A 72,089-nucleotide genomic window follows, 5' to 3' on the forward strand; every position below is an offset into this window, starting at 1 on the left:
GGTCTGTTGGGCCCAAATTTCATTTACTTTAACATTGTAATAATTTGATAATGACTGTATGAATTTACATAGTGGTTTTCATCTTTGCATTGTTTTACTAATATGTAATTAATCCTTACAATTCCTTTGTGGTTTAGGTGTTATTCTACTGGTGGAAAGCTGAGAAAGGAGTTAAGTGACTTGTCCAAGGTCACAGAGGGACTTGGTGTCAGAACTGAAGCAGTCTGGAATTTATTCCTTTTCTCTAATGTGGCAGTTTCTCAAGATTTAAATTCTCTGTTTTAAGTACTTCATTTTGTATGTCTCTCTAAAAATATGTGATCTGCCTCTGTACATAGATGACATTAATTTTATCATAATGTGATTTATTTAAGTTTTTAAAATTACTCATGCAGGGCACGAGGGAGAGATGCTCAGGTAGCACATTTCTCATTTTGATTTTTCTGTGAGCTAGTGCCGCACTAATATGAGGGTGACCCCTTTCATAAATTTTAGTACACGTACACACATATACTTAACATATTTTCTGTATATGAAATATGTTCTTTCCAGTTGGGTTTTGAGTCTATGATTGCGTGGTCAGCCTAGAAAGGGTGTGTTTGTTGGGCTTAACTGGGGCCTATGGGAGCTTTGGAATGTAGTGTTTGGCAGGGCTGTGGCAATTTGAGAGATCTGTACAAATAAGTATCCTCAAGACTTTAGAGTAACCAAAAAACCACCTTGGGGAACTGAATGTCTTTTCTTTCTTTCTTTCTTACCTCCCTTTAACTAATATTTTAATCTCCCTGAGTCCTCTTGATACCATGCCAGAAATCCTGTATGAAAGTATTATTTAACACAAAAATTATTTTAAAATTAAGTACATGGAAATGTTAATATTTACAGTGGGGATAGTTAATTGATAGAATCATAAAAATAAAAAAGCCCTACTCCTGCAGTTCACTTTGCAAGGGTACTCTGCTATATCCATGGGTTTCAAAACTGTGAATATGATGGTAAAGATTGACATCCTTGCTCTGTATTTTCAGAGGCACAAGTACCAATGTGCGGTTTGAACAACTGCTCCTATTCTTTATCCCATTTTTAAAAGTTTAATTTTGGTTATTTTTCTATCCAACAACAATTTAGTAACAAAGGTGACACAGTTGCTCCAGACACTTTTGTTGTACTGTATTATTGCTGTGTACTCTGTTATTTTCTCTTAGTTACATATAGTACATATTATATTAAGTGCTAAGTATTAGGGCTCGTCTGTCCTACAAAGTTAAGTTGACAGAAGGCAGGTACATTGAACTAACTATGGAGGTGTACACACTGCAATGTTCCTCCTGCCAACTGAACTCTCCTGCTCCACCAAGCTAATAAAATCACCTCACCACAAGGTGTGGTGCCTAGGGTGATGTAGGTAGAGCGACGCAGTGTCAGTGTAGACACGGTGTTGCTTATGTCGCCCTAAGTGGTCTCCAGGAGGTGTCCTACAGTACCCATTGTGATTGCTATGGTCACCAGTTTGAACTCTGTCCTTCAGCCAGGTATACAGGCATATGCCCCTCTCCCTTTGAAGCCCTGGGAATTTTTGAAATTGCTCTTTCAGTTTGCTCAGCGTAGACAGCTCAGATAGCATCTGCCCATGCTCCTGCTTGGAGTACACCAGAAGTGGTGGATCTGCTCGGTTTTCGGAGAGAGGAGTCTGTGCTGTCAGAGCTTTGCTCTAGCTGCAGGAACTTTGATACCATGCTTGTGGCATGGAGGAGAAGGGGTATGATAGGGACACGCAGCAGTGCCATGCAAAGATCAAGGAGCTGAGGCACACGTACCAGAAGGCAAGGGAGGGGTGAGGCAGGCTCTGGGCAGCGCTTACCTGGGTGTTCCCTGGAAGCAGTGACGTCCCCCTTGCTCAGCTGCTAGGTGGAGGCGTGGCCAGGCAACTGTGCGCACTGCCTCCACCCAGGACATTGGTTGGGAGGCAGTCAATGGGAGCTGTGGGGGCGGTATGATGCTAGGTAGGGAGCCTGCCGGACGCATCACACACAATCCAACTCCAGCGGGGGAGCTGAGCCACTGCCCACCTGCCTCCAGCACCCATGGGGCCCCCCAGCAGCCTCCTCCCAAGTTTTAGTCACGGGTATTTTTAGTAAAAGTCATGGACATGTCACTGGCTGTGAATTTTTGTTTACTGGCTGTGACTTATTAAAATTACCTGTGACTAAAACATAGCCTTGTTCATTGTGCTTCGATGCTGCAGAAAGGCATGAGGTAATGCTCTGCTTTTTTAATCAGGGTAGAAGGAGGATTGAAATAACCAACACCAGTACAGTTTGTATCGGCTTCTTATTCCCCTGTTTAGGTAGGCAGAGGGGGCCCCGAGGAAAAGTTTGTTTATGAACACTGGGATGTTCCAGGAATCCTCCATAGAGATCTCTAGGAAACTTTCCTGGAGATATTCTGCAATCCTCTGCTGAAGGTTTCTTGGGAGGGCTGCCTTGTTTCTTCCCCCTGTGGTAGGAAACTTTGCTGTATCAATCGGCAATTACTTCTACAGGCACCATAGCAGCACATAGGCGAGCCGCATATGGACCCACTCTTCAGCCTGACCATTCAGGAGCTTCACCTTGCATGCTGGTTACCCTCAGGAGCAAGATATCACCTGCTATCACTCCCACTGGTGGAAAATGGTGCCAGTATTCAGAATAGTAACCCTGGGTGCTTGTAGTGATATCCCTCTGAAAACCCCCACACCCATTGTCCCATCTTGTCCCCACTTTCCCCCACAGGCCAAACTCCTGAGGCTCCTGCTGTGCAGTGTGCCTGCCAAGGGATAGTGAGAAAGTTGTATTTCTAACTTGTTTGGATCAAGGGCCTCTGCCTATTGTTTTGTTAGCATGGGCAGGTGTGTGGCGAGTTTTGTACCTCCTCAATCCCTTCGATTCAAGGGGGGGGATGAGGTTAACCCCGTCTCCCTGCATCCACGTCGGTTCTACTACCTCCCCAGTAGTCAGAGCTGTATGGCCCAATGGCCAGAGTCCCTCTAAATCCTCTTCCCCTGGTGGGATAGTGAGGGCCTAGGCCAGAGTCTCTATAGTGCGCTCCTAAAGCAGTGTGGCCCAATGGCCAGAGTGTCTCTAAACTCTCTTCCCCTGGTGGGATAATGCAGCCTAGCGGATGGAGTCCCTATAGTGAGCTCCTAAAGCAGCATGGCCCAATGGCCAGAGTCTCTATAAATTCTCTTCCCTCCCGGGGATCACACGGCCTTGCGGCCGGAGTCCATATAGTGTGCTCCTAAAGCAGCATGGCCCAATGGCCAAAGTCTCTAAACTCTCTTCCCCTCGTAGGATAGTGTGGCCCAGAGGCCAGAGTTCATCTATCTCCTTGAGGTAAAAAAGGGGTCGATGAACTATGTTGTCACCAAAAAGGGAGGAGGGTTTAGAGACGCCCAGTAGGGGAGCCCAGGCCCACCCGCCTTTACCAGGCTCCAACCCAAGGCTTGGTCAGTGACAGCATGATCCGCCACAGGTCAGCGGGGAATCCTACTACAACACACTTCCCTCAGAGTGGTGGGAGATACCACTCCCTTCCCTGGGTCACTTCCTACCGGTTCTCCAAATGTAGCAGTCCCCGTGGCATCCGGGTCTCCAGGTTCTTCAGCACCCGGCACTCCCTGGGGTTCCAACAGCTGCTGGCCTCTGGTCCCTGTCCCGGGCTCCTCAGCTCTCTCCGGTAAGAGTCACAACTGCTCCTGGGCTGGAGCCTCCACTGGGCATCCTCCTTCCTCAGCCACCAGCCCTGACTGAGCAGCTCTGCAGGTTTTTATACTTGACTCCCGGTTGGCGCATGCCCAGCAGAGCCTCAGGGGCATGGCTTCTTCTGTCAGCAGGGAAGGGTTAACCCTCTTGGTCCTAGTGCGGGGCCAGTCTACCCCGTCACATGGTGTGCCCTTGAGGGTCTCCTCCTGCACACCAGCTTAAGTGGCTCCATCTGATATGGAGACAAAATAAGAGGAACAGGAGTACTTGTGGCACCTTAGAGACTAACAAATTTATTAGAGCATAAGCTTTCGTGGACTGCTCTAATAAATTTGTTAGTCTCTAAGGTGCCACAAGTACTCCTGTTCTTTTTGCGGATACAGACTAACACGGCTGCTACTCTGAAACCTAAAAATAAGAGGAGTAAAGAAGACATGTTTCGGGAGTTGCTACAATGCTCAGGTGCTTCAGATTGCAAGCAGAGATCATGGAGAGAGGCTATCAATGAAAAACTGCAAATGGACAGTCAGGATAGGAAATGGGCAGAAGCAGAAGATAAAGCTGCTCAGGGAGCAAACAGACATGTTGAGGTCCCTGATTGAACTTCAGGCAGAACACCTCTATGCTCATTTCCCCTTGCAGCCCTTAAAGAACTGCCTTCCTTGCTGCCCCCTCAGCCACACACATTCCTCGCAGTACACCTGGATGGAGTTGTTTCGCAATGACTGCTGGACATACACCCAGCTGTGAGAGCCTCAATGGCAAATGTGCTCTTGATTTTCATGTTCCTTCCAAAAGATAGAAATGTTAGCATCGTCATCCCATACCTGCATAATGATACGATCCCACCACTCAGTGCTTGTTTCTCGCACCCAGAACCAACAGTCCACCAGCCAACAGCAATCTTGAATTGTTTCTGACCATGGCACACAGCAGGCCAGACACCACAGTGTCATCATCAGATTTACAGTTCATGAAATACTGCAGGATCATCTGCGTTGTGTTCATAACGCTCATCACAACACTGGAGAGCAGTGCAGGATCCATGCTTTTTGACAGGGATGGCAGGTGCACAGTTTACAGGGTCGGTTGAAAAGTGGCATAAAATGTACTAGGAAGCCCATGGAATGATGGGATGGAGAAAATTGCATCATGGAATGCTGAGTCCTCTCCCATGAGGCACTGCAAACCCTTCCCAGAACACCCAGCAGCAGATGGTGGCAAGTTGCACAGTGGGATAGCTATGCAAGAGCACCTACTGTGGACGCACTCCACCATCCTAGGAGCATTGTGTGGATGTGCAACAGTGGTTTAATTACAGTGGTAGATGAACATTGATATAACTTGAGTCAACTTAACTTTGTAGTGTAGACATAGCCTTAGAGAACACCAACATCAATTAAAGGCTTAATTGTAATTTGTAAAGAGAAGTAAATTGGCAGCTGACTTTAGTCATCCATAAACATTTACAGACATGCTGAAAAGGAAGAAGTGAATGGCAGTTTAATACACACTTTTCAGCTGTTCAATGGGGCAAACTAAAAGTTAATTAACTTAGTCTGCAACATGTTTAAATATTTAAAGTGCAGCTCTAATCTGAAAAGTGAATGAAAATGGAAGCATCTTACTCAACAGATCTGCTCCCTGAATGCATTCAGGGTTTTATTTGACCACTTTAATGACAAAAAGTAAGTTTCCACTACATTTTTATTCCCATTATTCCAGCAGAGCCAACATAACTAAGAAGGTAAAAGAGTTTGAACTAGGTTTCTCTTCCTTCTTGACAATAGAATTCTGTGCCAAGTTCCAGTCGGTTATACCAGTGCTACCCTATTAGTGACAATGTAGTTAATTTACTGGTGAAATAAATGGGTTTGCACAGGTGTTGCAGTTGCGATATTTTGGCCTATAGAATCCTCATTACAGGTGCTGATGCACAAAGCAGAGTGACTCTCATTTGCAGGGCCAATAGTTAGAAAAAACACTTTTTTAAAAAAGCTTGTAAACAGAACATATTTAATGTGGAAATAATGGAGACAAAATTGGTATGGAACCCCTTAATGTCACTTTTTACCAACACTTTTCAGAATAAAACCATGCTTTTATTTATAGAGAAGGAAATTAGAGCAAAGATTCTTATCTCCAAAGATTTGGACAATATATTAAAAAAAAAACTGCAAAAAAGTGAAGTGATACCAGTAATAGCAGAAACAGAAATAACATGATATTGTTAGGTAAGGTTACTATTTTATCATCTGAATCCTGTTACATAAATGAATGTTTACACTCTCCTTGGAATAATGCTGGTTTTACAGATCTATTACAAAGAGGTCTTGATGGCATAGAAAGTAAGTAGAACTATGTATACTATTTTGGATTTATTTGCTGAAGGTAACTTTAAATCATCTGATGAGCTAAAATTATAATCACGATACTTATGCACCTGCTTGTCCAAATGGAGTGAAGATTTAAAATATCAATAAAAAAGTCCTAAACTATTTAAACTACTTATGAGAGTCCGGTCCAATCTTGCAAATCTTTAGGGTGAAATCCTGACCCCACTGAAGTCAGTGGGAGTTCTGCCATTGACCTTAATGGGACCAGGATTTCACCTTTAACTTCTAAGGCTATCTGTATAGCTGGATGGCCCCTCTTGTGACCATAACAGGAGCAAAAACAAAATTATTTATTCAGTGCTCTGTGTGTGCAAAATTGTTTCTGACACACCCTGCCTGTCTGGTCTCCAGAGCAGGAATACTGTTAACTTAGATTGTAAACTCTTTGGGGCAGGGCCTGTTTGTACAGGAATTAGCACAGTGGGGGCACTGGTCCAGGACTGAGTCAGCTGGCTGCTACCAGACAACATAGGTAATGATGAGATACCTGCCTGGCCCCCTTGGGAGCTGGAAGTCATCACAGCACTATTTGTTTCTCTCTTTGTTGCCTCTTGTGCCCTCCAGACTCGGCAGATGGGAGAGGTTAGGCCGGGAGGTGCTGCGGTAAATGCGGGAGAGGGTTCAACTCCCTCAGCCCCTTTTAAAACAAAGTCATGTTGTTTATCACCGGTTTAATAGATGTCCGTCTTTACTGGACTACATTTCCCATCATGCAATGCGCCGCATTGATCCGTTGTTCGCTCGGAGGCCGTAGCCTTATAGTCCCGGCCGAAGCGCGGAAGCTCTCTTCGCTCCACCCCCTTCCTCGCAGCGTCTCTCGTTACCAAGGGGATTAGGCGGCGCCTGCGTAGGAATGTCTCTGGTTGTACCTGAGAGACTTGGAGCCTCAAGAACTAGCATCTTTTAGGGACTATTTTTGTGCTGCGAGGGAGAGCTGGGCGCAGCGTTACTCCAGGGGGTTGGGAGCAAGGAGGCTTCTGTGGGGAAGTGGGGCTGAGCTGCTGGAGGGGTCTAGCCCGTGTGTGTGAACGGGAGAGAGGGGAGGCTGAGTGCTTAGGTCTGGGGGGTCAGTACAGTGCAGCAAGTCCTGCAGCTCCAGAGAGACCCACCTGAGGATGGACATAGGACCCCCAGATGTGCTGGAGCGCAAGGGGGCTTTGACTCTGCGCTCACATTGTGTGCAATATGGGAGACCCACCCTAATGTACCGCTGGTAAGAGGGCACCACTGTTGGTATCCCTGGGTCTGTGAACATATGTGGTACTCAGCAAAATGCCTAGGGAAAAAGACATCCACTCCTCCCTTGTGTACTGCACACCTCCTAGAGATGTGTGTTATGTAGGGTGACCAGAGGGCAAGCGTGAAAAATTGGGAGAGGGCGGTAATAGGAGCCTATATAAGAAAAAGCTCCCAAAATCGGGACTGTCCCTATGAAATTGGGACATCTGGTCACCCTAGTGTTATGTTCTGCTATATATAGGATACCCTTGCAAAAAGTCACTCCTCTGGCTTTTTAGATTATGGTGAGCTTTGGCGAAGGAAGGTGAGTAGATTTTGGCCTGGTCTGCACACAGTGTTTGTACTATGGTTGGATTTGTTTGTTCCTTTTGCTAAAATAGTTATAACTGGTAAGGCATTGAGCATGGAGGAATTATATTGGTATAAAGGAGCCTTAAAGATAAAGCAATACAACTGTTGTATGTAGACGGTTGTTCCTTTGTGCCCAAGCTGGTAAATTTTCATGTTTTTTCTTGTTTTCTGATTTTTGTTGTTAAAAAGTGGATCTTTTTAGGAGCAATTGCCTTTTTAAAAAAATAGTACTCTAGAATATTGCAGTATTTGAATTTATACTCTTAAAAATAGCTATATCCAAAATCCTGTGCTGTGAAGGCCAAACTCTCAGTAAGCATAGGGGATATTTTAGGACCTAGTAGTTCACCATTTAAATAACTACAGAAATCTAAGGACGGTATAGATCTGGTTCAGTGGTGCATGCAGGGGGTGGAATAAACCCTGTGAATGCCTAAGCAGAGGAGAAATAGAAGCAAGATGCATATAGGATCCCTCAGAACTAATTTGTGTAAGACTCCTTTCTTCATCCTGGCTTTCTCACAATAATGACTAGCTCCCCAAAATGAGTAATTAATACACTAGTGATGATGCAAGGAAGAAGAAGGGGAGGAATATGGGGACCCCCAAAATGGGGAAAGAATCAAACTTCAAACTTCAAATAAATTTGTTAGTCTCTAAGGTGCCACAAGTACTCCTGTTCTTCTTTTTGCGGATACAGACTAACACGGCTGTTACTCTGAAACTTCAAATGTGTTCAGATTACAAATGGGCTTAGATATGTGTCCATGATGAGTGGGTTGTAAATACCTAAATAGATCTCTAGAGAGCGCTAACAATTATGGGCTATATTCTGTCTAGCCCTTAAAGAGGTGTAGCAATTTGTACTTTCTCGTATGTTCCCCCTCAAGTGGTGTGGCTTCTTACTACCCACAACTTGGGCATTGCCTACCAGACACCATAGAGCCCTCAACTGATTTATACTAAAAACGCCAATATATATGCAATTGACATTTTTAACTGCTGTCAGCTATTTTGCAGATGGTTTTATTATATTATCCACACTCATTCCTGGTCTGCCTGCCTCTCTATCTCTCCATGTTTGTATTACGATTATTTTTAGTGTATGGTGTCAGATTATTTTTTGTTCATGCCTAATTGTCTTCACTATGCATATGGGCTCATACGTGTTTAAAATCTGATACATTTTTGTAGTCATAATTGTGTCATGAGTAAATTCAGGAGCATTTGCGCCTGTACCCTTTTCCATATATATATTTTCTGTACTGTGTGGATTTGAGCACAGCACTGTTATTGAAAGCTTTTCTGAAAATCACTGGGATAGTAAATTATGTCCCTGCCTTGATATTTGTTTGGCAGTTTACTTAGCCTAGCCAAAGTTAAGCACTGCAAATGTTTGTGAGAGATTCATGCATGTGTCTGAGATGTGAAATGTATTATAAGGAGAGAATGTGCTATTTACTAGCATTTTTTCCATATCTGAAGTAAACCAATTCATAGTAAAACTATTGTAAATTTAATATGTTGAAATCATAAACAGAAGCAGTGTGTAAGAAGAATAACTAAAGATGGAATTTTAAATGGAAGAAAAGCTTTAGAATTAGAGAGTTTCTTCCCCCCCCCCCCCTTTCATAGTAGTGTGGTTCTGCCAACTTCATTATGATTTATGAGCCAAAAAATAAATAAAGGTATGGACAATTTCTAAAGATCCATGTGTGTAAAATCACCAGATACCAAAAACTGCTGTACTCTTGGTCACTTCATGTTTGAAAGCAGACAAACCAGAAGCAGAAAGCCATATTGGGCAACAATATAAAATCCCCCTATCCAATACACGTATAGAGACCAGATTTTCAAAGAGAAAAAAAAGAATGCCTATTGTGGCTCGTGAAAGGAAAAGAGGATCCCAAGGATGTTTTCAGTGAGTGGTGCTGAGATGTGCATAGGAAAAGTTTTGCCATTCTACTTCTCAGTCATCCCTCTTAAGTCTTCAGCCAAGCAAACCTCTCTCCTACACTGAATCCACTGCTCTGGACATGTCATAATTCATGAGTGATTGTGTCCAATCTGACTGAATGGTGGTTGAGGCTCTCATTTTAAAAAAAGAAATGAAAGCAAAACTGAAAGCATCTCCTGCTGGACTGTTTACTGAATTTACCATTCACTCCTCAGTCTCCCTACTTCTATCTATTTTATCTGTCTGTCTAAATATTTATATAGCCTCCACCATCAAGCATCTCATTTCCTGACAAAGGTAAAAATCCCAATCATATCTGTCTCCTTTGCTATCAAGAGGCAGGTTTAGGTTTTTTTAAAATACATGAGAATGAGATTATTATTTCAGGAAAGTGTTGGGAGGAAAGGGGGTGAGGGTTGTGTTTAGTTCTTGAATGTAGTGAGGTTAATAATCCATTTCATCTGCTAGTGAGTTCCATAGCTTGGTTCCCGTACCTGTGAAAGCGCTGTCTCCTGAGGTTATTAGGGTTGCCAGGCATCCGGTTTTTGACCGGAATGCCCAGTCGAAAAGGGACCCTGGCTGGCGGTGCAGCAGAAGCCCGGGGCTAAGGCAGGTAATCCCTGCCTGCCCTAGTTCCACGCGGCTCCCAGAATTGGCTCCCAGGTCCCTGCAGCCCCTAGACTCATGGGTGGCCAAGGAAGCGCTGCCCCTGCCCCGAGGGCTGGCTCCACAGCTCCCATTGGCCATAACTGCCTATCTTTAAAATTTGCCAGGCGATAGGAACCCTATTTAGCATTAATTGAAATTATAGAATATGGGCCAAATTCTGCCTTCAGATACTCTGATATAACTCCCATTGATTTCCTTGTGAACTCTGCATAGGTACAGTAGAACCTCAAAGTTAAGAATAACAGAGTTACAAACTGACCAGTCAATCACACACTTCACAATCAGGCAGCAGTAAAGACCAAATAATAATAATAATAAAAAAGCAAATACAGTACAGTACTGTTACTTGTAAATTACTAAAAACAAAGGGGGGGGAGCAGCATTTTTCTTCTGCATAGTAAAGTTTCAAAGCTGTATTAAGTCAATGTTTAGTTGTAAACTTTTGAAAGAACAACCATAACGTTTTGTTCTGAGTTATGAACAACTTGAATTCCCGAGGTGTTTGTAATTGAGGTTCTGCAGTAGGTGGGGTCAAGAATTTAGCTCATAGTCGCTAATGATTTCAGAGTGAGAGGCAAATATACAACATTTTTAAAGTTAGAGTTCTGATTCACATACAAAAAACTTGCTTGTAAAAATACACTTTCAGATGTGTGTACAAAGAGAGGAATTGCACATGCAAAAGCTAATTAGATATCAAATGCACCCTGATTGAATTGGCCTTGTCAACACTGGTTCGCCACTTGTGAAGTAACTCCCTGCTCTCCATGTGTTTGTATATAATGCCTGCATCTGTAGCTTTCACTCTATGCATCCGAAGAAGTGAGGTTTTTACTCACGAAAGCTTATGCCCAAATAAATCTGTTAGTCTTTAAGGTGCCACCAGACTCTTTGTTGTTTTTGTAGATATCAAATGGTTTGTGCATGTGTTTACCTGATTTTGCATGCAATCACAGATGCACTTTGTTTGTATTTTCTCTACATGGATCTGCATATGTGAAAATTTGGCCCATAATCTCTTGTTGCTCTGGCAAGGAGTATAACAAAAACATCAGGGAAGGGGACCTCTTACCACTTAATAATTGTATGTATGTATAATGTCAGATTCTTATTTAAGTAATGCAAAAAATGAAATAAAATAACTAGGTCATAAAAAGATGGGAATAGCCTTGGATGTGATGTGCAGAAGTATGATAACAAACCTATTTGTTTTGGTGAGTGGTTAGCTAATAAGAAAGCCATCCAGATTCTCAAGTTAAATAAAGCAAAAGGGTTTTGTTTTTCAGAATGAAAATAATGAGAAATCCTTTTATTTTTAGAAATAATTCATCATTTTCTCTATCCCCTGGCATTTCTATTATTAAACTGAACTTTAATAAAGTGATTTTTTTATAATCTAAAATACATTAAAACTATGCTCTGTTACTATGGGTCCAATTTTATTTATTTAGTATAAAATAAGGAAACTGTAATAGTTAGATCAGTTTTTCATTTTAAATAAATTGTTGTAATAGTACCCTAAGCAAATTAAAGTAACAAATTAGTTAACTACTTAATGTAATCCAATTATTTTTTATAACTGAAATTCAAATCAGAGCAGAATGATCCAACATATCTTTAATTGCTTTGATGTTATTTTGGATTATGCAGTTTCACAGAACAATGTGTGTCTTTCACTCTGAGTAATGTAATATTATTCCTATTATGTGTCTCTTTTCAGTATTTTATGATGCATTACTGTGGCCTTACTTGTATATCCTACATTTCCTTTCCTGTATATCTATAAGGCTATGGTATTTCATAAATACCTGGTGTTTATATATTGATTTATTTGGTAGCAATCATAAAGGGCATCAGGTTACATTACGCAGGCTGAAGAAAGCTATGCCCTCCAAGATGTAATTGTACACACTGTATTCAGCTGTTGCTACTTTCTAATCAGGAGTATGTTCAATCTGGTAGTATGTAGAATACCTTCTAGTTTTTATATATGTAATAAGCTGAGATGTAAAAAAGGTTTTTAATTTTTAAAATCATAGTAGGACGGGGGTAGGCAACCTATGGCACGCGTTCCGAAGGCGGCACGCGAGCTGATTTTCAGTGGCACTCACACTGCCCGGGTCCTGGCCACCCGTCCAGGGGGCTCTGCATTTTAATTGAATTTTAAATGAAGCTTCTTAAACATTTTAAAAACCTTATTTACTTTATATACAACAATAGTTTAGTTATATATTATAGACTTAGAGAAAGAGACCTTCTAAAAATGTTAAATTGTATTACTGGCACGCTAAACTTTAAATTAGAGTGAATAAATGAAGACTCAGCACACCACTTCTGAAAGGTTGCTGACCCCTGTAGTAGGATTTGGGCATGAGAGTTACGAACTTTCATAGTATGATTAAAAGAGGAGCAATATGCCCTGATCAGTCTGTATTGTCAGCTGGGAGGTATATGTTCTAATAGCAAGAGTCTATATGAGTAGGTAATATTTATCTTGACTTTTTTTATTTATTTTTTTTAAATTAAATACTTGATTGTGTTTGTATTTCATACAGAAGAAGAAAGTTGTATCATGAATACAGTATTGGGAAGTGGAGAGGATGCCATCATATAGGAGAGAGTGTGTACTAGAGTGGACAGTGGCAGATAAATGACCCTTGCTGGAGTGGTGTCATTCTTGTCTGGATGAAACCCAGGGTATGTCTACACAGCAAAGAAAAACCTGCAGCTGGCCAGGGCCAGCCGACTCTGGCTCAAGGGGCTCAGGCTATGGGGCTGTTTCATTACTGCAGCCCGAGCCCAGACATCTACATAGTAATGAAACAGCCCTATAGCCTGAGCCCCTTGAGCCCAAGTCAGCTTACATAGGTCAGCTGCAGGTGTCTGCCTGCTGTGTAGACAAACCCCAGAGGCCATTCTGACCAGCAACATTACACTACAGTTTTTAAAAGGGTGAAACAAAGAACTAATCCAACTTCAACAACAATGGTAATTCCAAACAGGCAGAATACAAGTACTTGAGATAGAATTTAGCAAAGAAATCTGGTTTAACATCAAGGAGTCCGGTGGCACTTTAAAGACTAACAGATTTATTTGGGCATAAGCTTTTGTGGGTAAAAAAACCCACTTTTTCAGATGCATGGAGTGAAAATTAGATACAGGCATAAATATACTGGCACATGAAGAGAAGGGAGTTACCTTACAAGTATCAGGGGGTAGCCGTGTTAGTCTGTATCTACAAAAACAACAAGGAGTCTGGTGGCACCTTAAAGACTAACTACCTTACAAGTAGAGAACCAGTGTTGACAATTCAGTCAGGGTGGATGTAGTCCACTCCCAATAATTGATGAGGAGGTGTCAATACCAAGAGAGGGAAAATTGCTTTTGTAGTGAGCCAGCCACTCCCAGTCCCTATTCAAGCCCAAATTAATGGTGTTAAGCTTGCAAATGAATTGTAGCTCTGCAGTTTCTCTTTGAAGTCTGTTTTTGAAGTTTTTGTTGTTGAAGGATGGCTACTTTTTAAATTTTGTTATTGAATGTCCAGGGAAATTGAAGGTTTCAGAGTAGCAGCCGTGTTAGTCTGTATCCGCAAAAAGAACAGGAGTACTTGTGGCACCTTAGAGACTCATTTGTTAGTCTCTAAGGTGCCACAAGTACTCCTGTTCTTTTTTCAGGGAAATTGAAGTGTTCTCCTACTGACTTTTATATGTTACCATTCCGGATGTCTGATTTGTGTCCATTTATCCTTTTATGTAGAGATTGTCCGGTTTGGCCAATGTAAATGGCAGAGGGGCATTGCTGGCACATGATGGCATATATCAAATTAGTAGATGTGCAGGCGAATGAGCCCTTGATGGTGTGGCTGATGTGGTTGGGTCCTTTGATGGTGTCGTTGGAGTAGATATGGGGATAGAGTAGGCAACGGGGTTTGTTACAGGGATTGGTTCCTGGGTTAGTGTTTCTGTTGTATGTGTAGTTGCTGGTGAGTATTTGCTTCAGGTTGTGGGGCTGTCTGTAAGCGAGGACTGGCCTGACTCCCAAGGTCTGTGAGAGTGAGGGATCGTTTTCCAGGATAGGTTGTAGATAGTTGATGATGTGCTGGAGAGGTTTTAGCTGGGGGCTGTACGTGATGGCCAGTGGTGTTCTGTTATTTTCCTTGTTGGGTCTGTCCTGTAGTAGGTGACTTCTGGGTACCCGTCTTATTCTGTCAATCTGTTTCCTCACTTCCCCAGGTGGGTATTGTAGTTTTAAGAATGCTTGATAAAGATCTTGTAGGTGTTTGTCTCTGTCTGAGGGATGACGCAAATGTGGTTGTATCTTAGAGCTTGGCTGTAGGCAATGGATTGTGTGATGTGTCCTGCATGGAAGTTGGAGGCATGTAGGTAAGTATAGCAGTCAGCAGGTTTCTGGTATAGGGTGGTGTTTATGTAACCATCACTTATTTGCACTATAGTGTCCAGGAAGTGGATCTCTTGTGTGGACTGGTCCAGGCTGAGGTTGATGGTGGGGTGGAAATTGTTGAAATCCAGGTGGAATTCTTCAAAAGCCTCTTTCTCGTTGGTCTATATGATGAAGATGCCATCAATGTAGTGCAAGTAGAGGAGGGACGCTAGAGGATGAGACTTGAGGAAGCATTGTTCTAAGTCAGCCATAAAAATGTTGGCATACTGTGGGGCCAGATGGGTACTCATAGCAGTGCTGCTGACTTGAAGGTATAAGTTGTCCCCAAATCTAAAATGGTTGTGGGTGAGGACATAGTCACAAAGCACAGCCACCAGGTGTGCCGTGGCCTCATCAGGGATACTGTTCCTGACAGCTTGTAGTCCATCCTTGTGTGGAATATTGGTGTAAAGAGCTTCTACATCCATAGTGGCCAGAATGGGGTTTTCAGGAAGATCACCAATGCATTGTAGTTTCCTCAGGAAGTTGGTGGTGTCTCGAAGATAGCTAGGAGTGTTGGTAGCGTAGGGTCTGAGGAGAGAGTCCAAATAGCCAGATAATCCTGCTTTAAGAGTGCCAATGCCTGAGATGATGGGGGAGGAGAGTCCAGGATTTCCAGGTTTATGGATCTTGGGTAGCAGATAGAATACCTCTGCTCTAGGGGTGTGTCTGTGTAGATTTGTTCCTGTGCTATAGCAGGGAGTTTCTTGAGCAGATGGTATAGTTTCTTTTGGTACTCCTCAGTGGGATTGGAGGATAGTGGCTTGTAGAATGTGGTATTAACATCTTTACTCTCAAAAATAGTGTCATGGGATCTTTAATGATTATGAGTGACCAGGTTGCCTTGCTTTTACAACACGTCTCCTTTACAATTGGTCTTGGTTCATGACTAAGGTTACTAGGCACTATGATAATAAAAATAATAATGAGTGTCTGAAAGATGAGGTAATACACGTAAGAGAACTCTCCTGATTTGCTACTTACTTTCTCTTTGAACTTTTATATTCTATTCTTTTCTAACTGTAACATTCAAATGCTTTTAGAGTTACCTAGGAAGCCTTGTTGCCAAGAAGAAGCCAAGTTTTCCTTAGTTGAAAAATCTCCTATTGATTTCAGAATTTTGCCCTGCTAAAATGTGATCATCCCCACACACAAAAGGACAGGAAATCTTGCAAGTGTAGATTTTACCATAGTATTTATAGGATTTCATGCTTTCAGTCCAGTAAAAATAATTGTGAGAATGTTTTTTCTCACAGTAGTTTGATTGGTATTAGAAAGTGTATAGGTGTGTGAAAAGGTCAACATTAAAACAAAACACACACACAACCAAACTTCTGCTTTGAATCTCAAAGGTCAAAATTGTAGGGGGGTGAAGATTACATACATGTCAACTGTCCCTTTTTATTGTTTTAGCAATATATTTGCCATTTCCATCCTGTGTCCCCCTAAAAGCTGTTATGTTTATTTGTCCTTGCTCTGTTTGTAAAGCATTAGGGGAGGGATGTAATAGTGTGGCCATCCAGTCAATATGGTGTTCCTTAAGTGGGATTTATAGATGATCACTATCTCTGAATATCAGGTTAAATCTGTTATTTTATCTCAGAAATATCCCCAGAATATAAGACAAATGCCTCTCTCTGGCAATCAGAATATAGTTGTGATGAATGTAGAAGAGCGGGAGCAGCATCTTTCCAACATGCTTCTGCTATTTTTGGTCACTTTGGAATCCCTCTGCTCCCACTCCACAGGTCAGAGCTTGGCAGTCATGGGTATGCCAGGGAAGAAGAAGAAAGCACCAAACATCATGGTATTATCCTCTCTCAGCCTTATGATAGTGGAATGATTATCAGCACAGAAGTTAATGCTGCTCATAGTGTGGTAGCATCGGGGTCTTGTCCACGGGTTTGCAGAGTGATGTATTACTGCTGTGGTGGGAGGTGGCCAATGGCAGCATGGTTCCTTTGCCACAAAGAATGAGGAGCCATGCCTGCAGATCACTACAGAGGGAAAGCTTCCTTGTGGAACATTTGGAATCCAGATTGTTGGGAGTAAAGTTTCCCAAAGATCCCCAAGCTCTGAGGGTTTGGAGATCATACCTTCCTTCCTGTCCTGCTGTTCCCTGAGAGGAGCTTTAGTTTCCTTGCCCTCCTTACCCTTTTGCAAACAAAAACAAACAAACAAAATTAAATAAATATGCAGGAGAGGAATAATGCTTCTTTCCATTATTGGCTACAATAGAAGAGTTGTGTAACAGAGATCCCAAAATATCCAAACTTAACCTCTTTCTCCCCACCCTCTCAAACTATGCAGGCTCTTGAGGATTTTTACAGCACTGTATAAAAGCCTGAATGGTTCTAAGTTTCTGCCACTCATACACATGTTGAGTAGAATCTTACTCGGTGAATAGGCCTACTGAAATCACTGACATCACTTATGGAATAAGTTACCAAGTGTAAGGGGGTGGATCAGGTCTGTATGAACCAAATCTTTAGTGGTAATTTTTTTAATATAAATTGATTTTTATTATTGTAACTTTTCATCTTTATTTTACTAGCTCTTGGTCTTTCAGAGTACTTTCACTTACAGTAAATTTTGTATCTGTTACAAGTTAGGGTTACCATATTCAAACATTTAAAAAAGAGGACACTCCACGGGGCCCCGGTACCGCCCCTGGCCCTGCCCCAGCTCCGCCCCACCCCTTCTCCGCCCCCTCCTCTGAGCACCCCACATTCCCCCTCCTCCCTCCCTCTCTGATCTTGGTTGGGGGTTGCTAAGTGCTTCCCTGCTCCCCACTCGCCCCTGCAGCCTCTATGCCCTTGCCTGCCCTGCTCCTCCTCACCCTGCAGCCTCTGCACCCCCCTGCCCCTGCAGCCTCTGTGCCCCCTGCTCCCCACTTGCCCTGCAGCCTCTGCGCCCCCTGCCTGCCCTGCCCCTGCAGCCTCTACACACACCCCCGCCCCCGCCGCCTGCCCTGCTCCCCCCGCTCACCAGGCAGAGGGAGAGCTGCAGGCTCCACGTGGAATCAAACACTGCCAGCTGCTCTGTGGGGAGGAGGGAGCGGGGGAGGGGGAGGGACTCTGGCTGCTAGAGGCCCTAGTGGCTGCAAGCGGCTTTCAATCAGCCCAGGCGTCCAATCAGCCATGCCGCACTCCGCAGGAGGGGAAGGGGGAAATCCCGGACATTTCTTCTTGATTAGAAATTTCCCCCTGGACGGCCATTTAACACTGAAAAAGCCGGACATGTCCGGGGAAACCCGGACGGATGGTAACCCTATTACAAGTTACATACTTTTAAACATGCAGAGTTACATTTCTTGGTGTTGCTAGAAGGACTTCTGTTATGCCTACCTGAGCTGAGACACAGTGACTGACTAGGAAATAAAATTGCAGAAACCTTATTCATGAACATTGGGGTGTGGGTTGGAGTGGGCAAAGGGTAGGAGGTATTTAAATATTATGGCAATTGACACAGTACTGTGAACTTGGGTAGCTCAGTGGTTAGCTAGTAGTACTGCCAACACCATGTGTTTAAAAATCACAAGTCAAGCCTAGAAAATTATAAGATTGGCTTGAAAATTTTCAAAAATAAAAAATTTGGGGTTCTTTTCTTTGTCTTCTGGTTTCTGAGCTGTAGGGTACACTCAGCTCATGCTTTCATGCATTTCTTTGCAACCATGAGGACTAGAACACTTTTTTTCTATGAAAGCTGAGACCCCTGTATAATCACTTGATTCCAGGGACTAGGGCTTTAAAGAAACACTAAATATCAGGAGATTTAGCTACAATGGCATGTTTATTTGAAAGTCCCTGTTTAATCCTTTTGACGAGTGACAATGTTGGTGGACGAAGTATTATACAGTATCAGGATAACAATGATCACTAGAGTTAAGATTGCATAAAGTTTTCTATTTGATTCCCGCTGTTTGCAGCTGCATTTTGTTTCTGAAATTTTCAGTTCTACACTTGGTCTCTGCTCAAAGATAACTTATTTATTTTGAGGGAAAACCAGCTCAAACATTTTTGACCATGGGTAGGGTTGCCCCCTTTCTAATTGCACAAAACTGAACACCCTTGTCCCCCCTTCCCTGAGGCTCCGCCACCGCTCACTCCATCCCCATCCCTCTGTCTTTTGCTCTCCCCCACCCTGACTCACTTGCTCATTTTCACCAGGCTGGGGCAGGGGGTTGGGGTGAGGGCATTGGCTGGAGGTGCGGGCTCTGGAGATGAGGGGTTTGGGTTGCAGGAGGGGACTCCAGGCTGGGGCTGAGGGGTTCAGAGTGCGGGAGGAGGCTGTGGGCTGGGGCAGGGGTTTAGGACGTGGGAGTGGGTACGTGGTGTGGGCTCTGGGAGGGAGTTTGGGTGTGGGAGGGGGCTCAGGGCTGAGACAGGGAGTTGGGTTGCAGGAAGGGTTTTGGGGTGTGAGCTCCGGATGGCGCTCACCTCGGGTAGCTACCTGCAAGCGGCGGCATGACCCTTGGCTCCCTAAGTGGAGGCCCGGCCAGGCGACTCTGCCTGCTGCCTCTGCCCTCAGGCGCTGCCCCTGCAATTCCCATCAGCCACGGTTCCTGACGAAGGGGAGGTGTGGAGCCGGTGCTCAGGGTGGGGCGGGGGGCAGTGCACAGACCCCTGTGGCCCTTTCTCCACCTGGGAGCCAAGGGACATGTCACCACTTCCGGGGAGCCATGCGGAGCCAGGTAGGAAGCCTGCCAAGTAGGAAGCCAGCCACGCCTACCGGATTTTTAATAGCCCAGTAAGCGGTGCTGACTGGAGCTGCCAGGTTCCCTTTTTGACTGGGCATTCCAGTCGAAAACTGGGTGGAAGAGAAACTCTGTTTCTGTTATCCAAAATTCGTGCAGCATTTTCTTGTTTTAAGATGCTGTTCAGTTGAAAATGCTGGGGGACTAGAGGGTGTCATTTGGTTTAGGAATAGCCCTCGTTAATTAGCAGTGCACTCCTTCTTTAAAAAACAAAGGTGTATATAAAAGGAAGACTTTTGCTGCACATGTATGGGTGGGTAATTTACCTGTGCAGTGGAAAATCTAGTCAGATATGTTCCTGCAAATTGACAGGACAGGGCCATTTGGGGACTCTGTAAGGTGCATAGAAATTGGGATCAGAGTTCCAGATTGCATGTGTAGCCTTAACTTTATCATTCTGCATGATTTAACCCTTAAAAGTCCCAATCTTAATGTTTTATCATATTATTATCATGGAAATAACAGTTAATTCAGCTCATGTTGTATAACAGTGGTCTCCAACCTTTTTATACCCAAGATCACTTTTTGAATTTAAGAGCAACCCAGGATCTACCCCACCCCTTCCCGAGACCCCACCTCGCTCACTCCACCCCCCCCGTCACTCACTCTCCCCCACCCTCACTCACTTTCACTGGGCTGGGGCAGAGGGTTGGGGTTTGGGTGGGGGTGCGGACTCTGGGCTGGGGCTGAGGGGTTTGCAGTGTGGGAGGGGGCTCCGGGCTGAGCCTGGGGCAGGGGTTTGGGGTGCAGAAGGGGATGAGGGATGCAAGCTCTGGGAGGGAGTTTGGGTGCAGGAGGGGGCTCTGGGATGGGGCAGAGTGTTGGGGTACAGGAGGGAGTATGAGGCTCTAGCTCTGGGAGGGGGCTCAGGGCTGGGCAGGGGTTTGAGGTGCAGGAGGAGGTATGGGGTGCTGGCTCTGGGAGGGGGGTTGGGGTGCGGGCTTCCACTGGGCAGCACTTACCTTGGGCAGCTCTCAGTTGGCGGCATAGTGGGGGGCTAAGGCAGGCTCCCTGCCTGCCCCAGCTCCATGCTGCTCCCGGAGGGGGCCAACGTGCCCCTGTGGCCACTGGGGGGGGCACATGGCTCCGTGCACCGCCCCTCTCTGCAGGCACCACTCCCTCAGCTCCCATTGGCCACCGTTCCCAGCCAATGGGAGTTGCGGGGGTGGTGCTTGCAGACAGGAGCAGCACGCAGAGACCCCTGGCCGCCTCCTTTTCCCCCCTCCCCCCAGCCACGGGAGCAGCATGGGACCAGAGCAGGCAGGGAGCCTGCCTTAGCAGCAGCCCCGCTGCACCACCGGAGACTGCGATCAACCTGGAGAGTCTCCAGGATCAACCAGTCGATCGCGATCGACCAGTTGGTGACCATTGTTCTATATAAACCCGAACCTGTGTACCAGATAAAATGCTAAAGAAGGAGTTTGGCTTTTTTGTTTTGTTTTCTTGGTATGCTTTTAGATCAGTGGCTTTCAACCTTTTTTAATTTAAAAAATTTCAAACGAAGGTGCAGATCCCTTGGAAATCTTAGACATAGTCTACGGACCCGCACAAGTCCCTGGACGACAGGTTGGAAACCACTGTTCTATGGTAATGACAAACTTTCGCAGATCCCTTAGGCATAGTCTGCAGACCCTCAGGGTCCATGGACTACAGATTGAAAACCAGTATTTTAGATGTTAGACTTTAAAAAGAAATAGAGAAAGAAATGCCCAGAAATCCCTGAATTAAAAAACGACAACTGTAGGACCAGATCAAACTTATATTGAAGTACGAGTGTGGGATTGTTTCCACTAAATCCACTGGATGTTGGATCAAGATGGTAATACTAAAAAAAAAAAAAAAAAAATACCAAGGGTCCGACTTAAAGTAACAAAAGGAAGGATTTCAGAATTTGGTCTGCCTCTCCCTTTATCCCATTGTTCTTAGGCTTGAATATATATGCTGGTTATTATTTTCTATGTATTTATACAGAGCCATCAGTGTGCTACGCGCTTTAAAAACAAGTATGAAAGCAAGGTCCCTTTCCTGAAGAACTTAGAATGATCATCACACAATTCTGTAAACACCATGCAATAGCTAGTCACAAAGGGGAAAGTTGTTTGTTTTGTCTTTGTTTTGTTAAAGTCAGACCCTTGAACATTGACATTGTTGGGTTTTTTTTAATACAAAAAACAAAAAAAGTTAAAATGACAATTTGACCTCCAGCTTGGACTTCCCCTGAACAGCTTGAGAGAGGCATGTGTGGACCATCTGTCTTGTCTCTTTGAAAAGAAAGAATTAATTCTAGTAAAAGAATCTTTTAGTACCAAAGCTTGAAAACAACTCGTGAGTCCATAGCCATTAAAAGGGAGAGAAACATTCAAATAGAATACTGTACTGTACTCCCGTAAGAATGTAGGGAGTGACATTTTTTCCAATTAAATAAACATTTGTTGGACAGGAATACTTTCCTACCGTCTTTAAAGCTCTTTTGCATATAGAGAGATTATTTTAAAAGCTGTAAGCAAAATTAATTTCCCACCCAAAATATCTTGCCATGATTTGTATAATTGTTTTTAATGTTATGGCAGTGCCTGCAGGCCCCAATCAGGTTCAGGATCCCATCATGGTAGGCCCTGTAAAAACACATAGGGCTTTTCTACGTGGAGCAGCAATGTGCACTACAGAGGTGTGATTTCTAAAACGTACTAAGATGTTGCACACTAATTAGTCCATGTAGACCCTGCTGTTGCACACTAAAAGTTTCCTAATGCACTTAAACATAGTTCTGTTTGAAACAGCACTATATTTAAGTGTGGGAGAGAATGTTTAGTGTGCACCAGAAATGTCTATACAGAGAATTAGTGCACAGCATGTTAATGCGCTTTAGAAATTATATCCCTGTAGTGAGCATTGCTGCTCCGTGTAGGCATGGATGGACTCAGAGGATGGTTTGGGATAACTGTTCCTCCTCATTAAAGCCCTTAGAGTCTCGCAGGCCTCAGTTCTCTCCATCACATTATTCAACATCTATATCAAGCTAGTGAGAGGGCAACTGCAAGAACACATTTTAAAATGCCATCAATATACAGATGACATCGAGATCTAAATCTCCTTTACATCAACTACATTCTCTCACACATGCACACAGTGAACTCCTGGCTTTGTTTAAGTCAATGGCAAAACTCCCATTGACTTCAATAGGATCAGGATTTCACCCACACCAATGTAAGCTATTTCTCTCACCAGGGAAGGAAAGGTGGGAGTGGGGGGATATGTTTAGGGTTTTCATCCATTCTTGCACTTTGCTGCTACTGTTCAAAGTTGCCTTTTTGTATTCTACAGTTATTCCTTAGCAGTTCTATTAATTATATGTATCCAAAAGGTGTCTCATTAGTGTCGTGTCCCTGCATAATCCTTTTCTGTGTGGCTAAAATGACAGTAAGGTGAAGACTAGCAGTTATATTCCTTCCCCATCTAGAAGAGTTTTCTAGGAATAGATAATGAATACGTTATCTATTGAATACATTATCTATTGAATACAAGTATCCATTGAATGTTTTATACTTCTGAATGCTAGTTCCTGACACAAAAATTAAATTTTTCTCCATTATTTGTAACCATGAAGAACTGAAATATTTCTTTGTATAGAGTGCTGTATTGGCTGAACCTTTATACGTGCTCTCCAGGATGTAAATAAAAATGGATTTTTGACAACAGTGCTTGGCACATAACTGTCTATCTTTGTGACTGAAAATCTCTTCTAATGTATCACACTCACCAGTCGTAGGGGAGCAAACAGAATCCATTTAGACTAGATATGGAAATTCAGTCTCAGATTTAATTGTTTGCTAATAAATTATTTCAAAGGCATGAGCAGGAGGGAGTTGGATACTTGTCTGACATTGGCTTTGCCTTAGCTAGTGAATGCTTTTCACCAGCAGGCAGCTTGAGTTCCTTGCCTGGTGTAAACAGATTAGTATGTAATGCAGGATTATTTGTATAATTTGCATAGTGTTTATTTCACTAAATAAAGAAACTTTCTGATTTTAAATGTTAATTGTTTTATCAAAAGATACCTTGACCTAAAATTACATTATCCTTTTTTCATTTCATTTTGGATTCTTGTAACATTTTTTCAAAGGGGAAAAGGGGTAGTGATAGGTTAGCTGATATGCCATAGGTTTGTTGATGTAAAACTTCAGTCAACATGTCTATTGCTTTCCTAGTTTCTTTCTGTTAGATTTTTTTCTTTAATTTTTTCTGTTTAATTATATTTAGTATTACTATTAAATATATTATTTTCAGTGGTAAATCTCACGCTTCACTTCTAGGTGCAACAAGATACTATTGCAACCAGCAACTGCACTAGTGATTATAACAGTAGCATAAAAGAATGGGTGGTACAGTAGTGCGAAGCCCATGATATGCATAAATGTGGAGAATTTCACTATATCCAGTGAAATTTTGATTTCAAAACAAGAGATCATGATTACATTTGTCATCTCACAAATATAAACTTTTTTTTTAAAGGCACCAAAACAGAGAGGCTGAACCTAAAGATTATGATATAAATGAAGTTCCTTTGGGTTCAAAGAATTTATGTCAATCTACTTACTCGAGATTCGGAACTGTGGATGGGGTAAATATTTTTTCTTTGTTTTAGCTCAAATTATTCAATATCGTTTATGTATTTATCATTAGGGCTTGCATCTGGTTTTGGTTTTGGAGGCATGTGTTGAATTGGCCTCCAGCATGGACCTATTGGACAAACTTAATAAAAGAATATTTAAATTCCATACCACTAAATTAACATTTCTTTTCCTTGTTTAAAGGCTACCTTCCTGGTTCCCTCTAAGATGTTTTTAGTGTTTTTCAAAGTCAGTCATGTTAGACTTCTTTCCCACCCTTCTGCTTTTGTACCCTTCCTGATTACTTATTGTTAAATTAAAAATAAGGAAAACAGAGTAAGAAAAATGAAAAAATGCTTATTTACAAATCTAACAAAATTATGGGATGCATGCAGGCATAAAAAGAAGCTAATTTTTCAGAAGTATATATTATAATACAGCAAATATTGCTTTAAAATATGTAGACCTGAATGTCTGTTGGCTTAAAAGGGGTTTAGTTTGGTTAAAATAATCAGGAATGGAGCTATGCCCATCTACACCAGCTAAGGATCTGGCACAGACAAAATAAAACTAAAATCAATTTCTTTCAGCAGTAAACAAAAAAATTTCTTTAATGAAATCCTATGCTTAGATATAATAGCTCTAATAGACTTTATTAGAGCTTCCTTCTCCAGAAACCTTTAATCAACCATACCACCACTTCTAGGATGGGAGTCTAGTTAGCGTAGTTAGTACCCTCTTCTTCAGAACATGTTTATTATTATTATTTATTATTTTATTTTTGTTATTATGAGTTAGTCTTTCAGGTTTAGATCCTCCTCTCAGTCCTCCACTCACAAGCCTGGCATCTACTGTGTCTCAATCTGCACACTCACAGTGATGAACCCCAGATTGCATTAACAGATCAAACTCCAAAATTAAAAGATGTGTTTTGAAACTGCATATTTTGTTATCCAAGATATGCAATGATGCATATCAATACAAGAACTCCAGCATGAAGTGTGGAATGTGTAGCTGATCACATGACATCATAACAATCAACTACAAGGCTGTGGTGGTGGTATGAAATATTAATTTATTTGTACTTGATAATATGTCTGTGTTATTTGGGGTGAGTGAAATTTAGAACGTCTTTGGGTTTTAAATTCTTGGGTTTTATAATGGCATGGTAGATATGTATATTGTTGTCAGTATCCTAATTTTTTTTAAAAAGCAAAGCTTTTGGAATATAACCAGTGGAAACAAATTACAGTTACAGAAGGAGCCATAATTTTTCTTTTCTGACTTTTATGTGTTTAAAAATCCAATCCTGCTCATGTTGAAATAAATGGCAAAACTCCTATAGACTTCAACGAGAGCAGGAACAGACCTTAAATTCTCAATCTTTATGTTGTAATAACATGTTTGAATTTACTTATGTCATCTTCACTTAAATTTTTATATAAATTTTAGTATTGGTATAATGTCTAAAAAGCAGCAGAATAGCATAGAAATATATCTCAAAAGTAGCAATAAGCCTATAATAAGTTTAAAATTCTCTTGTAGAGGGAGCCAGATTCTTTGTTGTCCTGCACATGGGGCAATCATTTATAACCCTGCAAAATGGGTGCAAAATACTAACCATTGATACTGTTTTTCACTCACTGTGCACTAAGTGCAGGGCAACAGTTAGTTGGGCCCAGGATAACTTGCTGTTGATGTATTGCAATCATAAAAGTTACCTTTTACTGAGAATTCTCTTCTAGGTATCAGGATTATGTTATCATCTTATCCCATCAATGCCATCAAAAACCTGCCTGTTAGGAACCAACTGGACGATGAACCAACTGTCGAAGAGCTTAGCCTTGCCATAGGTGGACTGCCCAGTGGAAAGGCCCCCAGAAAAGACTGAATACCCTCAGAGGTCATAAAATGCGGAAAACCTATTCTACTGCAACATCTTCATGATTTGCTCTACTTGTGCTGGAAAGAAAGCGAAGTACCACAAGAAATGAGAGACGACATTAGCAATCCCTATTTAAAAAAAAGGGAGACAGCAGTGACTGTAACAACTATCATGGCATTTCCCTTCTTAGCATTATGGAAAAAACCTTTGCCCAAGTTGTCCTGAACAGACTTCAGACCCTTGCAGACAGAGTCTGTCCCAAATCACAGTGCAGTTTCAGAGCTAAAAGGTGACATGATCTTCTCAGTGTGACAACTATAAGAGAAATGCAGAGAACAAAAGAAGCCCCTTTACGTGGCCTTCACTGATCTCACAAAGACTTTTCACCTTGTCAGTAGAAGCTGACTATTTGCATTTCTAGAAAAGATTGGATGCCCTCCAAAGTCCTTAAGCATGATTCGATCCTTACGTGAAAACATGTACGGCACCATTCAATACAACGGCTCAGTCTCTGAGGCTTTCCAAATTTATAGCAGAGTTAAGCAAGGCTGTGTACTTGCCCCAACTCTGTGATCTTCTCCTTGCTATTCCTATATTTTGCATGACTCAGATCTAAAACCAAGACTTGGGAGACCCTTATCCAACACCTCCTCTTTGCTGATGACACAGCAGTGATAATCCACAAAGAAGCTCATCTCCAAAACCTTATGGACAGTTTTTCCAAAGCCTGCCAAGACTTTGTGCTTACCATAAGCCTAAAAAAGATGAACATAATTTGCCAAGGAGTTGAGGAAGCACTCTCCTGCAATATCAACAACTATGAAGTTGAAGTGGTGAACGCGTTCACACACCGGGGATCCACTATCACAGTCAATCTTTCACTTGAAATGGAACTCAACATCTGCATTGGAAAAGCTGCCACAACAATGTCTAGACTGAGCAAGAGGGTATGGCAAAAGAACAAACTGACAGAACGCACAAAGATCTGTGTATTGTGCATGTGTTATCAGCATACATTTGTATGGGAGCAAGACGTGGACCTTACTCTCATCAGGAAAAGAGGCTCAAACGCTTTCATATGCGTTGCCTTCATTGAATCTTTGGAATCTTCTGGAGGGACAGAGTTACCAACACTGATGTGCTCAAGCAGGCCAGCATACCCAGCATGCAAACTCTCCTCAAACAGAGATGTTTCTGCTGGCTTGGGCATGTGTGCCGAATTAAATGATGGCTGCATCCCAAAGGACATTCTTTTCAGTGAATTGGCATCTGGAAAAAGACCCAAAGGATGCCCAAAATTGCATTTCAAGGATGTGTGCAAGCGAGACCTTAAAGAAATGGACATGGATGTGGACAACTGGGAAAATCACACTTAAGACTGCAGCCTGGAAACAAGAATTTAACAAAGGTCTCCGGAGTTATAAGAGGAAGCCGTCCAGCTTAGCAAAGGAGAAAAGAGCTTGCAGAAGGCAGAGCACAAAGGGTCAAAACATCACCTTTAAATGTGACAGATGTGGCAGAGATTGTCTCTCTCGAGTGGGTCTCTTCAGCCACAGCCGCAATTGCCATAAAACCAACTAAGAAAATTCTTTATCTCTCAGGGGTGCATACCCATGGTCTCTCGAGACTGAAGGATGCCTACTACTAATCCTATTTAAACCTGGACATTCCCAAATACTAAATATGAGTCAATTAAATATGGTATTATCCTTCATCGTGAATCATTAAACATCTTATCATACTTGCCTATTAATAAAGAATATATCAGGAGTAGGCAATCTATGGCACGCGTGCCGATTTTCAGTGGCACTCACACTGCCCGGGTCCTGGCCACCCGTCCAGGGGGCTCTGCATTTTAATTGAATTTTAAATGAAGCTTCTTAAACATTTTAAAAACCTTATTTACTTTATATACAACAATAGTTTAGTTTATGTATTATAGACTTATAGAAAGAGACCTTCTAAAAACGTTAAATTGTATTGCTGGCACACGAAACTTTAAATTAGAGTGAATAAATGAAGACTCAGCACACAACTTCTGAAAGGTTGCTGACCCCTGGAATATATTCATAAGTACAGTAGACATGGTAAAAATGTGATGACCAAGCCTATTTGTGTCCAGCTTCTTCATTTATTCAAAACTGTGCAGTCTCTGGAAAAATTATGTGGAAGCCTGACTGAGATTTCATTGGAACTGGGTCCTGTCAATCCTATTGGATCAGTAAAATCCTCATCTGCAATGGAATTATTTAAATTTCCATACCGTGGAGAGGCATGAAAAGTTACAGAAGTACAGTACTTATAGCAATGGTGCACTGTTTTCATTTTGAGGAGGCCTTCCCATGTACCACACATTTTCTGTTCATCAAATTCCAGTAAAAGTGCTGTAATTTTTAAAAAGGAAAAACACTGCTGTTACATTCCACCAGGACCAGAGATTATTTTTCTAGTTTTTCTACAACAGTGGAAAATTGTTATGAACTAAACAGTTTGGTACAACACTTATTGTAGACTTGTGTGCAGTATATATATGCACTGGACTTTTTTTTTTTAGTTATGAATGCTGACTGTTTTATAGGGTGTTTTGCCTTGGGGAGACCTGTCTTTCTTTTACTCTTAATTTGATTTACTGCTAGCCATCCAAGGTTTTGATTTGGTAGTGAAGAGAGCAAAAAACTATTTTAAACCTCTTTCTGCCAGCTGTACTAGAAAGTATCTTATGGTGAATTGCATTGTATATGACTTTATGAATTCCACTGTAGTTCAAGAGGTGGTAATTTCTTCACCTCCTACAAGGGAACAACTTAAATGTATATAACTGTAGATTACAAAAACATGAATGTTGTAGAGCAATTCTCTATAACACAAGGGGGTGCACAAATACTTTTTTGTCAGTGGGATAAGAGATTTATTTTAACATATATTAGGTTGGTGTTTTAGTTGGAGATAGCACAGTGCTCAGTGGAGGTAACTGTGCCAAGTGTGTGCCATGGCAACCAAAATACATTTCACCCTTCGGGGGGGAAGGTGTTTTCCATTGAAACACTTCCTTGTAGTTTAAAAAGCAGCCAACCTTATGATCCCAACTAAACAAAACTATGCTATAATTACCAGTGTTGTAATAACACATACTTCTGTCTGCATTCATCTACACAAATACTGCTAGACTGCATTCTTTGTCAATAGATGGGGACAGAATATTTGAGATTTTGATGACATTCTCATTGCACATTTAAGAAGCTGGCCATTACAGAATTCTCAGTTGTCTCCAGCAGGTGGAACAGCTTCTTCAGCTTCTAGTTGATTACTAAGGCTTGAGCTTAGTGGGTCTGATGCTGTCCTCAGCATTCCCGGTGTATTCAGGTGATACGGCTACACAGCGTATAGTGAAGAAATTGGAGGCCAAGTCTAGGGGCAGGAGGAAGTGCTTGGGTTCAGGGACCTCATGCAGACCAGCATCGGGAAGTCCTTCTGACTAATTGTGTTGAATCTCCCAGCATAGAGGAGTTCCCAGGAGACAACTTGGTTGTCAGAAGAGTGCCTCAGCTAGCAAGAATCATTATACCGGGGCCTCAGCCAGCCAGTTCCCCTCTTCAGATATTCCAGGCCAAATCCTTGCCCCATTGATTTCAACTGACAAAACTTCCACAGATCTCATTGGAGCCAGGATTTCAACTGCTGTCTCTCCTGTTTCATACTGGAGGTTTCTTGCACCACCATCCAGAAAATGGTCGAGACCCTTTGGATCTCCTGACAACATAGGCTCAGCTACTCCCTTTTCCTTTTCATGATGAGCACCCAAGCGCCCCTTCTCCACTGTAGTTCTCCCCTGAAATGATGTCAAATAGGCTTGGCATTTGGAACAGCATGGATATGGATGTCTCCTTTCTCTCCTAATTCTCAAGCATGCTTTCTATGCTCATCACATCAAGCTCCTGATGACCTACTCCTTCCATGGCAGCTTCCAAAAAAGTCTCCAGAGTAGTGTGGGTTTGGCCTTCCCTCTCATATTCCATATCTGGGCAGAAATATAAGTCCAACCCCACTCTTTCATCTAGCACTATGCACAGCAGTCCCTAAATAGCTGAGGCTGATACTTGCTATAGGCAAGGTTCTTCCCCCCAACAGAAAAAACAGGCACCATTTACCCCTGCAGCAGGAAAACGGAGCTATGACTATGGCTGTAGGGAATTTCTAAATGCAGCACACTTGGCTTTTAAAGAAAGAGCTGCCTAGAAGATGAAAAAGGGAATCAAAGAGAAACAATCAGACCTTTCCTTTCAGTATCTCTAAGAGGAGGGGGTTTTCTGTTCAGGGAGGAGTAAAACTGAAGTGTTCACACTGATATAGAAGAACTTGAAGAAATAAAATTAACAGTTACTAAGTTTTCACTTAAATTCATCATGTGAGACTCTAAAGAGAGCATTATATAGAAGGTGCAGTTGAGAGGAACACTCCCTTGATGAAGGCTGTGTGAAAGCACAACGTAATAAGTATTATAAGACTCTGTATTAAGTGTTAGAATATATTTTACTTTTGCTTCCATATCACAACTAAGTTGTATTTTTCATGGTAGATATGCAACATCTGATGTATGTATTCCAGTGATAATCTTAATGGAATCTGTTTGTTTCCCTACTAATGATGCTGAGACTAGGCCAAGGTACTGATTTTAGATGTGATAGGCCATTATCAAGGCATACATTTCCATTAACAATTTCACTGTGGTACCATACTTCAAAATAGTATGGTACATGAGGTTAAAAAGTCCCAAATGCTGAACAGACATTGGTTTGCTGATTGAATATAGCGATGACCAGGCAGAATTGTATAGTGTGCATTATTACTTCTAACTGTTGAATTAAACAATGAATTTTAAAGAAATAAACTTGAAATTTCAATTAAGATGCTGTCATTTTATTTAATAGATGTTCGTGCAAATATCAATACAACTGAACACTTATGTAAAGACTGCATTATCACTGAACATTTTCCCTATGTTTTAGCCAATTACAAATGAAACTGGGAATACAAGTACAATTTCTCTGTATTTTTATTGAACTACTGGGAGCTGATTAAGATGAGATTTTAGACATTTTTCTGCACTTTTATGAATAATATGGTGGTGTATCTTACTTTTTTATGTTTGTTATAAGATCACCTATTCATGTAGCTGATTTGAATGAAATCTCATTTGGTAAAATGTAAGAGAGGGCTTTCTTAAAGTATATAAAACAATAACAATGCCATTCTGAGGAAAAAATCAGAATGAAAAAAGTTAACGGGCAGACTGACTGTCAGTTTGTCCCTTATTGAATAAGTCTTTGTTTAACAAGGCTTTTTTGACCATTTTAATAAAATGATGAGCAAATGTGACCAGTTTGTACTCTCTCTTCTCCCCTATTTATACAATGAAAAAAAAAGATCTTTGCAAACTTATTAAAATGTTGGTCCCATGAAGTAAAATAGGTTGAGGATTTATGTCTTGAATATTCTTGAATACTTGTACAAAGGATGCATTTCAATAATAAAATGTACAGCCCTTTTCCAGCACTACTATAAGCTCTGTGACCTTGCTCTGAACAGAGTTAAATTATACTTGCATCTTATGAATATGAGAGTTTACACCATTGGCACTTTTTACAGTTTACAGATAGCACTTTTCCTACAGCAAGAGATCTGCCAGGAGGTTAAACCTAGCTATTGCCTATGTATAGAGCACTATTTTTAGACCTCCTAGCCAGAGCTAAACATTGTGCAACACTTGCAAAGCAAAATAGGGCTATGATGTATAGCATCCATCATAATAATTAATTAACAAGCAACAAACAATTGTACAGTATCTCAGACTGAAAATAGCCAATATACTGAAAACTGTTTTTTCCCCTTTCCCAGTATTTGTCCTTTTATGCTATTTTCCAGACATGGATCACCACATACCAGGATCATTTGTCTCAACCGTATACAAATAAAGGATATAGGGAAATAGAGATTCGTAAGTCCATGCTGAATGAAGATAATTTTGAAGATGGTGTTATTGACAGGTATAATTAATATTTATCTTGTACACTATAGAATTTTTGTATTGGACCATTCATATAGGAATTTCACTACAGAGAATGATAACATAAGACCATTTCCACCCTGTCCCCCACATCCACATGCCAAGGGAAATCTCCATGTCCAGGTCTTCCCTTCCCCATGCCAGCACCAGACCCCTGTCCTAGGATCATGTAGAGGGTCCTTTGTGGGACTGGCAATCCATGGATAAGAGGAGAGTGGGATGGAGCCTGAAGGAATGTACTCCATCTGTAACACCGACAGACCCCAGTCGTTGGCAGGTGGGCGGGCTTGAACCTGGGGCCTCTGGAGCTAACTATGAGTTTCTACTGCATGAGCTAAAAGCCACGTGGCCCTTAGCTAAGGCTGTAAAGCAGACTCATTAATCTCTCTCTAAGTGGTCTCAGTGCCACTAGATGGGACAGAATACTACATACAGAAGGTGTGTGGGTTACACATCCTCCCACCAAACCTCAGGAAATCTACTCCAGAATTAAAGTTTTATTAACTTTTGAGTTGAAACTTCTCCATGCTGTGGATCCCCTCTTTTGAGGTTGGGTTCCAGAAGTGGACTCCAACTGTCATGTGTCCTTTTCCAGCTAACAAAGTAGGACCCTTACAATCTAATAAATACTTGAGATGGCTGTATACATTCTAGCCCATAGATGGCAGTGGCAAACATACATACAAGCTATAATTTCTATGCTAACATTTGCACCAGCTTCTGCTATTGCAAAAGGAATTGCATTTAATCATAGGTGAAAAATATATATAAAAAAATTAGTGCAAAGCTAGTTTTTTCCCCCGTGAATCTGGGAAAAATGTGCTATTTGCCAGTTTAATGACCTATGCAAATGTTTTTCACAGCTCTGAGATGGTTCTTTTTAAGTGTTGACCATTCAAACCTTGCTTCTACCAGGTTGCATAGAATAAGTTTGAAAAATTGAACTACTTATGATTATGCTAATTTTCTGAAAATCATTTTTTCTTTTGCAGGGAGACTGGGATGCCCAAAACAGGAGTTGGAGCTGTATTGCCAAGACACCCTTCAGATCACTTTCAAATGTTAGTAATCCTCTCCAAAAAACAGCCAATAGTGATGTGCTGTTTAGGGATAAATTATATTTGTTCTCTGTGGCTTGTAGAGTGTCGAGTGTCTGGGTCTGGAAAGATCCCTAAAACATTGTTTTTACATTAGCTAATTGAGAATTACTTCTTGAATTATTGTATTTAGTTCAGACATAATATGTATGGTTTTCACTCCCAGCATAGCTAGTGACTCAAGTAACCTTATTTATGGTAGTAATAGTATATTGATAAAATAATTACACTAATTTTAATCTAAGAAAAAAGAGCAATGCATACAATACACAGGGCTATAGTACTGCCTATTATTAAGGTTGCCTGACGCTTTCTATTATAAGACCCTGTTTTCTGTTACCCAAATGTTTGCCAAACGTTAATAATGTGAGATGAATGTTTTTATGCTCGGTGTCTGCTTCAGAATGATTTTTTTTAATTTCAGCCAAAACAATTCAACTGTTTCTGAAAATGAGGTTGGAGGAAAAAATGTCATTTTTCAATGTTAAAAATGTCAATGGGAACTAGGCACCTAATTACCTTTTATGATTTGGGCCTAGAGTACAAAATGTAGCCTGCAGGGGAAAATGTGTCATCTCACTTTGCTGGTCTGTGCCATCCCAATATGACCCCTTGTATGCAGATGAACAGTTAGGGTCATCTAAACAATTGTAATTCTGCTTCTGTAGTGCCATGAGAATAACCAGAATCTCTGATGCAATTTTATGCATCCATTACAAAGATTAATTTAAGTAATCACAAAATATCAATACCTTACTCTGAATCATATAGGGTTAGGCAGACTGTTGGTTGCATCTTATCCCATTTTTCATTTACCTCCATATCTTTAATTATTCTTTCCTTCAAAATTTGTCCTTGCATATTGTGGTCAGACTAACTGGTCTGTAGTTGCTCGGATTGCATTTTTTCCCTTTCTTAAATATAGGTGTTATGTTTATTATTCTCCAGTCATACAGTACTACTTCTGATTTGATATATTTATTAAAAATCCTTGCCATCGGACGTGCAATTTCATGTACCAGTTCTTTCAGTATTCTGGGAGGGGGATTATCTGCTCCCCATACCCTCTGACCCACAATTTGACTGCATTAAACTCTGTGAATTTAGCTTCTGCCTTGAATGTGGTAATTTCCATTTCTATACACTCATGATCATTAGCCATTGTGCCTTTGCCCCCATGTTCTAGGTTATCATCCTTATTGCAAACTGAGCCAAAGTATTCATTTAGGCTAAGGACATGGCATTTATGACACTTACATAGAAAGTGCAAAGCTTAATGTGGTAATAAAGCATCAGGCTTAGGATTGGAGTCATGTGCTTATGAAACCAGTTATAAAACCAATGCTCTGTGGTTCACTTTTTCAATACTTCACAAGTACAAGCTGTACAAGTATAGTGTCTGCTCCAAATATAAAATGAGGAGTAAGGATTAAAATCTGATGGAGATACAGAAAGAGAGAGTTGAAGTTGTTGTCTATTTGCATACCATACTTTGGGGTGTTTATTGTAAAGGAGAACTTCAGCTTAGAATGTCGGTTTGTGATTTTAAAAAATTCCTTAAGGGTTTTCATGCTGAAATGCGTGATACAGTGATGTAACTACAGATTAATGAAGATTTTACCTGGGATAGCTTCTGATTTGGAAAAGACATCATGGTTATCAAACATGGAATTTTCTTTAACTCTTAAGTTTTGTTTAAAAGATATAATCGGAAGTTATTCTTGATTTAACCATGTTAAATTAAAAGTAAAATGTGAAATCAGCCTCTGCTGCCTCATGGTTAAGTACTGGGGAAACTGGATGCCTGGCAATATAAGTCTGAGTATTATAAATGAGAGGTTTGATGTAAGCATAGGATAGAGATTTTGAAACCCAAACGAACAAGGCAAGTGATCCCAAGAGTAAAGGCAGTGGAGCAGTTCATCATATCCATAGGGCCAAAGCATTTTATTACAAGATCTGTTAGGGTGGACACGAGGACCATGCAGGAGAAGGTGAGCTGTCTGGGAGGAGAAAGGGTTAGTAGTTTTAGGAGTTTCCATATGTTATAACATTAAAATACTCAAACTGTAATCAAGGAAATAGAGATACAGTTGGGTTATAATTATATCAGATTCCAATCCTCCATGTAATTTTTTTATAACTTTAAGATGTCTCTCATTTACCATACAGATAGATGCATACAGACAGAATGCTACTTATGGTAAAAACACTTTAATTCCACAGTGTTTCAGAATCTGCTCTCTTGAATGTAGATTTTTTTTTTTTTTTGCTTCTCACCGACTGTGTAGCTGTTAAAATTAAATGCCAACTTAAAAGACAATGCATAAGAATGAGTTTGCTCAATGGACTGAAAAGGAGTGCTTCATGTTATGTGGGAAAGATGTAATCATAATATACATTTCAACATCAAATTAACCCTTATGGAAAAATGATACTTTTATAGTAATACTTGAAGTATTCCACTTGCTTGTAAAAAAGAATATTTTGGAAAATTTCCAGACAATGTCAAAGGTGACCTCTTACATTCTATATGACTAACTATAATATTCAGTGATTGATCTGTCTTTCTATGTTTCTTTGTGCTCTTAAAGTTTGATCTTATTCAGACAAGTGCAGTGTCAGTCACATCACATTTTTCTTGCTGGTATTCAGCTATCCAAAAAAATTGGATTACAGATAGGGTTCATAATAAATAACTTTATTATTTTAAGGTATTTTTTAAAAAAAGGAGCTAAGTATTTAAATTTAGATTTCCAATCTACTGTTGCCCATACTCAAGATAGGTGTGCAAATGCTTGATGTATGTACACGTAGCTAAGTACGTGTAGACCAGATAGAGCTGCTACCATGAAAGCAGTCTGTGTCAGGGAGGTGGGTGCAAAGTGCAGACGAGACCTCCTCTGTATTGAGTTTCAGTCAATTTTGCTTACTGAAGATTTTGAAGTGTTTGAAGAACTTTAGGCTCTGACCTATAATTTGGTTACATGCCCTGTATAGCTGGTTAAATCTAATGGGTAGACATTGATCCATTAGTGGTAGAGATAATCTGTGCGTCCTAGGGAGTGCAATGTGCCAGGATCTCTTAAACAAGCAATCGTTATGTCCTTGGTCAAGAAATCATCTATTGATGTTGATAACTTGTCATTAAGTGCCCTTTCTCTAACCTTTCTATTTTGGGGAAGGTTATTGAGAAGACTGTGGCAAAGCACTGCTGTAGTACTCGGAATCCTCACATACCCAGTTCCCATTTTAACCTGTCTTGAAACCTGAATATGGAACAGCAGCACCCAAATCATCTCTGTTAATGATCTGCTCATGGCATCTGTTTTGTACCATTGACCATGACATTTGATTGACGCAGATTGATATAGACCCCGGCAGTGTTCCCGAATGGTACTTGACTGGCTGTGTTCCTTTTTGTCTGAAAGGACTGAGAAAGTATTGTTGGATGATTGCTTTTCCGTATTGATGGTGCTCTCATGAGATGGATCAACGTCCTATTCTGTCACCCTTCTTCACTGTGTAGGCAAGTCACTAGGGATGATATTGTTTTCTTCTCAATGCATCAATATATTGATGGCTAGTGTTGACAGGTACTGATTTGGCCTATATACCTTTTTATTGTTTGCTTTCCGGGTACTTTGGAGCCCACTTCTGTGTTTGTATTCTGTCCTGATAGTTGAGATCAGCTGAGGTGTTGAAGCTAACAATTTGAGGGGGAAAAATTATTCAAGTGATTAGGATAGTGAGATACATAACATTTGCAAATGTTATAAACAAATTAGAAAGTAATGGATTAACTTAATAAACCGAGAATTTATTTTTCAGAAAATTTTGATTTTTAATCTGATTAGTATTGCTTTCAAGTATATTTTTCTCTGTACCAGCTATTATTAGACTTTACCTGATTTATTGTACTAGATTAAAACAGAGGGTGAAATGAAGTCCTTGTTGAAGTCAAAGGCCTCTTCTTATGTGTCAGTTCATTGAAAAAGAAGAACCTGAATGAGCTGAATGAGCTCCTACATGCTACTGCAATACAAATAGCAAAAATCTGAGGGAGCGGTGTTTCCAGATTTCACATTGAGGGAATGGGGAATAGTGCAGAGGCCTGGTACTCTACATGAGGCCTGGAGATGCACAGAATTTCATTGCCGATCTCTGTAAACTCACATAGTTGCAGGGCCATGTCCCCTCTGTAGACCCATAAGACCTCCCCATTAAAAATAAGTCAGGAACTTTGTGAGTTACATCTTGTTGAATTTCCTGCATTGCTTTGCCTTGCTTGTGGGTTATTCAAATACATGTCAGTGTATTCATGATGAGAAGTGATTCTCTCTCAACAAACTTGTCTATTGCTGGTTTGAGCAAAATGGACACAATTTTCTTTTAAGTGCAAAACAAAAAAAGTAGCTGCGCAGCTGTGGATATATATATTTTTAAATAGAAGAAAAGGAAATAAAAAATTGAGGCAATGATAGCCTTGTTGCATATATAATGGTGGGTAAGCTAGCCAAATCCACAAACTTGATATTTACTGTACAGATTTCTTTTTAAAAGCTACATTTTCTAAGAGGTTCATTTTAACTGGATCATCTGCTTTTGATGATAGCTTTGAACCCATTTCAAAAAGTTAGTCATTGCCTTAGAGTAGGATCTTCAGAGAGGGTATACTTTAAGACCAACACGTAATGTTCAGTGAGGATGATCAAAGCAGCTGTTGCAGTCTTTATTTTATTTATAGTGCCCAAAGTGTCCTTCAAGTAAGTAGGAGAAAATGGAAAAATAGTCTTTTTGGACTTGTATCTTTGAAATGTATAGTTATTGAAGGCCAGGGATGGGCACGTCAGGAGCTAAATGTAATTTGTTTGGCCACTTCACGTGACCATCACATTTTCCTGCCAGTTTTTAGGCATCATTTTAAAAGACCATTTTCCATCAAGAAGAGAAATGATCCAGTGCTAAATCTTCAAAAGTGCTCATGCTAAAATGGGCTCTTACATTTGAATATGCAAATATGTATAAATTGCAGTAGTTGTGTATCAAAATTAAACATGTACAAGTGCAATTTAGCACTTATACTTTTGGAGATTTTAGCTCAGGTCTTGCTCATTTTTAGCAAAGAACCCTGTTGTGGAATCTGAAATACAAGCCACTGTTTATTAAAGATTGAACTAAAATTATCACTAAGCCAATTAATCCAACTCGGTTAGAGAAAATCACAATTTGCAGACTGAACAAATCACTCATTATGAATTTTCCATCCCACCAGATTTAAAGACTTCTCCGCTACATCACTTAAGGCTAACATTTTCCCCGTTGCCTTTGTCCTGTCCGATAACATGCATTTAAATATTATGAGTCAGTCTTCCATAGATACAGTTTAGTGATGTAGCTCAGCTACTAAATTGGACCTTTCTCCTTTTCTTTATCTCTGTCTAGTTGCCTCATGCAATAGCTAGACTGAACTGTACCTGACTCTGGTTTAGGACTGTATGTAGAAGGCAAGGTCCCTGACCTGTCTCCAGGCATTTTACCTCTAGAGACCTCTCGGTCTATTGCCATAACGCCACCAAATTATTAAAGCTGACATGCTTTTCTTCCTCCAAGCTGTTGGAGGAGCTTCATTTAAATTAAAAGATATAAGAGCCTGCACTCTGCCATCCAAAAACTGACCAACAGTATTTGGACAGCACTAAACTTCTATTTCACTCTCTTGGCTGTCTGCTCTTAATTGCACAAATAGGTGACGGACAGAGCAAAGATCGGGGCTACTATTCCTAGGTGACTCTGATGACTAATTGTGAGGCAAGTCCTCAATCCTCAATTATTGATTGGGATCCCCTAGACCAGTGATTCTGAAACTTTTTGTATTGGCAACCCTACTAGTATATAGGCTTGTTTGTCAGCCTGAGATAGAATTTTGGGTTTGACTTTTTGATACTCTTATATCTTATACTAATATGTGTGAAGAACAATGAACAAAGACACTGTGGTGGTTTTTTTTTTTTTTTTTTTAACATTTCCCACAGCTTTTAGTACAATGAAAAAAGATAAGGTATAGAGCTAAAGTGTTCAGGGTATGGTGGGAGTGTAATGTATGAGCATACACTGGAAGGCTGCCTGGCTCCTCTCTCAAGCCAAGGTCAAGCAACCAGTTAGGAGGGTTAAGGGAGTTGGGGAGGAGGCATAAGACACCCTAAAAGACAAAGAAAGGCCTGGCCTTGGCCAGAACACAACCTCACTCCTTACCCCTCCCATGGGATACAAAAGAGGTGGGACGAAGACCCCAGACTCATGACCCTCCAGAATGGATCATAACCATAAGTTGAAGGGGTGTGACTAGGGCATGCACTGCAGGTATATTTGGGCCTGCTAAGAAGGAGGAAGTGGGAATGGGGACACAGGCAAGGCTCTGCAGCACCAGAGCAGGGAGCGGAACACTGGGAAACAGGCTGTGCCAGCGTGTAGAGCAATGGATATGCTTGCTTGGAACTAACCCCAATAAACATTGCATTGCCTGCGCTTCAGACTTCTGGTTTTCTGCTTTCTGTCTGTGTGACAAGAACCAGGGGCAGGGGGTGAAGTGAAAGCCCTCTAATAACCCCTTTCAAACAGCAAGCCTGAGTGTGACCCCCACCCCTTATAAATTAAAAACACATTTTTTATATTTAATGCTATTTTAAATGCTAAATTTATAACCCTATTGTTTAAAATGAATTTACCTTTTCTCACGGTTTTTAAATTAAAACTAAAACACATTTTTATCGAATGATTGGTATAAGCAGAAAAGTTATTTTTTAATATTTTAAAAGTGAAGACACTTTGTCAGTATCACTTTTCACAGCAGACTTAGTGCCCATAGCCAATCTTACTTCTGTGCTGCTGCTGGCAGCGGCGCTGCCTTCAGAGCTGGGTGGCCAGAGAGTGGCACTACTGAGTGGGGATCCAGCTCTGAAGGCAGTGCCACTGTCAGCAGTAGTGCAGAAATAAGGATGGTAATGCTATACCATCCCACCCTTACTCCCTGCATAACGTTTGACCTTTGCATAGGGAGAGGTGGCTACAGGGGGGCTAAGGTAAATTTTGGGGTGGCCCAGCGCTGCCCCACCAGTGTGTCTGACTGTTAAATTATAGATTGCTTCTTTTTTTCTTTGTGTGTGTGTGCGCGCGCGCGCCAGTCTCAGTGTTCTGATTTGTCTGTGGACTAATGCAGCTCTTCAGCTGCTGAACAATCAAGCCTTCTAATGTTGTCTCAGTCCCAGCTTTTCAGTCTCAAGACAACAAACCTGTGTGCACTAAACTACAATCCCCAGAGTTCAATTTCCTTAAAGTGGTGATAATACCAAATATATATTTTGTTTAGGTTGGTGGTGATAATACCAAATATTTAGGTGGTGATAATACCAAATATATATCCCTGTAGCCAAGGATCGCTGCATTATATGTTTACAATACTTTTTGAAGTAAATACACTACATTATAATGAAAAGGTGTGTGTAATTTTCTAAAATGCTAGATTTAAATTATATATTTATTTTAGCAATTCTCTGTTTCATGCATGTGCTCGCGACCCCGATGTAATAACCTTGTGACCCCTCAAGGGGTCGCGACCCCCAGTTTGAGAATTCCTGCCCTAGACAAATGCATTGACAGCAATCTGAAAACATCCTAAAGCTTTTTTACACTGATCTAGCACTCTCTAACCACTTTCCATATACCACCAGAGACCTTACAAGAATGGTTTATAGAGCCCCCTCTCCTCATTGTACGACTCCTCTGAGCATGCTCTGGAGGGTTCCACCTTGCTGGATATAGTACCTAAATAGTTAAATGGTAAACTCTGTGCAGCTGAATCTCCTATGTTACAGAACAAGTCCTATGTCTTGAACCTATTTATTTTCTGCTGCTTATCTACCTATAAGTCTGCTGATAATTTCTCCCCCATTGTACTTTAAGGTGAGTGCTCCTTCCTTTGAACTGACAGGAACGAAGTCTGGGGTGCATTAGCACTGCACCTGACAGACAGATAGTGGGTGGAAAAAGCTGAGGTATTCTAACAACACTGATAATTCTACAGGCTACAGCACATAAACATAGCTCAACTGTAGGAAAAAATGCTGATTTAAACTTTGGATTGGAAGGTTGTAGTAGAATTGCTCCACTTTGCCCTTGTGAATGATACCTATGGTTAACCTCTCTACTGTTTCCTAACTTACGTATCTCTTATGAAATGAAGGATGTCCTTTTAACTAAAGCTATAATAGACAAAGATTTTGTATTACAGTTATAATATCTTACAAAGGAAGATATCAGGCCATGTTTTCAAACATGTATGTGCCCAGCTTATTGGTGTAAGTCTTACTCAAAAGTGCAAATGGAGGGCTGTGCATACACATCAGTGTGTGCATGCAAAGCTCTAACTCTATGCGTGCACATCTCAGTACTGCTTATATAGATTTAGTGTATGCAAATAGGGGGTGAATTTTTGCACACGCATGTCTGAAAATGTAGCACTATATGGCTCAGTATAAGGACTGCTCTCAGTTAAATTCATATAAAAATAGTCTGCCTGTGGATTCTGACCTGAAATTTCCTTTTTTCCAAGTAGAAAGAGGGAAGTAAATTGCAGTATATGTTTGCTCAGTCAACCTTATTCACGAAGTGAAGGACAGTCTTTTTGGACTAATCTGTTGTGACCAGATTTGACAAGACTTTAAACAGTTAACTGCACTTCCAAAAAGTGCTATCCTAATGTTTTCATTATCTATAAAATAAACTTTCCTTAAATAAAAGTTATTTATGATATCATATACCTTACTTGTTTGTTTTGTGCATCATAGGTATCTGGATACAACATACTGTATAGACTATGTTCCTCCATATGATTATACGCCATATGTAAGTATATGGAGCAGAAAAGTCCTGTTTTACAGTGATGTTTTACATGTAGCTTCATATCTGGAGCATTTAATTAACCTTGGGAAAAGAAGAGGCTGCTGAAATGTTGATTTGTTCATATTTGCATATAGCTATTAGCAGTATAACTGTGGGAGTCAGTAATGAAGTGAGACAGTTATAACAGCTATAATTTATTTTTGAGTTTATATACTACAGAGACACAGTTCTTAATTTGCCCATAACTTGCTAGCAAACTGTTTATTTAAGATTTCCCTCCACAGCTATTTTCTGTCCTTTCTTGGTTATCTACCACACAAGCTCAGTGTTTTGTGGAAAATAAGATATTTATAACTTTCTTTCCATCTTTGGTTAAACTTAATGATGCTTTAGCATGATAAAAGCTTAAAGAATTTATTTCTGTGTATCTTCTTTTTTCACCACCACGTGCATGAGTATCAGTGTTCTCTTGATTCAAGGAGTGAAAGAATTGTGTTGTGTGTATTGTAACAAATATAAAACTGGAATTAAGTAATAATCAAAATAAAATAAAAACTTAAAGGAATAACAGTTTTTTGGAGAGCAAACCAAAGGTTTTGGGAAAGTGTGTTTTTTTTTTTGTTTGTTTTTTTGTTTTTTTTAGTACAGAGGTGATTACTGTATCCTCTCAGACTTCTCCATACTTTTAAACAAATTTTTATTGTAATCTGAATATATTGTTTTGGAAAGATGCTTGCCTGTCAGACATGGAGTCTGAAGTCTGGTGTTTGTATAAAAGGTACAGCATGTATAAGCTCTCGGACACTGCCCTAGCAACGTACCTCAGCACTGACCGAGAGGGGACCACTTCTAGGAATAAAAGGTAGAAGTTAAAATGAGGCGGGAACATGAGGGAGTGCTGATTGCGCCATCTCACTGACTGGTGAATCGAGGACTTGCCATCCATGGGAATCTAAAATAGGAGCAGCAAAAGGACCTGACACCTGGCTTTGGAGTTTCTGGGGCTTCTAGTCTCCCCCCCCCCCAATACGTGGAACAACATCTAAGGAGAGAAGAGATGTTCCTTAATAGCCTCTTTTACATGAAGATGAGTCCTCTTAACAGCATTGCCTTCTCTCCAGGGAAAGAGGGGAATCTCAGTGAAAGCTTCAAGGGGATGGAAGAAGAGATACTATTTCAGGACCCCTCAACCTAGAGGAAAAAAATCCCAGGAGCAACAAAATGGCCCTGTCTGGTCCCTTGGGTGACAAGGTGTAAGGAGGAAGCTTGATTAGTTGAGCCGAGTATTCATTGAGATAGGAGGGTGATAACCTTGTTGGGACACAAAGGCCCATTGGTAGTTCAGCATTGTTTCAGCAACTCTTGCCAGACCTGACATACTCTCTACACTTAACACACTGTTGTCATAATCTGAAGGGGAGAGAGCCGCGTTATTCTTCACCGAAGGAGTCAGAGAAACGAAGTGCTTTGAGCTCGGTGTGTTGGGTCCTGGCTAAAGAATGGGCCAGCCATGCTGGGAGAATGACTGTGGGGAGAAAACCTTCTTTGAACAAAAGAGTCGTTTGTTGAGTTTTAGTCTTAGAAAAATATTTTTACTGTTGTTCGTAGCCATTTCTATTCTTATTCCTTTTCTTGGTATCACTTAAACCTATGTCCCTTTTTTAATAAACTTGTTTTACTTTTACCATTATCCAACTCAGTGTTTTGACTGAAGTGGAGCATTAAGTTAATAAGTTAACTAAGTTTAGTTAATAAGCTTTGCTGGACTGTCTTTAAAGGAGCAGTGAAATAAGATTTTGTGGGTGCTACAGTAAGAGGTGCTTAGCACTGCAGAGAAAGACATTTTGTAGGGAGAACTTGGGGATGGAAGGGTTGTTGAGGTCCTGCTGCAAAGAGCAACTGTGTGGTGGAAGCTATGGTGTGACCTGCCTGCTTGTATGGTGGCTGTTGATGTCAGAGCTGTCAGACACAGAAGTGTAGCATTGCATTAAGGCACTCAGGGCTGGTCTACACTCGGGGGGAATCGATCTAAGATATGCAACTTCAGCTACGCTATTTGCGTAGCTGAAGCCGAAGTATCTTAGTTCGACTTACCTGGCCATCCTCACGGCAGCAAGTCGACTGCCGCGGCTCCCCCGTCGACTCCGCTTACTCCTCCTGCTGAGGTGGAGTATGGGCGTCGATTTGGGGATCGATTTATCGCGTTTAGATGAGACGCAATAAAGCGATCCCTGATAGATCGATTACTACTACGATCCAGCAGGTAGTGTAGATGTGGCCTCAGAATTGCAAGGCAGCTGTCAATTGACCTACTTACTGGCCTGGGCGAACCAAGAGTGTCACATTGCTCTGGTTGTATTTGGTGGGGTGTGCTGGATTTGGTAGCTTTGGTGTATGTTGGTTGATAGTTTAATAAAACACAACTTTCCTCTGGCAAGTTTAAAATCTTCTATAATGCAAGGAATTGTATCAAGAGTTTCAAAAATGTTCTGAGGAAGGACCCTAAGCCCTCTCTTCTTATTTGTTGTTTTTACATCAATACAGGTTCTCTGTCTTGATCTAGTAATCTCATAAATGATGCTATTCATAGGAATGGGGGAGGGTAGCACCAGAGAGGTACCCTCCCCTGCAGCTCCACACACTCACACTCACTCACTCACTTGTGCTTGAGTGGGCTAGGGGCCTACTTTTGCACTTGAATACCTTTTAGACACCTCCTTGCCTCTCAACCCCATTCTCTTCCCCCTACTGCATCCTGTCACCAGAAGATGATGCAATATCACATCATTTCATGACTTTGCAATGCATCACAGCAACTACAATAATTGAATGAAATACAAATCACAGCTATTTAGGGCCCAGATTTGCACCAAAAAAAAAAGGGTCTTTTAAATCCATATTTAGGCACCTAAATAATTTTCTGAGTTTTTCAGAAGCACTGAGCACCCTGCAACTCTCATTGACTGAGACATTTTGCAAACCCTCTATACCTCCCAATCCTGGTCTGTCAGTATGTTCAACTGGTCAGACAACCCAGTGGTTAAAATGCCAGCGGTTGCCTGAAGTTCTGTCTACATGATATTGCAGCTGAACCAGCGATAGCAGCAGTGAGAAATTTTATAGGAAAGAAACTAGTATAAACAGAGACTATTTATAGCAGAACTTCCCCAGCTTTGAACAAAAACTTACTATAAATACCTGGAAACGTTTCTTTTTATCACAGGCCTAGCATCAGATCCTGAAAGACTTCCGTTTTTCGTTGTCCTGTTCTAAGGCACAATTTTATTGAAATTCTATGATATTTTGCTTAGCACATCATGTCCAAACAAGGTGAAAAATGGCAGTCAGGAAAAAATATACAGTATGCACAACAAAACAATTTCTATAATATTCTATGTGTTCAATAGGAAAAGGATAAGTATAAATCATAATCATGGAGGCATGGAATTTAAGGCCAGAAGAGACCATCAGATCATCTAGTCTGACTTCCAGCATGCCTCAGGCCATCAAACCTCACCCACTTATTCCTGCATTGAATCCAATAGCCTGGATTAAAGTATTTATAACCCTCAGGAGACTAAACCTATTGTGCACTATAGGCAGAGAACAGAAGGGACCGAGATGCACCAATGCTGGAGGCTCCTGCAATTGCAGGCAATTGTTTTCATGAGACTGACCCAGATGATCGTAGCAAGCGACCCATGTCCCGGGCTGCAGAGAAATGTGAAAAACCCCAAGGTCCCTGCTAATCTGATCTGGAGGAAAATTCCTCCCTGACTCCAAAAATAACAATCACTTTGACAATGAGAATGTGAGCAAGACTCACCAACAGAGCATCAGAGAAAGAGAGAATTCTCTGTACCACCTTAAAGCACCAGCCCAGCCCATCTGGTATTCCAGCCAGAGCTGTGGCTATCTCTGGTGCTTCAGAGGAAGGCAGAAGGGGAACAAAAACCCAAACAGAATAAATTACACATAAATGAACCTGTTCCTACTGAAGTGAATGGCAAAACTCTCATTGACCCATTGAAAAGTAGGAGCAAGCCCATCGACAAGTAATTTAGTTTGTTTGCATTTTATCATCATTGGAAACTACTTTGCAACAGGTATCAGAGGGGTAGTCGTGTTAGTCTGAATCTGTAAAAAGCAACAGAGGGTCCTGTGGCACCTTTGAGACTAACAGAAGTACTGGGAGCATAAGCTTTCGTGGGTAAGAACCTCACTTCTTCAGATGCAAGTAATGGAAATCTCCAGAGGCAGGTATATATCAGTGTGGAGTTAACGAGGTTAGTTCAATCAGGGAGGGTGAGGTGCTCTGCTGGCAGTTGAGGTGTGAACACCAAGGGAGGAGAAACTGTTTCTGTAGTTGGATAGCCATTCACAGTCTTTGTTTAATCCTGATCTGATGGTGTCAAATTTGCAAATGAATTGGAGCTCAGCAGTTTCTCTTTGGAGTCTGGTCCTGAAGTTTTTTTGCTGTAAGATGGCTACCTTAACATCTGCTATTGTGTGGCCAGGGAGGTTGAAGTGTTCTCCTACAGGTTTTTGTATATTGCCATTCCTGATATCTGACTTGTGTCCATTTATCCTCTTGCGAAGTGACTGTCCAGTTTGGCCAATGTACATAGCAGAGGGGCATTGCTGGCATATGATGGCATATATAACATTGGTAGATGTGCAGGTGAATGAGCCGGTGATGTTGTAGCTGATCTGGTTAGGTCCAGTGATGGTGTTGCTGGTGTAGATATGTGGGCAGAGTTGGCATCGAGGTTTGTTGCATGGGTTGGTTCCTGAGTTAGAGTTGTTATGGTGCAATGCGTGGTTGCTGGTGAGAATATGCTTAAGGTTGGCAGGTTGTCTGTGGGCGAGGACTGGCCTGCCTCCCAAGGTCTGTGAAAGTGAGGGATCATTGTCCAGGATGGGTTGTAGATCACTGATGATGCGTTGGAGAGGTTTAAGCTGAGGACTGTAGGTGATGGCCAGTGGAGTTCTGTTGGTTTCTCTTCTGGGCCTGTCTTGTAGCAGGAGGCTTCTGGGTACACGTCTGGCTCTGTTGATTTGTTTCTTTATTTCCTTGTGTGGGTATCGTAGTTTTGAGAATGCTTGGTGAAGATCTTGTAGGTGTTGGTCTCTGTCTGAGGGGTTGGAGCAGATGCGAGTGTACCTCAGTGCTTGGCTGTAGATGATGGATCGTGTGGTGTGACCGGGGTGGAAGCTGGAGGCATGAAGGTAGGCGTAGCGGTCGGTGGGTTTTCGGTATAGGGTGGTGTTAATGTGGCCATCGCTTATTTGTACGGTGGTGTCCAGGAAGTGGACCTCCCGTGTAGATTGGTCCAGGCTGAGGTTGATGGTGGGGTGGAAGTTGTTGAAAGCATGGTGGAATTCTTCCAGGGTCTCCTTCCCATGGGTCCAGATGATGAAGATGTCATCAATATAGCGTAGGTAGAGAAGGGGCATATTTTTTTATAATAAATGTAGAAACTTTTCACTTTGAAGTGATAGAAATCACATACTGATATAAATAAAAATTAAGGTAAAATTTCTGTTTTGTGCACCAAAAATGGAAAGTTTAATGCAGTACTTAACTTGGGGAAGGAAAAGAGGGTTCATGTTATGGTCTGGATGCCTTACTTTGCGTGCCAGTGACTTTGGGAGGATGAGAATCATGGCCATATACTCTTTTTAAATGGCATAACTTATTTTGTAAAGTGTTTGCACACAAAAGTCAATTGTCATTTGACTGAGTGTTTTGATAGACCACCCTTAGGATATTGGTCATGCTTAACTGGCCATTTTTCTTACATTAAATATGACAGTTTGCATTACTGTATTTGCCAAGAATATATTAACCTACAGTAGAATGGTATGTGATAGTGGGGCTATACCTATACAACTTATGAATTTTGATTGATATTGTTAAATTGTATTATGAAAATCTGATGTGTCTTGAGTGCTTATATGTATGCACCAGATGGATACAATACGAAGGTGCTTAGGACTTAAAGACCTGATTCAGGTGCAACCATCTGGGACAGTGGATGAGCTGCATCCTTAGAAAACAGTTTTAGCTGACTCCAGAAAGGAGGCGGGAAGGTAGGAGCAATGGAAAGTTACCAGGAGTAGAACAAAAGAGACCAGGTGACCAGGAGGAGTTTTAAATAAAGAAATACACAGGAATAGGGGGGAGTGAGGCAGAAAGAGGAAGGGTGGGGCAGGAGTGAGCAATGTCACAGAATCATGAGGAAGAGACCAGCTAGTATGCAGCAACTTGCATTTGGTGGGAACTTTGCCTGCCTTGATCCAGCTGGTTTCCCAAGGACTCACATTGTTTTGTATGATCCATACTCTCCCGTGCATGACACAATTAAGTATAAAAGAGCATAGGCGCCGACTCTGTTGGTGCTCCAGGGCTGGAGCACCCATGGAAAAAAAATAGTGGGTGTTCAGCACTCACTGGCGGCCCCGCAGATCAGATCCTCTCCCTTCCCCCTAGTGCCTCCCGCCTGCTGGTGGCCCTGCCGATTAGCACCTCCCTGGACCTCCCGCCCGCTGCTATCAGCTGTTCAGCGCTGTGCAGGAGGCGCTGGGGAGGAGGGGGTGGAGCGCACTCGGAGGAGGGGACAGAATGGGTGTGAGAAGGAGTGGGGCCTTGGAAGGGGTGGAATGGGGGACCTGGGGCCGAGCAGGGCTCGAGCACCCCTGGGGAAATGAGGAAGCTGGCACCTGTGCATAAAGGTGTTATACTTTGTACAGTCTATGTTTATTGACTGCTTCACATGTACTTCATGCCTTGAGGGAGAGTTATTAAACTGTAAAACAGAACCTTCACTCCTTTGGGTGGAATTTTGGGAAAAGGGGGTGTTTTGAGTTACCAGGATATCTCAGGGGTCATTCAGTGCTGCTCCTGGGGTCCAAAGCAGTGGGCTGAGAAGCCCCATTTCCTATAAAGGATAACAGACTGCGAGTCAGTGCCCAGGAAATGTGCCAGAGAAGTCTAGAGAGGAATCAGTGCTGCAGCCTGCTGAGGCACTAGGAGCTTGAAACACCCCAGGGATCCAGAGCAGCACAGGCTTGGATTTCCATTACAGCAGTCTTGGTGGGGAGCTGGAACAGGGCACTTGGTAGGATCTTTGACAAGTATTTACACTCCTTATGAAAGCTTTTTGTTGATTAAAGGGAGCAGAAAAGCTTTCTGAATATGAACGCCTATAGAAAAAAATATAATTAATGTATTTGCTTTGTATCATTTGCTATGTTTTCTACATTTATAAAGAAACAGGTTTAAGCAAAAATTTGATACAGACCATAGCCTATGAAATATACTTAAAAAACCCATATATAGGTGCTTAGTCAAAACATTTTTTTTAAAGATACAGGATAGCAATATCCATCAAACAAGAAATATGATTGTTAGTTTAACAGTATTCAAAGGAATTAAACTCTCTTCTTCAGTATTGTTCAAAACAAAGAAACAATGAGGGATGAATTCTCCATAGAGCAAAGATAGACATGAAATAATGAAGACTTCTTGAAAGCCTGTTTTGTAATTTTATACAGCAGGAGAGAAGCTCAAATAGGATGTCTCTTTTTATGACTTGTAGTTTTATACTTCTTGTTTTATACCTTCTCTCAAGCCCTTAGGCAATAACTGCCCATGCATATACCAGCTAACCTTCTAGTTCTAATAAAGCTCAGTACTCTGATTCTGTGATCAAACAAAACATTTTTAATCCCTTTGTTTTGTTCAGCAGCTCTGGTCATCTAATTTTCAGCATCCTTGGCTTACTGTAAAATTAATAGCTATTCTGAACAAAAATTGGTTCATTAGTGTAGGATCTTGTGCTCAATATCCCTGTCAAATATAATCCTGGCCTGTTCCTACAGACGTAAGCTTCCCTTTGGGATGTAGATAATGATATGGTGCCCTGTTTTATTAAACTAGATGTCCAAGTAAACTAGACTGCAAATAAATATCCCAAATAGTGCTCCTTGACTAAGGCAAATTCATAGAAGGAATTAATATTGCTGTTGTTTTTTTCCTTGAGCTTTGTTTCTAACAATTGCCTTGATACATTATGCAGCAAATCCAAGAAATGAAAACATGGTTAGTGATATTACTCCTTTGAATGGATGCTATTTATGTTAATAAAAAAATAACAGTTACAAAAATAATTACCATGGTCTGCTTTTTAACACATTGTAAATTCTGAAACACAAGAGTTTTTTTAGTTCTTTGAGTGCTTGTCCCTATAGGTATTCACTATGGCTACACATACGCCTGAGACTAAAAGATTCTTCCCTAGCAGTGTCTATTGGTCTTTTCCTGTGCCTTCGTGTTCTCCAAACTGAGGGCATAAGGGGTGACATGAACCAACTGCCTTTCTAGTTCCTTTCTACTGCTCATGGACCGAGATGGAACTTCAATAGCATCCAAAGCTTTCCTAGTGTTCCTGCCTTCTATTCAGTTTTTTGTTTTTTTTTTTGGTAAATTATTTTATTGTAGCTAGTTAGAATAGTGTTGGGGGTAGGAGGTATCCTCCAGGCCACCCCCACTCTTCAGACCACATATTATGCCTCAAAGCCTCAGCTTTACGTCCCACCTGGCTTGCTCCCAGGGTCTTCCCAGTCAGTGATCCCTAAACCTCCTGTTTGTGCTGCCTTCGGGAGTGTCTCATTCCATTCATAACAAGGAGTCTGGTGGCACCTTAAAGACTAACAGATTTATTTGGGCATAAGCTTTTGTGAGTAAAAAACCTCACTTCTTCAGATGCAGCATTCATGTGCAGTCTTGAGAATTCTGGGTTAGGAAGCATCTGATGGAACTCTAAGGCCACAGCTCAACCCTGGGGTTTCTGCCACCTCCTCTGTACATCATCAGGATCTGCCATTAGCATCCTTTTGGACATGGCATTTTGCAGTCCTGGATGGTAAGAGTGCAGATTTAAAAACTCTACCAGGTGTGGATGGGAAGAAGGTAAAGGAAACACTCATAAGAAGCAGTAGAAATCTGCACTTAAACCCTCTAACATATTTGCCTCCTCTAACTCAGATGAGATTCTATGCCCCAGTATGGGTCTGCAGCTCCCAATGAACATGGGCCAATACTGAGAGCCAGGGATACCCACTGCCTATGTAAGGGATGGGTCTGGTTCGATCACCCTCTGCACTGGCGGTTCCACACTACATGAGGAAGAGGGACTTAGCGGTACTAACAGCTACCTCCTGCACTGTCCAATCCACCAACACATAGAGCCCCTCCTCACTCTTCTGCTGGACCCAGCTATGCTATTCTTGAGGAACTAGGGTTTACATCAACTCAGAGTCACTGCTACTTTCTGTTCCAGTGATCTCCAGGGAGGTACTTACACCATTGGTACACCACTCCCTGGTCCCTTCTATCAGTTGGGGTGTTGACCTCTGGGCACCAAAAGTGTGCCACTCACCAATTCAATCTACCAATCATGGCATAAGACATGAGGCATAAGGCATAAGACTGAAAGCTCTGCCTGTAGATGCCAAGGACTCTTATTCCTCCTGCGAGATTGAGGCCAATGCATTGACCACTTCAATGGTCCCAAGATTTGGCACTGGTGCCCTCTCCCTGCCTCAAGATGTACTAGCAGGCCTGGGATCAGTGAAGCCCTCCACTATGGGGTTGTATACCCATACAACCTTATATTTGGGATTTATTGGCACCTTGGGTCCGATACTTTGGGCCTCCTGACTCCAAAGGATCAGAGCAGGAATATGAACACAACTCTTCTTAGCGGGAAAAGCCTCAACCCCTCCCCCTCCTTCCCACCCAGGAGCACTGTGAAGAGGAGGAACACTCCAAGCAGCTAGAACTGCCTGATCCACCTGCAGCTCAGTCTTCCCTGTCTCCAAAGCAGTGATGCTGGTTTCACCTTTGCCACCTGATGATTTTAAATAATTTCAGGACCTCCTGAGGATGATTGTGAAGGCTTTACAGATCCCTCTGGAAGAAGTTCAGGACCCTACTCACAAGCTTCTGGGCATCCTCCAAACTATGGGCCCTGGTAAGGTGGCACTTCCCATCAATAGGGCCATATTAGAATTGGCCCCAGCTGTTTGGCACACTGCAGTTAACTGTGCTCCAACCACAAAAAAGACTGAGAAGAGATACTTTTATCTCATCTAAAGAGTCAGAATGTTTTTCCGCATCCTGTCCCAACTTTGCTAGTAGTTCAAGCCAGTACCAAGCACAACAGATTGCAGTAGCCTTGGTTACAGGGAGAAAACTGGACCTTCCTTGAGAGGAAGAGCTTCTCTTTTGCCAGCCTACAATTCCAGATGGCAAATTACCAGGCTCTGGATTTCGAAATGACTCATTTTAATAAGGCATCTCCATTTGCTAGCAAGCTTCCTCAGGAGCTCAGGCTACAGTTTCAGACTATTCTGGATGGTGGATAGCTTAATTGTCCCTCTAAACATCTTTCAAAGCAACTGACCCCATTTCCCGCTCTATGGAAACTTCAGTAGTTATAAGGTGGGTTTCTTAGCTTCAGTCCTTGGGGTTTCCTACTGAAGTCCAAGCGATGGTAGAAAACCTCTTCAAGGGTAACCTTACGTTCAGCAAAAAAATAGACAAATCATTACACTCTCTCAAAGACTCTCAGGCTACCCTCTGCTTGCTGGGGATTTTCTTGGAGGAAAGTAACCTAAGCCACTGTCATAGAGAGTGACTCGCTCCCCAGCCCTTTTTCCATCAATGAGCTTATGAACCACCCAGGAAACCAGAAGTTACACCACTGCAGGCAGAATGCACTCCATACGATTTCTTCCCCCCCCCTCACCAGCTATCCCATGCCAAGAAATCATTTTGAGGGGACCTTCAAGAGCTACAACTCAGTCTTGGTGCAGCCATACAGTCCCACCCCCTTCAGTGGCCACCTGTTCCATTTCTTTCCAATATGGCAACATGTTACTTCAGACAGATAGAAAGGAATTAATCTCCAAGACCCATTCCTGCACTAAAACCCCACTCCCTGTCCCTCTTCAGAGATCCCTCTCATGACAGGTTCCTCAGACAGGAGATAAACACCCATCTTCAGTTAGGAGCCATAGAACCCGTGCCTCTTCAACACAGGGGGAAGGGTTTCTATTTGAGATTCTTCCTCATTTCAAGGAGACCCATTCTATATCTCAGACAGCTGAATGTCTTTATATGCTGTTTGAGATTCAGGATGACTACTCTGGATTCCATAATCTCTGTTGTATTAATTTAGGAGGAATATATGGGTTAAAGGTGTAAAAATAGTCCAGTAACTGTCCAACATTAAACAGTGTTAAGCAAGGTTTGGGTTTTGGTATTCAGAGACCTCAGCCTGATTAATACCATGGCAAACACATCATTAAAAATCCTTTAAAACTTGTATCAAACAAAACAAGAAGGGAAAACAGTCTTTGAAAATGTAAAGTATTACATAAGGCTTTCATATTAACAACATCCTTTTTTCCTTTTCCCCTTTAGCTGGAGAACACTTTTAGAAGTAAAACCTCTCTTGTCTGACAGTCTCTTAGATGATATTAAATATTGTAATAACTAGCCTTTTGGGGAAAAATAAGAAGTTAGTTGAGATGGGCTGGAGTTGTTGCTGCTGCTGTTGTTAAAGTCCAGTCCTGTTTCATCCCAGGTGGTGTTTTAGGATCCAGAAGTGGCAGTGGGTCCCTCTATCTGGCCTGGTCAGGACAGGACATCTCTCAAGATCAAGATGATATAGGCCTGGGGTCCTAGGAGATGATGGGGGTGGCAGCCATAATGGTGAAGATCACTCCAGGAGTCAGTTTTTCTCCCTAAAATCTCTTTCTTTAAAGGACCCAAAAAGGGAATGATGGGTGGAATAGCCCATCCCCTCATTATTTTGTCCATGAATTAGGCCTAGTTTCCAACACACTGATTTTCATCACTGACTTCTGGTTCCCACTTTTATTATGTACCAAGCATGATCTTCACACAGTCTTAGAGTTATATCAGTAGGCATTTGTGTTTGGACTAATTCAATCTGTCTCCCTTTCTTACCTTTTCCCATCAATGTCTGTTGGTTATTGTGACATGAACTTTCATTTACTTTTAACAGTTACTCACAATTAGGGCAAATTTGTAGGCCCAATTATCGCAACATCCCTTTCCTCAACAAAGGCGACTGGTTTGCAGTTCTCAATTTGAAGGATGTCTATTTTCATACAGACATTCACCCATCTCACTGGAATTTTCTGTGCTTTTTGATGGGACTAGAACATTACCAGTACAGGGTTCTTTTTGGCCTCTCGACAGCCCCAAGAGTTTTCACAAAGGAATTCTCGATGGTAGCAACACACTTTGTCGCCAGGGCAGTCCAATTTTTTCCTAACCTCGAATACTAGCTGCTCACAGGACGGTCATCTGGGGAAGTTCAATTTACAATATACTCAGTTTCCTGCAATTTGTAGGACTTCAAATGAACCTAGAAATGTCCAGTTTAATCGCCATGCACATTATAGAATTGATTGGAGCAACTCTGGACTTGACTTCACCCAAAAATTCTCTATTTATGAAAGTAGTCTTCCTAACAGCAATTACTTCAGCTAGGAGAGTTGGGGAGCTTGTGGCTTTTATGGCAGACCCTCCCTACATAGTGTTCCATAACAAAGTTGTCCCTAAGGTTACATCCCAAATTCATTGCAAAGGTTCCCTCCAGATTCCATGTGAATTGGACTATCCATCTAGTGGTATTCTACCTGAACCTCATGACACTAGAGAGGCTGGGAGACAATTCCCTCGATATTTCTAGAGCTTTGGCTTTTTTACCATCAAAGGATGAAGCCCTTTTGAAAATCCCTGAGATTATTCTTCTCCTTTGCCAAGTGGATGAAAGGGGAGGCAATTTCATTTCAAAGGTTCTCAAAATAGATTGCAGGCTGTATTTTACTGTGTTATGATATGTTAATTCCTCTTCCTCAAGGTATGAGGGCCCACTCAACTACTTCTCTGCAAGGCATACTTTTTGTAGAAATCTGTAGAGCAGTGACACCGGAGCTCATTGCACACCTTTACCAAACACTACCTATTGGTCCAAGCTTCTTCAGCATCCTTTGGTACAGCAGTCCTGCAATCTGTGGTGTACCCTGGGTCTTCACACCCTCCTCCTCAATGAGTACTGCTTGTGAGTCACCCACCTGTGAACATCTACAGGTACCAGCATTTGAAGAAGAAAGGGAGGTTACTTACCTTTATAGTAACTGAAGTTCTTCAAGATGCATGATCCCTATTGGTATTCCACGACCTGTCCTCCTTCTCCTCTGCTCAATTATTTACTTGATTTGCAGCAGAGTAGGAACTGCAGAGACAGTTTGTCTTTGCCATCACTTGTGCCCTTGGTTTGGAGCACAAGGAGGCACAGGGCACAGGTGAACCAACAGATGCTGCTAGTGAAGAATCTTCTAGGCTCAGGTGCATGGAGCACATGAGAACCAACAATGAATATCCATAGGGACCACACATCTTGAAGAATTCCAGTTATTGTAAGGTACGTTACCTTCCTTTTCTTAGAAAAAAATTGCACAAGAATAAATATTTTTATCATTGTTTAGTTTAATTACAAAAATAATCTCCAGAAGTTAGGAAATAAATCAGTCTTCCAAGTTCACCAATCTTGGCCACTAAATCATCCGTATCCTGTGGTCCACAATTCAGTGAATCCGATATTGTGCCCAGACATTTAATTAGGAGATAAAATTATATTCTGTGAAGTGGTTTAATTTCTTGCAGATTAAAGTTTGACCATAATATGAGCAAGATGTTATCGAGCAGCATGTTTTTGAACATTTCTGTTTGCTGAAGAATGAACTACTATAATCTCTCTTGTTTCCACAGGTTGGAGCCCAACCAGATGGTTATTCTATAGTTCATAGAAAATGTCACTCTCAGTTTACTGACACAGCAGATTACAGAAGACATGGTATCAACACATGGCAAGATGAGAGTGGACTATATGCTAATATGGATATAAAGCAACAGGTCTTCCCAGTAACTAATCCTATACCGTCAAACGTGCATGAAGATCATTTCTAAGCAGTTATAATAGAATCTGAAATAGACACATTGTATGTCAAGTATTAACAATTTTCCAAATATTCCAATAAATATTTTTGAAATGCTTGCTTCTGTAGATGCATTGTTCTGCAAGTGATCTCTTTATAGTGGGTTGCACTATACCAACCTTGTATGAAGGTTTCCTATATATTGAGTATTTTTATGATTAAGCATTTTTATGGATCTTTTACAGATTATCTATATACTGATCTTAGCTGAACACTGTTGCTGGGATGGGAGAGTTTATCAAGCAATGACTCTGAAAAAGCTTTGGGGTTGTGGTGGATATGAGCTCCTGTCACAGGGCACATCACTCACTGGGCTGGTGCGTCCGCCTGGTCACTCTGGGGATTAGCTCAAGGCAGACACCCTCCCAGACTACAATTTTCATACTATCACTCTGTCTCTGCATCTGCCTGCAACCCCTCTTGCTGCCTCAGGAACCGCAGTGTCCTCTTTATGGCTCTGCCCTTTGGCCATCCATGTTTTCCCCCTTCTGGGGGTTAGTATTGCAGTCCAATAATGATGCCACTTCCCCAGTGTTGAGGGCGGGACCCAGGCTCGCCCACTACGCCGGGTCCCGATCCAAGGACCCTGTTGATAGCAGCCTCATGCTGCTCTCCTTGGAACTGCTCACCACTCTTTCCAGGGCCTCTTCCCCATGCCCCTGCACCTACTCCACCCTTACCCCAGGGCCTTCAAGCACTGCGCTGTCCATGGTGCTAGTACTCCTTCCACCTGCTGGGAGCCCAGCCTTCACTCCATGAGCTCCAAACAGCTACTGCCTGCTCTGCCCTGCAGCTCCACTTAGGTCTGGTCTACACTACGAGTTTAGGTCGACTTTAGCAGCATTAAATCGAATTAAGCCTGGACACATTCACACGACGAAGCCTTTCTTTCGACTTAAAGGGCCCTTTAAACCGGTTTCTTTACACCACCTCCGACGAGGGGATTAGCGATAAAGTCGGCCTTTGCGGGTCAGAATTGGGGTAGTGTGGACGGAATTCAACGTTATTGGCCTCTGGGAGGTATCCCACAGTGCTTCATTGTGACCGCTCTGGACAGCACTCTCAACTCAGATACACTGACCAGGTAGACAGGAAAAGCCCCGCGAACGTTTGAATTTCATTTCCTGTTTGCCCAGCGTGGAGAGCACAGGTGACCACGCAGAGCTCATCAGCACAGGTAACCGTGATGGAGTCCCAGGATCGCAAAAGAGCTCCAGCATGGACCGAATGGGAGGTACAGGATCTGCTCGCCATATGGGAAAATGAATCCGTGCTAGCTGAACTCCGTAGCAGTAAACGAAATGGCAAAGTATTAGAAAAGGTCTCCAAGGCCATGAAGGACAGAGGCCATAACAGGGATGCACAGCAGTGCCGTGTGAAAATTAAGAAGCTACGGCAAGCCTACCACAAAGCCAGAGAAGCAAACGGAAGGTCTGGGGCAGAGCCGCAAACTTGCTGCTTCTACACTGAGGTGCATGCCATTCTAGGGGGTGCAGCCACCACTACCCCAACCGTGTGCTATGACTCCCTCACTGGAGAAGCACACAGGGAAGAGGGTTCGGGGAACAAGGAAGATGAGGATGGAGGTAATGTAGGTAGCTCACAGCAGCAAGGAAGCGGAGAAACCGGTTTCCCCAACAGCCAGGATATGTTTGTCACCCTGGACCTGGAACCAGTAACCCCCGAACTCACCCAAGACCCTGAGGGCACACGGGACCTCTGGTGAGTGTACCTTTGTAAATATTACACATGGTTTAAAAGCAAGCGTGTTTAATGATTAATGATTAATTTGCCCTGGCAATCGCGGCCAGTACAGCTACTGGAAAAGTCTGTTAACGTGTATGGGGATGGAGCGGAAATCCTCCAGGGACATCTCCAGAAAGTTCTCCTTCATATACTCCCAAAGCCTTTGCAAAAGGTTTCTGGGGAGGGCTGCCTTATCCCGTCTGCCATGGTAGGACACTTTACCATGCCAGGCCAGTAGCACGTAGTCTGGAATCATTGCATAACAAAGCATTGTAGCGTATGGTCCCGGTGTTTGCTGGCATGCAGACAACATCCATTCCTTATCGCTCTTTGTTATCCTCAGGAGAGTGATATCATTCACGGTCACTTGATTAATGATTTTATTAAGGGGACATTAAGAGGTGCCCGTTCCTGCTCTGCTGAACAGAAATGTTCCCCGCTGTTAGCCACGCAGTGGGGGGAGGGGTGAAGTGATCATCCCAGAGAATTGGGTGTCGGGGGGAAGGGGGTTAGTTGGGTTTGTGCTGCATGTTAACCCGGAAACCGCAGCCCCTCCTTTTACATTGCAAACCCATTTTAAATGGCCAACCCAATTCATCCTTGATATGGGAAATGAGGGCGCTGCTGTTTGAAACCATTCCCACATGTTAAGAAGGTTAAAAAAGCCAAAAGACTGTGGCTTACCATGGCTGCCTGCAAGCCGAAATCTGTTGCCTGGCACTGCGTGAGTGATCTCTCACACGAAACTGGCAGGCCCTCACTATAAGAGGAAAAATGCGACCTTGTAACGAAAGAGTGTATCCATTGTTCTCTAAAATGTGTCTTTTTTAACCACCTCTCTCTTCTCCTCCACCAGCTGCAAATGTCTCTCCTTCGCAGAGGCTAGTGAAGATTAGAAGGAGAAAACGGAGGACGCGGAACGGTATGTTCACGGAGCTCCAGATGTCCTCCCACGCTGAAAGAGCACAGCAGAATGCGTGGAGGCAGTCAATGTCAGACATCAGAAAAGCACAATATGAACGAGAGGAGAGGTGGCAGGCTGAATCGTGGGATGAACAGAGCAAGTTGCGGGCTGAAGATGATAGGTGGCGTCAGCTTGCAGACAGAAGGCAAGAGTCGATGCTCCGGCTGCTGGAGCATCAAACTGATATGCTCCAGCGTATGGTTGAGCTGCAGGAAAGGCAGCAGGAGCAGAGACCGTCGCTACAGCCCCTGTGTAACCAACAGCCCTCCTCCCATAGCCTCCTCACCTAGACGCCCAAGAACGCGGTGCGGGGGCCTCCAGCCACCCAGTCACTCCACCCCAGATGATTGCCAGAACATCAGAAGGCTGGCCTTCAATAAGAGTTAAAGTTTTAAAATGCAGTGTGTCCTTTTCCTTCCCTCCTCCCCCACCCATCCCGGGCCACCTTGGCAATTATCCCCCTAGTTGTGTGATGAATTAATAAAGAATGCATGAATGTGAAATAACAATGACTTTATTGCCTCTGCAAGCGGTGCTCGAAGGGGGGGAGGGGAAGGTAGGGTGGTTGGTTTACAGGGAAGTAGAGTGAACTGGGTGGGGGGGGGGTTCATCAAGGAGAAACAAACAGAAGTTTCACAACCGTAGCCTGGCCAGTCACAAAACTCGTTTTCAAAGCTTCTCTGATGCGCACCGCGCCCTGCTGTGCTCCCCTAACCGCCCTGGTGCGCGTAATCAGCGGCCAGGAGATTTGCCTCAACCTCCCACCCCGCCATAAATGTCTCCCCCTTACTCTCACAGATATTGTGGAGCGCACAGCAAGCAGCAATAACAATGGGGATATTCTTTTCGCTGAGGTCTGAGCGAGTCAGTAAGCTGCGCCAGCGCGCTTTTAAACATCCAAATGCACATTCCACCACCATTCGGCACTTGCTCAGCCTGTAGTTGAACAGGTCCTGACTCCTGTGCAGGCTGCTTGTGTATGGCTTCATGAGCCATGGCATTTAAGGGGTAGGCTGGGTCCCCAAGGATCACGATAGGCATTTCAACATCCCCAACGGTTACTTTCTGGTCCGGGAAGAAAGTCCCTTCCTCCAGCTTTCGAAACAGAGCAGAGTGCCTGAAGATGCGAGCATCATGTACCTTTCCCGGCCATCCCACGTTGATGTTGGTGAAACGTCCCTTGTGATCCACCAGGGCTTGCAGCAGCATTGAAAAGTACCCCTTGCGGTTTATGTACTCGGTGGCTTGGTGCTCCGGTGCCAAGATAGGGATATGGGTTCCGTCTATGGCCCCACCACAGTTTGGGAATCCCATTTCAGCAAAACCATCCACTATGGCCTGCACGTTGCCCAGAGTCACTACCCTTGATATCACCAGGTCTTTCATTGCCCTGGCAACTTGGATCACAGCAGCCCCCACAGTAGATTTGCCCACTCCAAATTGATTCCCGACTGACCGGTAGCTGTCTGGCGTTGCAAGCTTCCACAGGGCTATTGCCACTTGCTTCTCAACTGTGAGGGCTGCTCTCATCCTGGTATTCTGGCACTTCAGGGCAGGGGAAAGCAAGTCACAAAGTTCCATGAAAGTGCCCTTACGCATGCGAAAGTTTCGCAGCCACTGGGAATCGTCCCACACCTGCAGCACTATGCGGTCCCACCAGTCTGTGCTTGTTTCCCGTGCACAGAATTGGCGTTCCACAGCATGAACCTGCCCCAGTAACACCATGATTTCCACATTGCTGGGGCCTGTGCCTTGTGAGAGGTCTATGTCCATGTCAATTTCCTCATCACTCTCGTCGCCGCGCTGCAATCGCCTCCTCGGCTGGTCTGGGTTTTGCTTTGGCATGTCCTGGCTCTGCATATACTCCAAGACAATGCGTGTGGGGTTCATAGTGCTCATAATTGCCGCGGTGATCTGAGCGGGCTCCATGATCCCAGTGCCAGCTATGGCGCCTGGTCTGAAAAAAGGCACGAAACTAGTATCTGACGGACCAGGGGAAGGAGGGAGCGAGGGAGGGAGGGCCGAGTGACGACATGGCATACAGGTACAGGGAATTAAAATCAAGAAAGGTGGCTGTGCATCAGGGAGAAACACAACTGTCACACAGGATGGTCCCCCCAGAGATTAAACTCAAAATCCTGGGTTTAGCAGGCCATTGATTTCACGGAGGGAGGGGAAGCAAATGAATACAGAACAAATCTATTTTTTACATCTTAAGCTGGCAGCCGACGGTGCAGCATGACTGATAGCCATTGCAGTACGACGACGATGGATACCAGTCGTAATACACCATCTTCTGCCAAAAGGCAAGGGGCTGCTGCTGTGTAGCAATGCAGCCCCACATCTGCTAGCCCCACATCTGCCAGCACCCAGATCGCCCTCGGCCTCTTCTGGGTGCTTAGCAGACAATACTGGGCGATTGGCAGAAAATAGCATACTACGACTGATAGCCATCATCATTGAGACAGTTGCATGTCTGCCCAGGTACCCATGATTGATAGCCACTCCAGTACGATGACGATGGTTACCAGTCGTAATATACCATCTTCTACCAAAAGGCAAGGGGCTGGTGCAATGCAGCCCTTCGGCTGCCAGTCATGCTGCACCGTCTACCGCCAAAAGGCAGTTAGCTGCTGCTGCCGTGTAGCAATGCAGTACCACGTCTGCCGGCACCCAGATGACATATGGTGACGGTGAGCTGATCTGAGCAGGCTCCATGCTTGTCGGGGTATGTTGTCTGCACAGGTAACCCAGGTAAAAAGGCGTGAATCTATTTTCTGCCGGTGCTCTGATGGAGGGGGAGGGGCCTGACGACATGTACCCAGAACCCCCCGTGACACTGTTTTGCATCATTCAGGCATTGGGATCTCAACCCAGAATTCCAATGGGCGGCAGAGACTGCGGGAACTGTGGGATAGCTACCCATAGTGCAATGCTCTGGAAGTCGACGCTAGCCTCGGTACTGTGGACGCGGTCCGCCGACTAGAGCACTTAGAGCATTTTATGTGGGGACACACACAATCGGCTGTATACAACCGATTTCTATAAAACCGGCTTCTATAAATTCGAGCTAATTTCGTAGTGTAGACATACCCTTATCTGAGCCTGCCAGGCCCAGATTGGTTTGCTCCCTGCAACTCGTCCCTGATTTGGCTGTGCCTCACAGAGTCTCTCAGGACTGCTTAGAGGATTCACTTTCACTGCTCCCTGCTGAGATTAACCCTTTCTGCACCTCTGTGGAGCAGACACCTCATCACAACTCCCAATACAATGCTCTAGCCTAATGGGCTAATGCACTTCTTGATGTATAAATGGGAATCTTGAGTAGGAACAGAGAGGCTATTTTCCTCTGTATTTGGCACTGGTGCGACTGCTGCTGGACTTCTGGTGTCACAATTCAAGAAAGATGTTGATAAATTGGAGAAGGTTCAGTGAAGAGCCACAAGAATGATTATTAAAGGGTTAGAAAACAAGGTGTGTGCACTCAAATGCACTGACCTTTATACATATAATTACTGTGACTGCATGTGCAGCTGGTTATTTATGCACTAACGAGTTACCTGTATGCACAGTGACAAATATGAATGTGGCTGTGCAGGTATGAGAATTTTTTGCGTGTGGCCCTCAGTCCTCTCTTCAGAATTCGTCCCCTAATCTAGAAACAAAGTGGATAGTTATACAAAATGCATGCAATGAAAACCACTGAGGCCAGGCACCTGCCGTTGATGATGTAGTAATAGGATTTTATGTTGGTATTTTGTATAATTTAGAATGAAGGATAAAAAAAAAAGAATAATAATGTAGCATGTATTAAATGTATTGGTGTATGATCTGATCATGTCCTGCCAGCCACCCTTTTCGAATAGGAGAAAGGAATGGCCTAAATGGGCTATTGGTACAGATACATCAGCCAGAATCTGTGTCTGTGCTGATTTTGAGGACCACCAATTTGAGGGTCACAAATTTGTTGTAGTTTTAGCATTTTAAAATAAGTAAAAGAATGTCATGATTGTTTTCTTTTGCATTGCAACTTGATGTTCCTGTTCAAAATGTTCTGTGTAAATTAATTCTGTTTTGTGTGTGAATGAGGAATGTGTGTGTTAAGAGATAAGTGTGAAGGCCATCGCTGAACCAGATGGTCTAGGGAGGAACCAGAGACAGCGAGGAGGCTGCAACACGCCCGTATTGAAATGTCAGAGGAGGACAGATTGATGACTCTAAAGATGAGACAGGCACCTATCAATGGGGACAAGATAGCTGTGATCAAAACCAACATGGGATAACTCCCTGAGGAACTTGATGAAAAAACAAGATAAAGGATGAGAAGGACAATTTAAGAAAACAAGTACTCGTCAAACAACAATTGATTACATCATGATGGTGCAGAACTCATAGGTTCCAATGAAGGCAAATCACTATATAAACAGGGAGCCTTGCCATGAAACTTTGGGTTCATCTTGCCAAGACTTCCCCAGAGCATCGTGTCGCGACCGACAGAACCCGGCTCCTCCCTACCTGTGATCAACCTAGCTGGCCACTAGATTGATCCAGACTTTGGACTGGTAACTATAACATTGACTGGCGGGACTGTGTGTGTGTGTGGTGTGATTGAATGCACGTGCTAATTGTTGTTGTATTGTCAATAAATGCGGCGTATTGCCTTTTCTCCTGAAAAAGATCCTGTGTGCTTCTTATAAGCATAACAATGAGGTGATGTAAGCTCTCTCTTCTGAGGTGGAAGCAAGGGAGGCCAGGAGTAACGCTGCAATACAATAACATAAAAAAGAGATGTCAGTGTAATGTTGTAAAGATGTCTGACCTGATTGTATAGCCTGATTACCGCCTACTGTGCCACTGATATGGAAAGTCTAAGGCAACTTTAATCAAGGCATCAACTAGCCACTATATTTGTCCTTAGATTGAGATTGGACATTAATTCTAATACTAAAACAGATCAGTAGAATAATTTCCAGATTCAGTAGTAGTAGGTAATGAATAAAATATTCAGCTATGGAAGTGGAGAGAGAGTTAAGGCCTTCAGTCCCATAGGACTTTAACTGGATTTTCCTTCTGTGTGGTAAATCTTGCACAGCCAATCTATTTCCACACAGTTCATTAAGTCTGACTCTGAGGTAGAAATTAAAATCAGCCTTGATAAATACAAAGGCTTTTGTTGATTTTAATGAAACAAACAGATGAATGTAATTCTATTGTTTTCCTACTTGCAGGTGTAGATGAGTAACCAATGATTCTATATGCACTTGAAACCATAGGCAAAATGAGGACTCTTTTTCTCCTCCTTTTGTATGGCTTTTTCATTAGACAGACAGGGAGGTGTTAGAGGATGCCTTTAGGACATCTCAGAATTCATGAGATAAAGAACACAAGTTTCTAATAGAAATGATACTCAGTTAACAATACTGTGTATTTCAAGTTTGTTCAAATTAGTCATGAATATCAGCCTACATTCTACTGAATAAACTAATTCCTCTAGTGCAACGGATCCAAACACCAGTAAGCATGGGTTACTGACCTAGTACCACAAGTCTTTAAGGAGTACATTTGACATGGATTAAAAGGGTCACATGTACAAACAGCCTTGAATAGTACCCAAAAGAAACTGCATCCCAGCAGACTTTGTCCTGGTGCCATTCATGCACTGCAGATGTTGAAACTGGCAGAAGGCAGAAGAAAGCTGCCTGTCAGAGAAACAAACTGAACAGGAAAAAACAAAAGCAAATGTAGGTAAAATTAGGCTAGGAACAGTTCAGAAAGTCCACACAGATCAAAAGGAACTACTTATAAATAGAGAGCATTGTAGAGTTCAGAGTTGTCCTTTTGTTGCAATACAGTGATTTAATACAAGCATTTTCTGTCCATAAAATATATATTGTATCCAAATGACTGTGCTTCGGATAAAGTACCCACATATAGACTAGAAATTAGATATCAGGTTGAAACTAAAGGCAACACAGCCAAATATTAATCACTGCTCTGGATATCTAAACCATATGCAATAGCTATATGCTGTATTTCTATGCACTCTTAACACACCACCAATCAAAGAGATAAGAAATTGGAAAATGCTTTTGAAAGATTTTTTCATTAAGATCAGCGGAGGTCTTAGAAGTAAAAGGGGGCCTCCCTCAGATAAATTGCTCAAGCCCATTCAAGTGTATAAATATCTTTCTTAAAACAATAACACAGAAAAAAAGATGATGGTATTTCTAATTTTACTGACTAGTTAAAGGATCCTGGCCATCTAAGAAATTCACAGCATCTCCATATGAACTTTAATTACTGTATTACTGGAAATATGCAAATGAAAGAAGAGTTTAAAATACATGGGGTAAAGTGAAGACAGGTGATGAGGACAAGGGCCTAAATCTAGAATGGACCACCATGCACTATCATGGAACATTGAAAAGAAATGTCAGCAAGCTCCCTCAAGAACCAGTAGAGCAGATGTTGTTATAAAGGCCCTGGAGACTTTCTAGGACTCCTGCAGGCAAAACAGACAAAGCTGAGACATTGGCTGGAACATGTTGGGGTCAGAACTTAAGCATCTACATTTACATGTTAGAGAAGAACAACACTGATTTTATTGATGTCTCCGTATAATCCTCTTCCACTCATTGTTGATGCTCAATGCTCATTAAAATGGCAAAAGAGGAAATGTTCCAGCGTTCCAATAACTTCTCATGGAGGTTTTGCTCCACTAAAAATAATAATAATAATAATAAAAAAATACACCATTTTCACAAATCTGCAGAAGGCAAAGTTCCACCTGCCAATTCCTTGCAGAGTCTTAGAGAGAACCTATTTGTAAAGCAACCCAAATACAAGTATACAAGACATTTCTGCAGTGCACGGATGGAGCATTTGAAAAAAATCCCCAGTTATTGCTTCATTCTCAATAATTTTTGCTTGTGAATTCTCAAGACATATAACTGGTTACCAAAGTATCAGTCAAGGCAATTCTCATTTAAATTAGCAGGGGTAGAAATCGTGGATTCTCTTGAATATCAGCTTCAATGGAATTCTCTCTCTTACTGAAATATTGATATTTCTGCCTTGAAGAGAGTTGCTATGTCTTACTTCCTGTCTCAGTTGATTGACTGGCCAGCAGTAATATATTTTAGTTTGCATCCATTGCCTAATAGCACTGGTCAGCATGAAGTGTCATGTCAGTAAGCAAATCAGCCAAGTGATAGGCATGTCACACAACGGCTATTGACATGACACATTGAAAAGGTATCATGTGACATGCCTGTCATTTCACTGCAGATTGTGCCACATGCCACCAAATGATGCAAGTCCCTGTCACATTCTGTATAAGCAATTTCCAGTCTGTGTCCATTCCATCTCACACATAGTATTCAGAAATAGTTAAATAAAATGGACCAAATTCTTTGCAGGCATCACCCCATTGAAATCAATGGAATTATGACAGGACAGAATTTGACCCAAAGGGTATTTTTACTTACAATGCTAGCTTGTTTTGATTATATGTAGATTAGTAAATGAAAATTAGTGCCCAGGATATTATTATAGATGGAAAAACTACATCCCTGGATAAATGTAATCCATTGATTAGTTTATGGTCCCACAGTCCTGCAGTGATAGTCACAGGTCTACCTGCTGAATGCTGGATTTGCATTTGAGTCTAAGTTACTTGTGAGATGTATTAGAATGATGTGTTGGTGAATGTTTATTGGCTACATGCCATGTTTATTCCACTATATACATGAAGTACCTTACATTCAGGAAACTTATTTTGAAATTCCTGTTTGAATTGCAAGGAAAGGAACCAAATCACATAAATAATATTTGATTGGCATAACTAACTTTGTCAGAGTATCAAAGAGACAGAACCTGAACAAATATTAATTATTTTATTATTTAAAATTGTGAAATATAGTTGAGAAATGTGTCCACATATTACTTGCCTAGTCTGTAATTGGGGCACACAATGGGGGAAATTCAGTTAATTTATGTGAAAAAATACCACAAAATTCATAACATTTTTTTCAACCAGCCCTATTGTGAGTACGGTATCTGTCACAACTACTTCTGCATCAAGCATCTGTCCTGTATTTGGGGTTTTATTACCTTTGGTCACATTTAATCTCCTGATCCAAATCCCACTGAAATATTTCTATTTACTTGAGTGGAGTTGGATCAGGTTCTAATACAATGGCAGGCTGCTAGATAGTATAAGACTATTTCTACTATCTCTTTCCTGTTCTCAAGAGCTGTACAGTTTTGCTTCTTTGGTTTTTGACGAAAAGTCTTTTATCATTTCTTATAGTTTAAGAAAGTATCACACCTGAATATCATGGCCAAATGGAGCAGAAAATATCTCTTGATTTTGCTCTGACGCATTTTATACTGTTCCAGTCATGAAATCATGACCCCACTGAAGTCAATAGGAATTCTTCCATTGACTTCAAAGGGGCCAGGATTTCACCTTACGTTTCCACTCTATGCTTTGTACTTCCCACTTCTAATGTCCAGTTTGTGATAGCTGATCCTGTATTTGTTGAGTCTGTCTACCTGTATTTTGCCTATTTTACTGGGTTAAGACAGAGTGAAGTTTCTGTTTAGGGATCTGTGGTAGTCTAGCTCAGTGCAAACTTGTTGTTTCCAATGATTTATACATTGTTCTCTTAGGGATTTTATCCCCATAGTGATGTAGGATTCCATCATGTCTTTAGGTACTGCTCCATATTGGGATCAGCATGGAGCCACTCCACTCCTGTGAGAATTCTGGGAGCCATTTTGCCTTCACAAGCTCCCAGGCATACAGGCATATGTTCCTATACTACTACCCATAAGTGGGTGCATTGTGTCTTCCTCTTCATGGTTGGCCAACTCCATTGGCTGGGGAGGAAGGAGCCCCAGCATCATGGCCACAGCTTCTCCCTGCCTCTTTGTGGGCACTACTGGGGAGCAGTCATTACACTGTCTGAACTCAAGGATTATAACTGTGGCTGGCTGCTGCATAGGGTGTACAAGAGTTGGAAGCTCCTTTTGCACCTGTGCAGAAGCTGGCTACACTCTGACCCTTGTAAGTAATATTTTTGGGGTGTGGTTGTTTCCTCCATTGCTCTGGAGGATACTGTTGTTGAAGCCAGGGAGTGCTTCCACATAGAAAGAAAGAAACTGGGATACAGTTTTAAAATCCTTCTTCATTTTGGGAACCATCAAGCACAAATGTAAGTGTCATAGATTGCTATTCAAATACATTTTTTGGAGGATGCCAAATTCCCAAAGAGCTAGAGTTTAACAGCTACTGGCTGCGGTGTGGGCCTCAGACTGTTCCACATTTGGGTGATACACATTTATGTATCTGAGTTTAGGCTTAGGCCGAGCGTAGTCTTATTATACATTGACTTAAAATTCCTGCACCCATGTGTAAACTATATACAATTGCCATTTAAGTTATAATAATCACCCCTGGTATGAACTCTGGAATGAAGCCCAAATATCATAACAAGTACTGTTTCTACATAGTAACTAAAATGAAACTCTTGGGGCTAACTGAGTCATTTGGGTTACTATATTAAATGTAATCAGAGAAGCAGGCTTTTATTATTGAAAACTTTGTTTTTTAGTAGTTAAAGTAGTCCTTAAAATGAATTGCTTAGTAGGATTTGAGGATCCTTTCCTTTACAATGTACATTTCCTTCTTTCTACACAGGCTAAATGTTTATTTCTGAATATAATACTGTATTCTGAGTCTGGCAAGCTTTCCATCAGGATGCTGTCCTATTTCTCACCTTCCTCCACATCTCCAGAGCCAACACAAACACAGGTAGGGATTCACTGCCATCTTGTTTTTCATTCTCAGAAGTGCATTCACTCCAATATCCACTTTTGGCTTGGTTTCATAATTCCATACTACTTGTGAATTTCTAGCAGCACAGAAATCAGATTTTTATTAACGGTATCGTATGCTTGTGACTTTTAGCAAAGCAACCAACAAAACAAAATAAAAAACCACCACAGGAAATATTCATACAAGCAAAATGTAAACATTGATTTGAAAGTTATTAGTTTTATTATTTATCTGATTGTACTGACTGTTATTTCTGTAGGAGGTCTTTAATGTGTTCTCTTTCTCATTTTCTTTCAATATATACCTGCTATTCCTTTTGGCCCTAGCCATTAACTAATATTCAGGGTCTTGCAGGCTGTTTCTGGTAGGTGTTTCTTTGATGCAATCCTGTTTATTTACAAAGAATGTACAAACTCCTGTTTCCCTGAACACAGGAATCAAGTATCAAAAGACAGTTTCTTTGCTCAGAATTCCTCTTTCTAGCCAGCACTCTGCCCAAAAGCTCTTTTTTGGCTTTTCTAAGGGTCATCCTGCAAGTGCCTCTCAGGCTGGCAGGCAGGCTTTCTTGCTGCTTTTTTTGCATGCTTCTGTGATGTTTATGCTTCTTCGCTCTCTCTTTCTTGCACACACATCTGTGCGCATGCACATTCCCCTCCCCCATAATGAAATCAACCCCCTACCCCTGTGTTTGTTATCTGACCCCTGGAAAACTCCTTGGACCTCCTGGCTTAATCACTGCTCAGGCTTGCATGCAGTTTAGGCCTGGTCTACACTACGACTTTAATTCGGATTTATCAGCTTTAATTTGAATTAACCCTGTAACCGTCCACACAACGACGCCATTTAATTCGATGTAAAGGGCCCTTTAAATCGATTTCTGTACTCCACCCCAACGAGCGGAGTAGCGCCAAAATCGATTTTAGCAATTCGAATTAGGGTTAGTGTGGCCGCAATTCGATGGTATTGGCCTCCGGGAGCTATCCCACAGTGCATCATTGTGACCGCTCTGGACAGCAATCCGAACTCGGATGCACTGGCCAGGTAGACAGGAAAAGCCCCGCGAACATTTGAACTTCATTTCCTGTTTGCCCAGCGTGGAGAGCACAGGTGACCACAGATACCTCATCAGCACAGGTAACCATGCAGGCTGATAATCGAAAAAGAGCACCAGCATGGACCGTGAGGGAGGTACTGGATCTGATCGCTGTATGGGGAGAGGATTCAGTGCTTGCAGAACTTCGTTCTAAAAGACGAAATGCAAAAACTTTTGAAAAAATTTCCAAGGGCATGATGGAGAGAGGCCACAATAGGGACTCTGAGCAGTGCCGCGTGAAGGTCAAGGAGCTCAGACAAGCCTATCAAAAAACAAAGGAGGCAAACGGTCGCTCCGGGTCAGAGCCACGGACATGCCGCTACTACGCCGAGCTGCATGCAATTCTAGGGGGGGCTGCCACCACTACCCCACCTTTGTTCGTGGATTCTGGGTCGGGGATAGTCTCGACGCCTGAGGATTCTGCCGAGGGGGTAGAGGAGGAGGAGGAGGAGGAGGAGGATGAGCTTGCAGAGAGCACACAGCACTCCCTTCTCCCCAACAGCCAGGATCTTTTTCTCACCCTGACTGAAGTACCCTCCCAACCCTCCCAAGCCAGTACCCAAGACTCTGACCCCATGGAAGGGACCTCAGGTGAGTTTACCTTTTAAAATATAAAACTTGTTTTAAAAGCAAACGGTTTTTAATGATTACTTTGCCTGACTTTGCATTCGCGGTCAGTTCAGCTACTGGAAAAGTCTGTAGCTACTGGAAAAGTCTGTTAACGTGTATGGGGATGGAGCGGAAATCCTCCAGGGACATCTCAATGAAGCTCTCCTGGAGGTACTCCGAAAGCCTTGCCAGAAGGTTTCTGGGCAGTGCATCTTTATTCCCTCCTCCATGGTAGGACACTTGACCACGCCATGCTTGCAGCAAGTAATCTGGTATCATTGCCTGACAAAGCCTGGCAGCGTATGGTCCCGGTGTTTGCTGGCATTCAAGCAACATCCGTTCTTTATCTTGTTGTGTAATCCTCAGGAGAGTGATATCACTCCTGGTAACCTGGTTGAAATACGGGAACTTAATTAAGGGGACAGAGGTGGCCGTTCCTACTGGGCTGTTTGCCTGTGGCGGAAAATAAATCCTTCCCTGCAGTTAGCCAAGCGCAGATGGGAAATTGGCCCTGAGTTTTTCGCGTTTGGCTAGCAGGGATCTTCCCTGTTACCAGCCACGCGGTGGGGGGAGGGTACCGTGATCATCCCAGAGAATTCATGGAGAGGGGGAGGGTCGGCGGCGGGGGGGGGGGGTAGTTTGGTCCCTGCAGGGATCTTCCTGCAGGGTTAGTTTGTTTTCTGGTGCTGCTGAATGTTAACAGAAAAACCGCAGCACTCTACTTGCCTGAAGGGGCCCAGACAAGCACCACCACACTGCCCCCCCCCCCCAACTGGCTGAGATTGGCCAGGCTTCTGCAGCACTCTACAAGCTATGCTTGGTATGTTGGAAAGCACGGACGGCGCTGAAGCTTACCATGGCCGCATGCAAGCCAAATTCTGTTGCTGGAACGTGAACCTCTGTTGCCCAGACCTGTGATTGATCTCTAGCAGCAAAGTCACAGGCACTCAGCATTAAGAGGCAAAATGCGACCTTGCACAGAAATCACATGTGCTATGTAATGTGAACAGTGTTGGTCACCGTGAAAGAGTATAAGCATTGTTCTGCAAAATGTAGCTTTTAAAACAATTCTCTCTTTTTTCCCCTCCCTACAGCAGCTGCAAATTCCTCAAGCCTCCCTCCTCCATCCCGAAGGTTATCACAGATAAGGCGTCGTAAGAAGAAGACGCGGGAGGACATGTTTTCTGAAATTATGCAATCCAGCAGGAGTGACAGAGCTCATCTGAATGAGTGGAAGGAAACAGTTTCAAAGTATAGGAAAGAAGTCAGTGAACGTGAGGAGAGGAGGGACCAACGTGAGGAGAGGAGGGACCAACGTGAGGAGAGGAGAGACGATCGAGATGAGAGATGGCGGCAGGAAGACCAGAGGATGAAGGATGCAACGCTGGGGCTGCTCCGGCGTCTGGTGGAGGTTCAGGAACGGCTGCTGGAAAACAGACTGCCGCTTCAGCCCCTGTTCCACCCTCCCCCCTCCCCATGTTCCGTATCCTCCTCACCCAGACGTGTAAGAACGCGGGGGGGGAGGCTCCGTACACCTTCCCATTCCACCCCAGTAGACAGCCCAAGCAAAAGGCTGTCATTTTTTTAACCTTTTCTTTGTGGCTTTTTCCTTCCCAGCAATCCTCCTC

General features: G+C 42.4%; 1 protein-coding gene across 1 annotated transcript; it reads left to right on the top strand.

Annotated features, from left to right (window-relative positions):
• Positions 1–7,085: 7,085 nt before the first annotated feature.
• On the top strand, positions 7,086–56,253 carry C6H9orf135 (chromosome 6 C9orf135 homolog). Its single transcript, XM_034773036.1, has 6 exons — positions 7,086–7,352; positions 24,064–24,172; positions 31,969–32,090; positions 33,103–33,171; positions 42,054–42,111; positions 55,982–56,253. The coding sequence occupies exons 1-6, from the start codon at positions 7,255–7,257 to the stop codon at positions 56,177–56,179; spliced, it is 654 nt and encodes a 217-aa protein (XP_034628927.1). The 5' UTR covers positions 7,086–7,254; the 3' UTR covers positions 56,180–56,253.
• The last annotated feature ends 15,836 nt before the right edge of the window (positions 56,254–72,089 follow it).

This window comes from Trachemys scripta, chromosome 6 (assembly GCF_013100865.1).
Source record: "Trachemys scripta elegans isolate TJP31775 chromosome 6, CAS_Tse_1.0, whole genome shotgun sequence".
Taxonomy (NCBI): Eukaryota; Metazoa; Chordata; order Testudines; family Emydidae; genus Trachemys; species Trachemys scripta.

Coding starts and splice junctions, on each gene's coding strand:
- C6H9orf135 (XM_034773036.1), top strand. CDS start 7,255: ATGGACATAGGACCCCCAGATGTGCTGGAGCGCAAGGGGGCTTTGACT. Junction 24,173..31,968: donor GATTCGGAACTGTGGATGGG/GTAAATATTTTT, acceptor GCTATTTTCCAG/ACATGGATCACCACATACCA. Junction 42,112..55,981: donor CATATGATTATACGCCATAT/GTAAGTATATGG, acceptor TTGTTTCCACAG/GTTGGAGCCCAACCAGATGG.